Source organism: Eretmochelys imbricata, chromosome 1, assembly GCF_965152235.1.
Source record: "Eretmochelys imbricata isolate rEreImb1 chromosome 1, rEreImb1.hap1, whole genome shotgun sequence".
NCBI lineage: Eukaryota > Metazoa > Chordata > Testudines > Cheloniidae > Eretmochelys > Eretmochelys imbricata.
The window spans coordinates 338,444,369-338,505,316 of NC_135572.1; the positions used below are offsets into that span (position 1 = coordinate 338,444,369).

General features: G+C 41.6%; 1 protein-coding gene across 1 annotated transcript; it reads right to left on the bottom strand.

The window, feature by feature from the left end:
• Nucleotides 1-20,508: 20,508 nt before the first annotated feature.
• On the bottom strand, nucleotides 20,509-60,638 carry GNAT3 (G protein subunit alpha transducin 3). The gene is given in 8 exon segments (XM_077807870.1): nucleotides 20,509-20,699; nucleotides 22,255-22,408; nucleotides 22,807-22,936; nucleotides 24,999-25,127; nucleotides 29,392-29,549; nucleotides 36,968-37,109; nucleotides 45,439-45,481; nucleotides 60,521-60,638. Coding segments are annotated over 8 exon segments (1,065 nt in total).
• Nucleotides 60,639-60,948: the final 310 nt, after the last annotated feature.

The following is a 60,948-nucleotide window of genomic DNA, read 5'->3' on the forward strand; positions in this document are numbered from 1 at the left end:
AGTGGGACTACCTGTGAAGCAATGGCCTGCTCGATAGCCCATTGAAGTCAACAGGACCCTTTCCAATTATTTCAATGGGCTTCTGATAAAAAAATAGAAATTGCCATACTGGTTCATACTCAATGTCTGTCTAATGCCTAGCCTATCACCGGCAGTGGCCAATTCCACGTGCTTTAATAGAAGGTGAAAATAAATTCTGCCATAGGCAGTTATTGGAATATCTTTCCCCAAGGGAAGTTCCCTCCTAACTACAATGGTTAGAGGGCGGCCCATTTCCTCCTCTGGAAATGAGTTCCACGGGCTAATTGTGTATTGTCTGAAAGGGTATTTCCTTTTATCTATTCTGAATCTTCCATCTTTCCAGTTAATTGAATCTATCCATGTTTTTTTTTTATTATGAGACATACTGAACAGAAGTTCCCAATCTACCATCTCTAAACCAGTCATTATCTTGTATACTTTTATCATGCTTCCTCTTAGTCATCTCCTTGACAACCCCAATCTTTTCAGTCTTTTCATGTGAGTTACTAAGAGAGGATCTGAAGCAAAGTTCCTACTCAGTAGAAGGCTCACAGGTGGGCTGAGGTAACATAGGGGAAACAGCTCTTCCTTTCACAATTTTTAGAATCAAATTTATTTAAAAACGCTTCAGTTTGTTTGTCGGTTATGTTGACACTGCAGCTGGGAGTGAGCTTCCCAAGCCCGGGTAAACAGGCAGGTGCTAGTGGGGCTTGAGCTAGTGTACTAAAACCAGCAATATGGATATTGCAGCTTAAGCAGCAGCTCAGGATCTCAAGTCCACCCGCCCCCCTGGGTCTAAGCTTGGACGAGTGGCCTGAGTCTCCCCTGGAGCTGCAACGTCCATGTAGCTATTTTTGGTGTGCTAGCTCGCTCCCAGCTGCAGCATAAGACATTCACCTAAATGCCAGGCTTTAAGATTTCTTGAGGAAAAATGAAAATAGGTCATCGAGATTTCTTGATGCCAGAAAAAAAAATACAGAGCTTCTGGACAATTGAAATGCTAGTAAGTCAAATGGAGAGACAGAGGTCTGACTTTGAGAGCTACAAGAGCTTTGAGGGAATTCAATTGTTTGTATCTTTTTCACTATAATTCTATATTATTTATTTTACTGTTTAAAATATTTTTTTTAAATTTCAAATAAAATATTTCCTTACTTTCTAAAGGTCATTTTTGTATATGCCCTGCCTTCCTCTATTCCAAAAGAGATTATTTTTGGTTGTAAGCTGGTTTCTATCTGGAAAATGCAAAAGATACCTAGCCAGGAATTTACCATTTCTGAGTTAGAGAACAAAATTTGCATGTGTGCAGATTTGCTTGCGCAAATAGTTCCATCAAAACCAATGTTAGACTTCCTGAGCATGTAAAGATACTCATATGCCTGATTGTTCTTCAGAGATTTATTTGTTCTGCAACCTTTTGTAAAGAGATGGGGTTTAATTGTTCTTTCTGTTTTTCAGTGTAAATCTGCAGTGACTCCTTTAAAGGCAGTGGAGTCACTCTGGATTTACACTGGAGAAACAGAAAAAGATAGGCCCCGTGTTCCTACCGCAGACTGTGCCAGCCCTAGATGTTTCTGCATTTTGCCACCCAGGTTGGAAAATGTTTTCAGCACTCCCTACCATCTCCCCAGTGCAGAGCAGCCAAGCAAAAAAAGGCAGGTTGACAGAGTGATGTGGCACCCTGAGGGGTTGGTGCCGAGGCCGACCACCCTGCACACCCAACCCAAGGTTGGCTCTGAATCACAGGGACACACTCTGCTGACTTTATTGAGGTTTCTCACTCAATGAGTAGTAGTTTACTCTGTGAGTGTTTTTAATTGGATTATCCCCAAGGTACTACTCAGTATGGGTATGGGCAGCAGAATGTGGCCCATAATATCTTTCCTTGTTGAGGAAAAAAATCTCGTAAAGCATATGAAAATAAAAGAGAACGGATTATACTTGAAATATTTTAATGTAAGTGCAGTATCACATGATTGTTTCTATATTACTGCTATAAAACAATATCAATGATTGTCTGATTTTATATTGGCATATTTTCCATCATGCCTAGAGTATTCCCTCAGGGCAATGTAATTTATATGGAATGAACAAGAACCTCAGGTTCTGTTCAACGGATGGTTGCACAGAACAGCTTCCTAGTGATTCAAATGCTGTGGGTCCAATCTCATGACTGAGCAGAAAAATAACGTTCCGAGCCTGTACACTTCTACTGGAGGAGTGTATCCAGTAATCCAGTGCTCACTGTTGCCTGATCTATTGATTTGATAGATTATTTAATAGTTTCCAATTCTGCAAATTAACACTCTGAAGTCCAACAGGTTCCAGTTCCAAGACCAGGCCCAGAATGATTAGAATTACAATTAAATTTGAAATCTCAGTGTGCACAGTTGCAAAAATCATACATAAAAATGTTCTGAGATTTCAACAGCTTTATTAACAAGGTTAGTGAACAAACGAATATTCCGATCCAAACATGAATATAACAGTAATGCAATATTAACTTTGTCCTGTCATATGCATACTCACAAAATCCTTGTGGAGACCTGGGAGTAGGGAGACTTGTCAATGAGGATCCTATCCTATCTCTGGCATGCCAAACTATTCCAATGGTCAAGGTCTCGATGGCCTAGGTCCTTGTGCCCTATTATAGGGTCTGACGGCTGCCATGGATATTCACAACAGTGTTTGGCCTCCTTTGCCCATAACTAACGTCCTCGTCCTAATAATGTTGGGGTGTCCTTATTCTAAAGGTTAGTATATTAAGTATCTCAGACTATTTATATACATATCAATTAGGTACTGTAGCAATCCTGTGGTTAAACATCTGCTGATGTTCCTGTCCTAACATACACAAACTGGCATCAATTGACTTCTTGTGGTTACCAGTCAGCTCTGTATGCAGAATTTTAGCAGAATTATTTATTGCAAAATTATATCTTATGCCATGTTGTGACTTAGGGTCACTGTTGGTCAATTTACTTATGCTAAGATTTAATAGGCTTCACTTGTGCTAAAATGCTAAGCTAATGTCTTACAGGTTTGGGCCTGTAGGCTTCTTGCATTGCCGCCTTATACCTATATTTTATTCTTATACTTAAAAGCTAACTTTAAACCTGTAGTTTAACCCATAGGCTACAACTCCCTGTAATGATCTTCCACAAACTCCAGTTCTGCTGCGTAATCAGAAGCAGAACATTATCTGTCTAGGCCTTTACATTATGCTTGTTACTGTGGCATCGGAATGCCTTCTGAGCATGAAACTACTCTCTTTTCCCCATCAGTGAAAATTTGGCTTTCAGAACCTTCTAAGTTAACCTGGCAATAATAAATCCCCTTCCTGAGGGAGTTTTTCAGGTACAATTAAAATTTGTGATCTGCTTCTTGTTAGCTCATCATCAGCACTAAGTCACAAGTATAAGAAACTAAAGGGAAAAGGGCTCCTGCGATCTCTTCCAGGCAGTTCTATATAGAGAGAACAGTCAGGTGTTGTCAGGTACCAGTGGGACTGACACCCACATCCCCTCCTCTCTGGCCTTCAATAGAGGAGCCTCAAATTACAGCCAGATTTCTTTAGTCAGTAACAGGCCTGTCCCATGAAAGGGGAAGCCCTGCCCTAAGACAATCTGGCAGAAACTGTGAGTCACAGTGTTTGCAGTCCCCTAGACAGTAATAACCCACCCAGAGAAGGATTTATCACTCATTCATTCATAGTCTTCTGGGTCACATCATTTGCTGCCAAATGTTGTATGGTTGTCCGGACATTGACACTGACTAATTGACGTCCCCGGTCCAAAATGCTGAGTAGAGCTGCTTGGAAAAAACGTTGTCAGAAACATTTTCAGAACATGAGTGGCATCGAAATTGAAGGTCTTCATGACATTGGGTCGATTTGCCAGAATCTTGTTTTGGAAGAAAGTCCTGGGGGGTCGAGGGAGGATGTTTGACAATGTCAAAATGGAATGTTTTGACATTTCCAGAACATAATGTTTCAATTTTTCATTTTGAAATTTTTAAAATTTTGTATTTGAAAATGAGACAACATTTAGAAAACTTAAATTGAAATGTTTTGATTTTTGTCAAAATGAAACATAAATCAACCCACAATGATATTTTTTAAAGATTTTCCTTTGTGGGGGGAATTATGAAATTTTCAGTTTTTGTTGTGGTTCAGAACAAAGCCAAATTTTTAGAATTGCAAAATCCTTCATGAAACGGAACTTCTGCCTCTACCCAGCTCTGCTGCTGAGAGACATGCAAAATGTGAGGGCTAGACCATGCCTCCGTCTGCACTTGTACATGTATAACCAAATCCCTTCCAAAGCAACTAATGAGGAAGTCACCAGGTGTGGGACTTCACATAAAACTGCTTAGAAGCTGATGCTGTTAACTCCAGCTGGATTTAAGAATATGCTGAGCCACATTGCCTGTTGGTGCTGATTTCACAAACAGGGTTGTTCATTAGTGATGAGGAATGCAGTACAAAGACAGATACTGATCACTGCACTGTGATAAGGCTTGAAGAGTGCAGAAGGTCACCGAAGAAATATTCTTTCATACAGTTCCTGAAACCTGTAATAAAAGCCTGCATCTATAAGAGCAATCAACTCTGGTATTCTGTCTTAAAACGGAAACCACTAAAGGAAGGAGAGCCCTATGGGGACATGGACATTAACACATCCTTTACAATGTCCATGGTTGCTATATGTTTGTAAAACAGCAAGAGCAACAACAAATACAACAAACAATAATAATAATAAACCAGGCTAATAAGACACAGTTCTTGCCCAGCTTTTCTTAAGAGGGTTATCTACACTAGTGATAGTGTCTAAAAATCTCTGTTTATCCCTAGTAGGCACCTTAGTGAAGATATCCCGCTACTGCCGTTGTTTTTTGTAATCTTGCTCAGAACAAAAATACCTGACATGGTGCTTAAAATTAGTGGTGACTGGCTAAAAGTGGCCGGATTATATGAAGATTGACACTGGGGTTATCCAAGGTGAGGAAGAGAGCTGTCTGGAAAATTTCTAATGAAACTGATGATTCACTGGCCCGAAGTATTTTGTGTGAAACATTTTGGGTTCAATGAACTTTCAGGGAATCCCTGATTCCTTGCAGACTGCTGGGGACCCTGCAGACCAGGGCAGACCCACAGGTCTGCTTCCAGCATGGCTCTCTGAAGCTGCACTACCAGAGTCTCCTCGTGATCACTGCTGTCATGGGACCCCATGACCCAGCTTTGCAGGGCAGATAATACAGCCCTCGCTTGTAGGACCTTTGCTGGGAAATCTCAGCAGGGCTGGGGGAGAATGATGTGGATCTTGATGGTCTTGTTCCAAAGGGCCACTAACTCTCAGCCCTCCTCCAAAATCCCAGCTCACTTAATGCTCCCGTGAGGCTCTGGGATTGGGATCGTGCCATGGAGGAGGCTGATCCCGTCCATGGGGGAGAAGGGAGAATCTCCTCTATATGAAGATTGGAGGGGGGCTTTATAGGGCCCCTTATGTTAATAGCAGTAATCAGAATTAGTGAGAAATAGTCACATAAATAAAAAGTACTGCAGTAGGCAAGTTCTTGTCTAATCCTAGCTTCGACAGACCATCTCCAATGTTGTGTTTCCTAAATTTTAAAGAGCAGAGCCCTAAATAGAAATGAATAAAGTAAATGAAAGGCCCTGTCTCTTGAAAAGCCTGCCCCACCATTTGTGAACACAAAGTTTGGCTCTTTATTATAGGTTACTGGAAGCATGAGAAACACTTCGCTGTATTTAAGAAAAGGCTTAAAAACATTTTGAGTCAAAAGCTTTGTGTTGTGCATGTTACTGGGTTGGCAGTTTCTTAACAGTACTGTAATTTTCATGGCTACAGAAAATGATATGTTAGAGTTCAGAATGGTTTGGGAGAAAATATCTATTACAGCTGATGGTTCCCCCCTCCCGCTCAGGGGCTCGGCATGGAATATTTCAAGTGCAACCAGTAAAAAGATGGCGCTTTTGTATCTTAAAAATGTGCCTACATTTTGACAAACCACTGGCTCTGACCCACCCCAGATGGCTGCTTGCTGGCTGTGACACTATGCCCCATATTCTTCGCAGAGATTTGCTTATGATATGAATATGGCATAACTAAGATGTATTTTATGCAGGATGGGTCATGTGAGATATCGTTGGAAAGGTTATGATTTACTGAATACAATTATCCTGTTTGTATGCCTGTAGCATTTTTGTATCTAAAGTGAGGAATATTAACTATACATGGGGGAGGGATAGCTCAGTGGTTTGAGCATTGGCCTGCTAAACCCAGGGTTGTAAGTTCAATCTTTGAGGGAGCCATTTAGGGATTGGGGCAAAAATTGGGGATTGGTCCTGCTTTGAGCAGGGGGTTGGACTAGATGACCTCCTGAGGTCCCTTCCAATCCTGATATTCTATGATTCTATGATCTGTACTGCAAAAGTGTTTGCACTTGGGGAATGCCCACCGGACAAAATGTAATCAGTCTGGCTGACTAAATCTGGAAACAAGTCAATAGACCATTACGGAGAACAATAGGTCTTTGAAGATGCTAATCTCCCACCTTCCTGCATTGCAACAAACAGCCTTTGACTCAAGGCTGCTTTGATACTGCAGGGTCATGTGATCATGTCACCTGGTATTGGACTCCATGATGGAATACCAGTATTTTTCCACCGGGAGGGGGGAACCAGACTAGAAAACAAAGGTTTCCCGCCATATGTAAAACCCATTTAAGCCATGAAGTGAGATAATCATGGTTTGTCCTTCACTGAATCCCTGCACAGGAAGGCTGCTGTGAACATCTAAGAAACAAAGACGGGGGGGGAGGGGGGAGGAGGAGCAGGGAGAACCCAGGCTGAACCCAGGCTGGAAAAGGTATCTGGCCTTTGAAAGGAATACCTGGAGTTTTAAGCTGCAAGCAAGAGCAGTTTGTCTTCAAGAAACTCTGTAAGCTGCTTAAAACAACAATTAGGGTGAGAAATTACTGCTTGTAACCAGTTCCTTTAGTATCTAAGCTTATATCACGTTTTTGTTTTATTTGTTGGGTAATCTGCTTTGATCTGTTTGCTATCCCTTATAATCACTTAAAATCTACCTTTTGTAGTTAATAAACTTGTTTTTGTTTTCCCTAAAACCAGTTTGTGGAATTCAGAAGGGGGGGGGGGCTAAAAGCTGTGCATATCTTCCTCCATATTGAGGGAGAGGGGTGAATTTCATAAGCTTACAAGATAGTACAATTTGGGGTTTGCACCCCAGAAGGGGTATGCACTTGAGTGCCAGGCAATTCCCTAGCTGAGTCTTCCCATGCAGAGCTGATTTCAGTGTCTGTGTCTTTTTGCAGGTGGGTGTATCCCTACCTGTGTGTGTGCTGGAGGAGTCTTGAGGGCCTGGCTCAGCAGGACTGGGTAAGGGAGGCCAGGATGGTTGAACCCCGGTACATCAGGAGGCACCTCGGAGTGGGGGTGGGGGTAATCTGTCACACTGGCTTCATTGTGATTCACCTTCCAGGACAAGATCTCCCCCAGACCAGCTCCGTGTGGAAGAGAGCAGGGCTAACGTGATACTGTATTGGATTTTTCACCTTGAAGAAGAGCAACTAGTTCTTTTATACCCATTTTCTATATTCCCTAATGCAGCATTCAGATACTGCAGAGCATAGGGCATAGAAGGACATTAACAGACAAAGGTACCTGTTAATAATTTGTATACACAACAAGCAACCATATACTTGCCGTTTGAATGAACTTTATTTTAGAGTAAGGGAAACGATTAACTTAGGCTTGAATAAAGACTGGGAGTGGATGAGTTATTACACAAAGTAAAACTATTTCCCTATTTTTATTCCCCCCCTCCCCTATTCCCCACTGTTCCTCAGATGTTCTTGTCAACTGCTGGAAATGGCCCACCTTGATTATCACCACAAAATGTTTTTCCTCCCCGCTCTCCTGCTGGTAATAGCTCACCTTAAGTGATCACTCTCATTACAGTGTGTATGGTAACATCCATTGTTTCATGTTCTCTATGTATATAAATCTCCCCACTGTATTTTCCACAGAATGCATCCGATGAAGTGAGCTGTAGCTCACGAAAGCTTATGCTCAAATAAATTTGTTAGTCTCTAAGGTGCCACAAGTCCTCCTTTTCTTTTAACAACAAAAGTAACAGTCTCCTTGGGAGAGCACAGCGTGTGCCTCCTCTGTAACAGGCCTCATCCATTCTGCACGGCAAGATGGCAAGAAGGCTATTGCTGCAGAGCAGACTCCTGGGAACTGTAAATGTTCAGTACAGATAAAGTAGTATAGGAAAGTTAGAACAGTTGCTCACATGAATTATATAGTCAGAGTCTAATCCAAGCAGTGGCTAATTACTTGCCTAGGATCTTTGAATTGATTTGGGCCAAATAGTGCCTTGATCCTAGGAGAGGGCACAGCAGTGGTAAAGAGTGCATAAAGACGCATGTGATGGTGGCCTGTGCAAGGGCTTGGTGGGATTACAGTCCTTATGCCTAGGGGCTACTTTGTGCCTATTACCTGGGGACACATGGCACCTCCAAAGGGGTTTGCCTAGCCAGGCACACTGGCCTATGAAGCTACATGCTTCTGCTGTGGGTAACAGTCTGCATTCCATAAAGAGATACGGCATTAGATGCACTGCACTATGGCCCCATGTGCTCTGGAAGGAATCCTGCCTCCTGCGGAAAAAATACCTTTGGATGTTCCTCTTGGAAAGCACTGTGGAGTTTTACCCTCTCTGTGTCCTTCAGTTACTTACTTGTGTGGAAAATGGGGCTGGGATTACTGACCTCCCTCCCTCACTAGACCTGTGTGAGAGTCAATGGGTTAATACTTGTACAGCACTTTGAAAACATAAAGTGCTAAGTATGCTGCAACTCCACTGAAGATGATGGGTTTGCTGGGATGTGACTCAGGAGAAAGACTTGGCTCAATAGCATGACGTCTTTTCCCCTCCAGAGGCACCACCACCAAAGGGCAGAATCCAGCCTCCAAAACTGAAGAGTGGGCGTGCACAGTAAACTCCCCTAATCTCAAGGATCGGGGGTTGCCGTGTTAGTCTGTATCCACAAAAACAACGAGGAGTCCGGTGGCACCTTAAAGACTAACAGATTTATTTGGGGCATAAGCTTTCGTGGGTAAAAAACCCATTTCTTCAGATGCATGGAGTGAAAATTACAGCTACAGGCTTAAATATGTATTGGCACATGAAGAGAAGGGAGTTACCTTACAAGTGGAGAACCAATGTTGAAGGCCAATTTAGTCATGGTGGATGTGGTCCACTCCCAATAATTGATGAGGAGGTGTCCACAGAGGTGAAATTGCTTTTGTAGTGAGCCAGCCACTCCCAGTCCCTATTCAAGCCCAAATTAATGGTGTTAAATTTGCAAATGAATTGTAGCTCTGCAGTTTCTCTTTGAAGTCTGTTTTTGAAGGATTTTTTTTTTTTTGTGGAAGGATGGCTACTTTTAAATTTGTTACTGAATGTCCAGGGAGATTGAAGTGTTCTCCTACTGGCTTTTGTATGTTACCATTCTTGATGTCTGGTTTGTGTCCATTTATTCTTTTACATAGAGACTGTCCGGTTTAGCCAATGTACAAGGCAGAGGGGCATTGCTGGCACATGATGACATATATCACATTAGTAGATGTGCAGGTGAATGAGCCCCTGATGGTGTGGCTGATGTGGTTGGGTCCTCTGATGGTGTCGCTAGAGTAGATATGGGGACAGAGAAGGCAACGGGGTTTGTAACAGGGATTGGTTCCTTGGGTTAGTGTTTCTGTGGTGTGGTGTGTAGTTGCCGGTGAGTATTTGCTTCAGGTTGGGGGGCTGTCTGTAAGCGAGGACTGGCCTGTCTCCCAAGGTCTGTGAGAGTGAGGAATCATTTTTCAGGATAGGTTGTAGATTGTTGATGATGTGCTGGAAAGGTTTTAGCTGGGGGCTGTATGTGATGGCCACTGCTGTTCTGTTATTTTCCTTGTTGGGCCTGTCCTGTAGTAAGTGACTTCTGGGTACCCACCTCGCTCTCTCAGTCTGTTTCCTCACTTCCCCAGGTGGGTATTGTAGTTTTAAGAATGCTTGATAAAGACCTTGTAGGTGTTTGTCTCTGTCTGAGGGATTGGAGCAAATTTGGTTGTATCTTAGGGCTTGGCTGTAGACAATGGATAGTGTGATGTGTCCTGGATGGAAGCTGGAGGCATGTAGGTAATACAAGAGCTGGGAGGAAAAGCCCAAGCTGAACCTCTGAAATTGGAACTGCTGCTTGGTTTCACTGTAGCAGCACAGAAATGTTCATGAGGATACGTGTGTTTTAAAGGGGCACCTAGCTGGCAGGCTTTACTCATCTGAGGAAATCGAGGAACTAACAAGAGGAATCCATTACTGTGGAGGCTGGAAAATCTCATCTGGGATTTGTCTGTGACATTCACAGGTAGACCAGGCGAGAGAGAGATTTCCTAATAAACTCCTCCTCCAAGAGCGAGAGCTGATGTTTTTACTTAGCTCACATTTTTCAGACATGACAGTTCTTGGCTAATTCCAGTTGGGAGCTTTTAGTTGCTTCCCTAGAATGGACTCTGGAGTTGCAAGTTTCTCTGCCGTCGGCACATGTTTCAGAATTTCATATGAGATCTTTAAGTGAAAAAATGTGTAAAACTTGTTTGGTCCTAAAAAATATTCTCCAGAGTTACCAGATGTTCCAGTTCTTCAGAGACTCTTAATTTGGATAGGACACCAGCAAAAATTCATGCTCAAATCAACAAGATGGTGATGTGGCAAGGAGACATAGTGCAGCCACCTTACAGGCACCCTGGTGACACGGACAGCCCCAACTGACTGCCAGCCATTGAGGTCCCTAATACCAACACCACCCCCTGTCATTGTCATATTTCAGCCAGTTATGGACCAAATACCTGCTCTGGTTTGGCTTTGATGCTTTACAGCCATTGTTTTTTTACTCCATTTACTGGGCAGTCTAATACAGTGCTGGTGTGCTCAATTTACAAGGTGAGTTGTATTAGAAGGAGTATGTGATGCCCATAATTGTAGTGCCCCAAACCATATTTCTAACAATCCGTGAGGAACTAGTAAAAATTTCTTGAGACCTGCTTGTTTAACATTTTTCTCCTCCACTCCCGGTGTCCATTTTCAATCCCATGTAGTGTCAGATGGGAGGTGGGGTGCTAGATAAATGGTCTGAGTTCTGTCCTGAATGGAAGCATGCTATCAACCCAGCTAGTATTAGTATCTGAATAGGGTCATAAGCCAAAAATCCTTCCTGTCCAGATATTAATAACAATAAACATGATGGCAGAAACTTACCCGGCTCCGGCTCCAACAGTGCTTCCTGTTCTGCTGGTTCCAGTGTGGGCTGCTACCTTGGGTCATCCCAGACAGCTTCTCCAGATATGGACCTAGCATGTGCTGCAGCTGCTCTGAAGGCACAGCCTCCCTGGTGACTGGCCTCAGCACCAAGGTCACTTCTTGCCCTTCATCCATCAAATGACTCTCCTCTGGCACTGGGGAGTTATAAAGGTCCTGACCCTGCTCAGCTGATTGTCATTCACCTGTGTGGGCTCAGAGTTTGCTACAGTTGCCAGCATCCAGTCGAATTTCTCATCAAAGAGACAGGAAGACAGTGAAATCCCAGAGGTGCCATTAGCATTCTTCACTTTGCAGCCCTGAGCCGCTTAATTCACTCTCGGCATTGATCCCCCAAGCCACCAGCTGCTCTGATATAATCTGGACATTGTGGTCAATTTTTTCAAAAGTAACCTCTGAGTGTCTCAAGTTGGGCACCTAAACACTGAGGCACATCGAATCGGAGGCCGCTTCTCAAAATGTTATCCTTTCAAAGCAGTAAACCTGTTTCTTTTTTCTTTGTTTTCCTTTTCCTTTCCATTCAGTGTCACTTTGTTGGGTTTATACAAGCCGCCATAATCCCATGACTTCCAGCACAGGATAAAATGACTTTACATGGCAACATGCCTCTAGCGCAGCATTAACATCTCAGCAGTAGGCAGAGTGAGATTAATGTCACAATTAGACAGTGGATGGTTTGATATCTTAACCTCCAGGATTCAGTACACTTTGTAGGGGCCCAGCTGGGTGTTTTGTTGCCCTAGACCAGCACTAGCTCCAAACTGCAAACCTCCTAGTTCAGGCATTAGCTGGGACCTTTTTGAAATAGGACCTTTGCAGCTCCGGGAGCTAGTGCAGTGAGATTTTCTGTTTGTATAAACAGAGCCTTTCTGAGTAGAAGTAATAATGCTGGCAGCAGGTAAATATCAAACTGTATCAGGCAAGAATATTTTACGGGGTCACTGGAAAAAAATCTAATAAACTTAAATTCAGTGGGCACTCACATGGTCAACTAGATAAAATACAATAAATAGAAACCCAGGGTGGAAAGTACTGGAGGCTGATCCTGTGAGGACAGTGCACCTCCAGCATGGTGTTGAGTGCCCCCAAATCCTATTGAGTATCTAAGTGGAATTAAAGCTGTTTAGATCATGCAGCATCAGGGTCTTTGATGAAGTGTGGTGTGAGAACCCCTGCTCTCTGCTGGATGTGTTGTCAAAGCTATTCACACATTTAAGACTGTTGCCTCCAGAGTATGTTGTGTCTGCTACATGCAGGCTGACACAGGGTTCGTCTACACAGCAAGCAGAAACCTGCGGCATCAAGTCTCAGAGCCTGGGTCTGCAGATTTGGGCTTGCAGGTCTTGTGCTATGGCACAAAAATGAGCAGAATAGACATTCAGGCTTGGACTGGCCTCAGGCTCTGAAGCCTAGGGAAGGGGGAGGGCTTCACAGCCTGAGCTTGAATGTCTACAGGGCTGTTTTTTAGTGCCACACCACAAGCCCAGTCTGGATCTGTAGATCCAGGCTCTGAGACTTGCTGCCGCTTGCTTGCTTCCACATAGACATAAGCAAAGAGAAAATGCATACAACTAACTAGAACTGTTAATCCTGTTCTACTGATCTCCCCTATGCAAACAGCAGAGTGTTGACCAGTGGATAATGTGTTGTCACTGGCTGTACACTCTACTGATGCAGAGAGAGCCACTGGGTAGCACTGCTTAGTGGCATGCCAGGGCTTTGGAGGTTCCCTTGCATGGCTGCCTCCCATGCAGTGAGTCCTCAGCTATTCACTGCATTTAGGGCTTTGTGTGTCTATGTGGACAGCATCTGGCCCCCCATCCAAACACAGTCAGAAGCTTAGTGCTTAACCAGCTAAGCATGCTTAAATGCTTTCTAATATTTAAGTTTTCTTTCTAATGGACTCTGGACTATGTCAAGGATAAGAGGCTTTTGTGATATTCATTATCTCAACCTCAAAATCCATTTGATTCATGTGCAGGCCCTTCCTGCAGCATCTGCATCTCCCTTCTTCTCAGACATTATGGCTGGGCTTGTCAGCAATGGTATCCTACAAATGGCTTTAGGATGTAGCTGATTTGAATGTCAAGGGGTTTATTTTCCTCTCCCTGGGCATGTGCAATCTTTATTGACACTAATAAGAGTTATATGTCCCTTTCGACAGGAGAATAGACTGCAGAGTCTTTAATTCAATTTAGTAGATAAAGAATTTATTTTTACAGAAGAGTGGCTGATTCAGAGGTCTAGAGGGAATGTGACCTTTTGAGACTCCATATTTGAGATTTGACATCAATTATTTGCTCCTAGGCCAATGTAAAAAAACTGTGTAATCTCAGAGGATGAAAATGTTCTTTGTGTCTTTCTCTAGTGACCTCTTTGGCTCTCATCCAGCAATGCACTTAAGCACATGTAGTTCCACTGACTACAGTGGGGTGTCTCACATGCTTAAACACATGCGTAAGTGTTTCCCTGAAGTGGGGCCTTTGTGTACAGTGGTGGCAGGTTATTTAGCAGGAAATATTCCATCCTGTGAGATACAGTACTGCATAATTATGTGCATCACAGGGTAAATTACTTCTTTCTCAGAAGCATCTTTCAACTGGCAAGTGTCAGAGACAAGATGGATTGCTAGCCTATTTTGCTATTGTAATTGCTTGGTAGGACCAGAAGGGGGCTGATCTTGGCCTTCTGATGTGGGAGGACAGTTGATGTGATGCAAAGTGAATGGGAATGGAGGAAGATGAGGGAAGTAAAAGCAAAACAAAAGATTGGTGAGATGAAAGGATAAAGGGCTAGGAGAAACCTAGTAAAATAAAAATCAGTGAATAAATACGTCTTTTGTGTCATTAAACTGTCCCTTACCACTGTTCGGTGGTCACAAATTCATGTGCATAGAAATTTCACATGTACCTTTATGTTTCATAAAAGACAAAAGTGGTCAAGTTTATATATCATTATTTTTAATCATATGGTTAAAGATACTTTTAATCAGTGTCAGACATAAAAAGTAGAATCTTATCCACTCTTTCTTTAGACTTAGTTTTATAAGACGATAAAACCCCCGCCTATCTAGCTTGAAGGTTAATGTACAGTACTGTATCTTCATATCCATAATTTAGCAAAGGGATGAAGCATACGGTACATCAACTTTACTTACTTCATACGCTGATATGAAAACAGCACAAAATGCAAACTGTATAATGTGGGGGAGGGATAGCTCAGTGGTTTGAGCATTGGCCTGCTAAACCCAGGGTTGTGAGTTCAATCTTTGAGGGGGCCATTTAGGGATCTGGGGCCAAAATTGGCAATTGGTCCTGCTTTGAGCAGGGGGTTAGACTAGATGATCTCCTGAGGTCACTTCCAACCCTGATATTCTATGGTCTCAGTAATCCGTTACAAAGACTTTATCCTGGATTTCCAGTTTCATTCAGCAAGTAAAAGTGATGTAAATGTGCATTTCTAACTCAAAAGATTTCAAACCCTTGGATGCTGACTTACAAATAAGGCGGGGTGACTCACAGGGGTGCCGGTTCAACATCACAGCAGCTTTAAAAAGATCACAAGGGTGGCGCCCACTTCAAGCTCTGCTTCAGCAGAGGTTCACTGCGGATTGTGCGTCTCCTACACCTGCTGAAACTCTACTAGAGGAGACCACGGGTGCTTAGTCTTGACCTAACTCTGCTTCCATTGAATGCTCCCAATGGGAAAATTGCCACATTCCTGGGTGCGTTTGAAAATCCTAACCTATGGTTTGTAAATATGTGAACATAATCAAGAAATCACTGTGTATTGTATTTCACCTGAAAGGTACAATGAAAGGCTATTTCTATCCTGGCAGAGTGAAATTGCACTTTCTTTTTTATTCCTTTTGTTTTGCACAGTTCTATTATTTCACTGTACTTGTGACACCAACATGATTGAAAAGCAAACGCATATGACATTTGGGTGTAAAAAAAGAGTCTCCATTTAATAACGTTTGCAGTGCTGTTGTAGCGGTCTGGGTCCTAGGATATGAGAGAAACAAGGTGAGTGAGGTAATCTCTCTCATTCGATCAACTTCTGTGGGTGACAGTGACAAGCTTTCGACTACACAGAGCTGTTCTTTAAAGCTGTGTAGCTCGAAAGCTCATCCCTTTAACCAATAGAAGTTGGTCCAATAAAATATATTACCTCACCCACCTTGTGTCTGTCCAATAATAACAGTAATAATAAACTAAACTCTCCTATTTAGTCGTGAGGAGGGCAAAGAGAGAGGGCGATGTGAAAGAATATATATGTTAGAGCTAGTGGCTTTCACCACTTCTTTTCTTTAGATTCTTTCAGCTTGTTGATTTTCACATAAAAATGAAAATACAAATGAATAGTCTGTAAGGAGAAAAATAATCTGCAAAATAATCTTTTTTTGGTCTGAATTTCAATGGTAAACAGGTCTTGCTACTACTGGGTAACAGCAGTAGCATGATTTAGTGACTAGGACACTAGCCTGCCAATCAGGAGACCTGGTGTCATCCTCAATTCTGCCACAGGCCTGCTCTTTGACCTTGACCTAGTCACTTCATCTGTCTGTGCATCAGTTTTGAAAAATAGTATGTAATGAAAAGAAATGATTGTATATCTATATAAAGGAAGTTTTTCTTATGTATGTGTCTCTGCTGATACAGCATTCCAGAACTTAGCTGAAACATGGTTGTGTAAACCATGAAACCTGGTCTGTGTGTCTGGTCTATGTACATAGCAGGATGAAGCAGAGTGTCATGAGGGAATTCTTAACTTCAGGTGCTCCCCAAGACAAACTGACCAGTAAAAACCCAAGGCCACAAAAACAGACCATTTCTAACAACTTGAGGGAGCCAGTAGGATTAACAGTGGAGAATAAATGACAAAAGTAAATAGATAAAAGTAAGTTTTAGCAGGTTAAACAAAATGCATTACTTAGGTTAGTTATGATTTATGCATAAAATGTTTATCCACGGGCCTAGAATGGATAGGTACACAGATGAGGTAACGGAGTCTGCGTAGAACAGAAGAAAAAAGATAGGTCATTGACAATAGGAAAGTGGAGAAAACATAGGGGAAGAACATAGCAAAGACCAGAGATTTGGAAAAAGTTGCCCAGTTCCCAAGAGAGGTAGCTTGATCAATTACTTTTATTTGTCTTATCTGTTTTTCCATGCATATGTAACTGAAAGGTGGTATAGCATTGTCTTAAAACATACAAAATAAAGGCTGTAAGTCTAAATTGGAGTGAATCTCATTTGTCACCCAACAAACCATAATATTTTTATTTGTAAAGTGCTTTGAGATCTATGGATGAAAAGTTCTATGTAAGATGTGGCATTAAAGTATAAAGGTTTGCTTTTTTGCCCTTGAAGTCCGTGTGAGCAAGATCAGTCCCTTGTATAATAACTTACTGAAGTCAGACAATGGATGGCAATTCAGATTGCAACGATTTCTTGTAAATAACAGTACCTTGATGGAGGATTTAATGGTAAATATAATCTCTATTACAATTCAATTGTATCCATTCTCATGCACAGTAATTTGGGAGAGTATCTACTCAGCAACATTTAGCCACTGTGTGCATGTATGGGCATACAAAATATATAAATTATATTATTGTATTGCTTGAATGGCATTGTATATTATTGGACTGGAAGCATGAACTGTGTGTCTAGGAGGAATTATGTCTAATCCATTTTTATTTATTGTTCCATTACAGACACTGGTAGCAGCACAGAAATGATACTGAAGTTTACCCATGAAGTTATGCCATATATTCTAAAAGGAGAAAAATGGTATCAGCATGCCCCCATGTGGTTGTAGACTCCTGTACACAGTACCAGAGATAGACTACTGTTTGCTCACTATTCGGGAGAGATTTAGAGGCAAATCAATCAATTCGGCATCAAATCCAAATAAAGTACATGGAGATTTAGTGGTTTTTCTTTAAATAATTCTGCTGCCCTGTTTCACTGAAAAATGAAATGAATGTATGGAAGTGCTTTTCCCCAAAATCCCCCACTATCTCAAGTGTATTGTGAAAATGTTTAATGGTTATTTATTTTCATGAGGCTTGAGACAAACTGAAAGGGATCCCTGGGGCCTTTCCTTGCTTTGCTGATATAATTGTTGCTGTTCTCACTTAGAATTTTAGGTGCACTTTGTTTTAATCGGGATTTCTGGAAAAAAAAAAAACCCAACAGTTCTACAGGCAGATGTCAGAACCATGATGTGATGTTCTATAAATTTTGGTAGGTACCATTTGATATGGCTAGTACTCGTGTTTGCTGCCTCTGTGTGCTGGTTCAAGAAGTGTTATGTATTACAAAGTAATCAATTATATTAATTATGTTTTTTTTTAAAAAAAGAAAAGAAAGCAATTGATAAATCAGTAATTAGAAGGGAGTGGACAGCTCTCAGCACCTCATAGGACTGGGCCCATAATGAATTTCTTCTTGTGGTGACTACTTTAAGCAAGTTGATGAGTTGCTTAGTTGGCAGAATTTGTGAAAATATCAGGTTTTGCACGCAAATATTCCTGAGGGAAAAACTGGTCATTTTACAGGCATAGTCTTGGTTCTGGGTACAACAGACACTGCCTTTCTGACAGCTGAGATCAGAAGAAGTGCTTCTCTTAAAAGTAGTTAGATTTGCACTTTTGGGAGCATTAGAATATTTTTGGTATTGGGCCTTCAATGCTGAAGCTCATTCCTGTTGCTGGCTTGCAAGATCTCAAGTTTAAGAACAAATAAATTGGCATTCTGGATCAGAGCAATGGGTCTTGAAGCCTAGAATCCTGTCTCTGAGAGTGGCCAACACCAGATACTTCAGAGGATGCAGCATAAAATCCCAGAGTGTGCAATTTACATTTGTTGACCTTCAGGGCACGGTATAAGGTCCATTCATTTGCTCATGCTCTTGCTTGAAGTGGTGTGAACAATATCATAAATAATGCATGGATTTCCCAATTAATAGGGATGGTTTAAAAAAGGTTTTGCCTTGCATTATACCATCATGGCATCCAGAAATTAATTTTGATGCTGCCACTCTTGACAGGGTTCATTTTAAAAGTGATTTGTTGATTTAAAGTCAACCCAAGGCCTTGGCATTGAATACACATTACTAAAAATACAAATAATGAATAAATCAAGTAAAGGGCTGCAATTCAGAAGTTAATAGAAACACAGATATTAGGGATGGCAGACCCTACTATATTTGGTCATCTTGTGTAATGCAGGACTGTCCACTACACTCAATTTTCTAGTGTTTTGTTCAGTTTAATTTTAAAAGTCCCAAGTGAAAGACTATATGCAGTGTAATCGTGTTACTGTCAAGAGAATTTTCCTGAAAGTAGGACTAAAATTTTCCTTTCTTAATTTTATTCCATTAATCCTACATTTAAATCCTCTCCCTCTTTGATGTTTGCCCTCTTCATATATTTATAGACTGTTCTCTATACCTCTTAACTTTCTGCACATATATAGAACTTTCAGTCGTCCAAGATGGCAGCTATCATACTATGAAAAATGGTTTAACATAAACTCATATTTTAGCAGCTACAAAGAAAGATTTGCAGTTTATCCTTAAGGGATGTACTGTAAGGTATATCTCTAATTCTGCTCTACCACATATCAGTGATATTTCCAAAAATTGGATGCCCCATGCTTCCAATATTACATTTTTTCAAATTCTGTATATAGCTCTTGCATAAATTGTTTATATATTGTGACGGGGCAAGGCCAGATGGCTATAGAAAAGTAGTGGGAGATAGATACATTAGCTCCAAGCTAAACAAATCCCTGGTACCAGGTTAAGTTAAATGGAAGCTGCTCCAGGTCAATTAAGACACCTGGGGCCAATTAAGAACTTTCCAGAAGGCAGGGAGAAGGCTAGGTTGATTGGGACACCTGAAGCCAATCAAGGGCTGGCTGAAACTAGTTAAAAGCCTCCCAGTCAGTCAGGTGGTGTGCATGTCAGGAGCTGTGGGAGGAAGTTGCACTGTTGGAGAGGCTGAGTAGTACACACCATATCAGGCACAAGGAAGGAGGCCCTTAGGTAAGGGTGAAGTGGAGCTTGAGGAAGTGAGGGCTGCTGTGGGGGAAGTAGCCCAGGGAATTGTACATGTCATGTTTCTAAAAGGTCAGCTACCATAGCTGATACTATTAGGGTCCCTGGACTGGAGCCCGGAGTAGAGGGTGGGCCCGGGCTCCCCCCCTAACCTTTGCCCCCTGATTAATCACTGAGACTGGGAGACAACAGAGACTGTGCAAGGAAGGATAACTTCTCCTCACCTCCCTTGCTGGCTTATGATGAAAACGGCTCAGTAGACTGTGACCCTTGTCTCTAGAGAAAGAAGGGTTACATGGAGGGTCACAGTGAGCCTCTGAGGCTAGCGAAATCTGCCAGGAAACGTGGGACTCACGGAGGCAAGGACAGAGCTTTGTCACAGTATGTACGTATTTATACATATATATTCCATAAACTTTTGTGTCATAAGCCAACTAAATACAACAATCTAAAATTCCATTGGGGCATGTTATTCTATATTTGCATAAAAATGTTGAATTAATGCAACATAATTTTGAACCATCAATGTAACATGAAAACAAAAGAAAACTGAACTGAAATGATTGGGTAATATTTAGAGGTATTTTTTTTTAATATTAAGGTTTTCTTAAATCTAAAAAACCCTCAGCACAATCCTTCCTGCATATTGTCTTTCACTCACCCCCACTTTCCCCCCCTCACTGAAGAATAAATGACCTTATCTTGAGAAGTGCTGATCACCTTGGTAACTCATATTGATTTTAGTGGGAAACTCCTACTGACTCCAATAGGAGGTATGGGAGCACAGAATCTCTCAACATTGGGATCATATAATCTCATGACTCTCCTTACACAGGGGTCTTTGTTCTACAATGCAAACTACATCCAAGGTATAAAGTTACATCTAACCAAAGCCCAGCTGACAGCACCTTCTCTTTCCTCTCATTTTTCCACCACAACCCACACACAGGATAAAGAGAGGTGAGAAGAGAGAGGTAGAGGAAAAAAGAGAGGATGGGGCTGAGGGAGCGAATGGTTAGAAGAGCCCACAGTCTTTCAGGTTTTCTTTGATTATGATGTCTGTTACTGCATTGAAAACAAACTTGATGTTCCGGGTGTCTGTGGCGCAGGTCATATGAGAATATATCTCCTTGTCTTCTTTCTTTAAATTCAAATCTAGGAACTGCTTCTTGATGTAATTTCCCGCATCTTCAAATGTGTTTTGTCCTAATTGGAGACAACAGTGGGTGACATAAACATTTTTCCTCAAAGGCTTCATAGCAGCTGATAACAAACAATTTTGTCAGGAAGATAACTTGAGGCACCCACGCTTGAAATTTCTGAAACTAAGCTGAGCAGCAAAATTCATATTTCATCATATAAATTATTGGTCTGGTTTTGGGACTTGGCAAAAGGAGGAAAGCAGTAAGTGTGAGAAATAGAGGAAGACATGAGAAAATAGTAGGACAAAAATGGAAAGGAAGAAAAGAGTTGAAAATAGAAAAGAAAGGACTGGGAGAAAGGAAGGTGAGAAGAGGAAGGAGTAAAAAATGGGAAGAAAAAGCAAGAAAATCACATAAACCTCAAATTTCAAAATTGACTAGCAATTTTGGATGGCCAACTTGAGATATCTTAAAGGGGCCTGATTTTCAGAAAGTGCTGAGAATCCATCTTCTGAAAATTAGGCCCCTTTAAAAGGTGTCTCTAGTTGGGCACTCAAAATTGCTAGACCCTTCTGAAACAATCTGGAAAATTGAGCTGGGGGACTTGGCAAAGGGAGGAGAGCAGTAAGTGGGAGAAACAGGAAGAGATGAGAAAATAGCAGGACAAAGATGGAAAGGAAGAAAAGAGTTGAAAATAGAAACGAAAAGGCCTGCAGGAAGGCAGGCGAGAAGAAGAAAGAGGAAAAAGATCAAGAAAAAGCAAGAAAGCCAAATGGGTCTAAGGATGCAATATTTGTTTCTTTATGTAATTTTCCTATTTGTCCTTCCCTAACAGAAAGAAGGATCCTGGAAGGAGGTTCAGGGGATCAATTTTAAGCCAAGGGCAGAATGTGGAGGAGAAAACTTTTGGCTGATTGCTGCCTGAAGACAATGGTGGGCCTCAGTCATGTTTATGCAAGGCCACGTCCTAAGCCGGTATCAGCATAGCTCCTTTGAATCTGGCCCATATTGTTTCACTGTTTGGCCTAAGTTTTCAAAATTGAGTAGCAATTTTGGGTAGCCAATTTGAGACACCTTTAAGGGGCCTGAATTTCAGAAAGTGCTGGAGAACCCATATTTTGAAAATCAGGGCCCCTGTGAAAGGTATTCCAAATTGGAATTACTCAAAATTACTAGTCACTTTTGAAAATTTGGGCCTTAATGTACATATTAGGATAACAGTCTGGAGCATGGCACTGTTTTTCTACTAGTGCAGTATAACGTGACTTTATATGTTCTGCTGTACCAGCCTGTAACAATGACTTTTTTCTATATCCATAGAAATTATAACCTCCAAAAAGGACCGGCATTCACACATTTTACAGTATATCTTTATGGAATGCAGGAAAAAATGGGCGAGATTCAGGCCTGGTATAAGTAGGTGAAACTCCATTGATTTCAATGGCATTGCACCTGCTTATATTGGTTCTGAATTTGGTCTGATGTGTATCAGTATAGCATCCACACAGAATGATGCTAACATAGTGCGGGTTTGTCCTAATAACCTTCTGACAGCTCTCAGCAGCTTTGCCTATGCTGACTATTTTAATGTCTTTTTCATCTTGAAACCTACAACTTACCATCATATTCTGGAAAGCAGACACTGAGATTAACTTTTGTTATTTTTTCTTGGAAGAGGTCCTTTTTATTTAGAAACAGCACAATAGAGGTGGTAGCAAAGTACTTTTGATTACAGATATGGTTGAACAGGTGAAGGCTTTCATGCATTCTGTTCTGTTAAAATGCAAAAGGTGCCGATTAGAAGCTGACAGCGTCCATCACCTTGTGTTACTTGTACTCTGATGTGCTCTTCTATCAATATACCAGTATAGTGTGTTAACCATTAAAAGAAGCCTATTAGGAAAAGGAAAGGGAACATAAGAACATAAGAATGGCTATACTAGCTCAGACCAAAGGTCCATCTAGCTCAGTATCCTGTCTTCCGACAGTGGCCAATGCCAGGTGCTTCAGAGGGAATGAACAGAACAGGTAGTCATCAAGTGACCCATCCCCTGTCGCCCATTCCCAGCTTCTGGCAAACAGGGGAAGGGAAGGTTTCTAATGTGCCATCAGAAACACATTGAATCTTCACAACTCACAAGAGGTTGTTTTTTTTTTCCCTTCTGACTTACCACATTTTCATCTTCCGCCAGGATCGTGTCATAGGCACTAAGTGCAACACAAAATATGATGCAAGTAACTCCTTCAAAGCAGTGCATCCACTTTTTTCTCTCTGATCGCTGTCCACCCACATCAAACATTCTGGGCAGAAAAATATAACATGCATACTATGTGTAACAATAGATAATTGAAGACACACTCACACCTCCAAAGTACACAAAGTAACTTGAGATGTATGGATATTTTAATATGTAGCTGGCTCAAGCCTTGGGTGGGCACTATTCTCCTTCCCCCTCAGGGAAGCCAAGCAGACCTGCATTTTTTCTTCCAAATGTATATTGGGGATCCAGTACAAACCAAAGCCCTACTTCTCCAAGGGAGCTCTGGGTGGCTGGCCCCATACATTCATGCAGAGCTCCAGTTAAGTCACTAGGGCTCCGCACAGGTGAAGGAACCCATCCACCCAGAGCTTGGTGCAGGAGTGGACATTAAATTTTCCATTGAAATGAATGGGAGAGGGGGCCTTTTGTAATAGGCACAGGCAGGGAGCCTCCCTAACCTTTTTAAAAAAAAGGCAACGCAAATCCATTATCATTTTCTTTGGTTAATTCTTGTGCATGTGGAGAACTGGCAGATTGATCAATAGAAAACATAGGAGTAAGGGGAAGCCAGCCACTGGTTGACCTAGCAGTAGCAATTAAGGCTCAGATTTTTAAAGGTATTTACGTATTGCTGCGCTCAGCATCACAATGCCTAACTGATTTAGGATTCAAAAAGCTAACTTTTAAAAGGGATTTAGTCACTTAGGAGCCTTTGATCATCGAGCTGAGCTATGAGGTACTAGTATATTTTTAATACGAACCCTTTCAAAAATTGTTTAATTGGAAGTATGGGTGTGTTGGCAGGGGGATGTTTTACTCTGTGTCTGGAAAAGACCTTAGTTGGAAGCAGACATGGCCAATTTTCAAGCATAAGGCAGAATTATGACAGCTGGTCATGAATTTTTCATCAATGTTTTTTCAATGAAAAATGCAGTTTCTTGAAAATCAAAATTTTCTATGGAAAATTTTTGACTTTGCTGTTTTTTTAAAATTTTTCTCAATGGAGAAAATCCAAGTGGAGTCAACTCAAATTGAAACATATTAATTTGTCAAATTGAAACATTTTGTTTTGGGACCATTTGACATTAATCTGGATTTGCCTAAATTATTCACAAGAGTTGTAGTTGAGGTGACTCATGCCCCTATTCTTCCTTATGAGCTGGGCTCCCTGGCTGGACTACATCTCTAATGGTGCCCTGCAGTATCCCCATCCCCCACCCAGTTGGACTGTCAGGGTGCATCATGAGAATCCCATGACAGTGGTGGGAGATGGAGTCCAGCCCATAGAGGAGAATGGGGGGAATGAAGCACCCAAACTATGAGGTAGCGGGGGAGTTGTGGCAGTTAGATATTGAACAAAGCTGAAACTAAATATTGTGATTTGGTTCAACAAACTGAAATGAAACATTGAAGATTTCAAAATGTTGGACCATTTAGTTTTGATCAATATTTTTCAGAACTTTTGTTCCAAGAAAACAAATGTTGAAGTATTGGAATTTCACATGGGACAGAAATTCCAATTTTGACCCACACTAATAATTTTCAACGCTAATGCAAATCATAGTTCTTCTTGCTGTAAAAAAAAAAAGAAGAAGAAAGAAAGCAAGTAGATGCAAATCCATAATAGTAAAATATTTGCATGCTGTTAAAATCATTTAAGTAACCAGATTGCACAGGAGTCACAAGCCACCATGGAGGTGGCACAGCATTAAACCTGATTCTTAGACGTTTGCAAATGTAAAGATGCCCTTTTAGGTCTCTGATGCTGCAATCCGTACACAGACAGGAAGACAGTGGGAGTTGTGCCTGAGTATGGGCTGCAAGATTAAACCCTAATTCAAATTCCTCAGGGATCTCTTAAAAACCATTTCATTATGAACTTAAACTTGGTAAGTTCACGACATAGTATTTTGCTTGTTTCAGTTATGAACTATCAAATAAGTAATAGAGGATTCAAAGATGCCACAACTGAGTTATTAATAAACCAGCCTTTTTGGATAAGTAGCATCCGGAGGAATCAGCCTTTTGTAATTATTTTTTCAACCTTTACAAAGACCTTGAAATGTGACAGACCCAGCAAGAAGCATCAGAGGGTTTTATACCTGAAGTTCATATCTTTGAAGGAAAACTGAGTCTCAATAATTCCAGTTGTTTTCACTCTTGAACGCAGAACATCTTGGTCGTTGGGAACATATCCAGGAGCTGTCAGCCTGTCCAGATCATTGAGATAGCTAAAGAAATTGAGCAGAGTTTAATAATCCGTGAATCAAGGGAGATTTCTGATACCAATAAAACTGAGTGGTTTTTTCCCAATATAAATGGGCCTGTGTTTACTTCTCTTTCTCTCTTCCACTCCTGTAAACTGGGAGAAACTCCACTGAAGTCAATGGAGTTACACTTGTGTCAAAGTGTTTATTTGGACTCATTCTACTCTCACATACAGAGTGGTGTCCCATAGGTTTCAATGGGGATCTGCCCTCAGAAGCAAGAAAAGAATTTAGCATCTGCTGGAAAACTTCAACTCCAGCACATCTTTAATCTTCCTCAAGAATGCTAAGAAAGCACAGATCAGAAAGGTAGTTTGTCTAGTTAACTTAGTTCAATCAAGTAGAAGTTTCCATCGTGACAAAATCCCTCTGATAGAAGGAGATCTTCCAGGAAACTGAGCATCAGACAATGTTCCCAGGTTGTTGCTATAATATCTTTCCTCTTCTAAATGGAATAATGTCATAATGACTGAACATAATGGTTCAGAAGAATTCACAACTAAGGTTCATTTCCCTGCACATGCATGGATTTACAAGTTGAAGGTCCAGGAGTGTGTGTGTCTTCTTTATTATTAATTACTACTGTTGATTCACATTTATATTATAGTAGCACAGGGAGGCCTTAACCCAAGTTGGGGGCCCATTTTGTTAATATCCTCACAACACCCCTGTGAAATGGGGAGTACTATCCCCATTCTACCAAGGGGTAAACTAGGCACAGAAGTTTATATGCCTTGCCTGGAATCACACAGGAAGTCTGTGGCAGAGCCAGGGATTGAACCAGATCTCATGAGTCTTGAGTGCATTGACCATCCTGAAGCTCACCCTTCTCCTATCTCTTTTAACTTCAAGTAAAGGTTTAGAAATGGCTCATCAGTAACCCAACTCCCTAACATGTAAAGATTCCCTCCATTAAGAGGTTAAACGCTAACATAAAGAGAGTTATGAACTAGCAACAAAAAGGAAGGCAAGAACTTTTTTGGCTTATAAGTATATTGACTCTTACAATTGATATCCAAATAGCGAACAAAATGTAAAGGCAAAATACATCAGTTTTGATATGTGGTTTAACAATGGTGTCATCATCTTCAGACCTCTGGGATGTCTCTGAGCCGGCACTTTTACAGTGATTTGTGTATCAAAGACAAACAATGAATGTAGCCCAAATGGAAGTCTCTCTGATGTTTGTTAGGCTTTGTGCTTTTTTCATCTCTCACACAAGGTTTAGCCTGTGTGCGATGTGCCTATGTACAGTTCAGCTAATTGGAGAATTGCAAAAGCAAACACCGCAACTCACCATCGTAATCCGGCAATGTTTAACATACCTGCAAATTTAAAAAGTGCTGGGATTTTTCCAGTCCTTGCAGATTAGTAAACAAATGGGATTTTCATATTGCAAACTGAATAGACTTCACAGAAGGAAGGAGTACTTCAGCTCAGCTGAGCATTTCAATGTCAGCCTGTTATATATGTCCAGCAGAAATGGCTGACCTATTGTTTTAAAATTGCCATTTTCCTCCCCCCCCCCCAGATGTTCTGGTTTAACTTGGATTTAAACTTGGAGAGTGGTCAGTTTGGACGAGCTATTACCAGCAGGAGAGTGAGTCTGTGTGTGTATGGGGGTGGGTTTCTGGAGGGGGGTGAGGGAGTGAGAGAACCTGGATTTGTGCAGGAAATGGCCTAACTTCATTATCATGCACATTGTGTAAAGAGTTGTCACCTTGGATGGGCTATCACCAGCAGGAGAGTGAATTTGTGTGGGGGGGTGGAGGGTGAGAAAACCTGGATTTGTGCTGGAAATGGCCTAACCTGACGATTACTTTAGATAAGCTATTACCAGCAGGACAGTGGGGTGGGAGGAGGTATTGTTTCATATTCTCTGTGTATATATAAAGTCTGCTGCAGTTTCCACGGTATGTATCTGATGAAGTGAGCTGTAGCTCACGAAAGCTCATGCTCAAATAAATTGGTTAGTCTCTAAGGTGCCACAAGTACTCCTTTTCTTTTCATCAAATTCTTGTTCATTGGATCTAAATTTCTGTTCTCTGAGCACGGGTCCTAGCAGTTACTCTAGCCAGAGGTCAGTTTGTGGGAGTCAGGAGCCACGGCAGTCTTCACTATGTGTAAAAGTAGTAAAGCACACGTGTATATGCTAGTCAGTATACACACACCTTGGGTCTTCTTAAACACAAAGACAGTTAAGTGCCTAAACAAGCCAGAGGCATTAAGTGCTTGTTCTGTCATTCCATAGTTCAGGCTGCAACTGAATTTCTATTATAACCCTAATTTTTCCCCTGTTACATTGACCTTAAATTTGGATAAATTGTGTCTGATTCCAAGATAAAAAATTTCAGCCAAATTTGAACTGATTTGAACAAGGAATTTCTAAATTATGATACCCTAAACATAGAGATGGTCTCCAGAGTTCAAGAAGTTTAAGAAAAAACAAAAAAACAATAAAAAACACCGGAAAGAAGGAGAGTGTCCAAACTTACTGGACTCACCTAACAAAAAAGTTCAAAGATCAGTCAATGAAACTCTTGGGGCCAGATCCTCAGCAGGTATAAATTGGAGTATCTCCATAGAAATAAGTGGAGCTATACTGAATTACATCATCTGAGGAAGTGTCTTTTATTCTGCATTATTTGAATTACAATAGCATTTAGGGGCCACATTCATGGATCAGGACCCCATCGTGCTAGGCCCTGAAAAAAACACAGAACAAAAAGATAGTCTCTACTCCAAAGCGCTTACAATCTAAGTAGTTTTAAAAGCAATTTAAGTGCAATGTTAGAATGGCTAGTTGGCTCCAGTAGGCTTTAAACTGACCATGAGAGCTTTGAATGCAATGACAAAACTCACTTGCACTTTAACAGTACAGGATCAGGGTCTAAAGCAGGGATTGTCAACCTTTGGCACGCGGCACGCCAAGGAAATCCGCTGGCAGGCTGGGATGGTTTGTTTACCTGCAGCGTCCACAGGTTTGGCCAATTGCATCTCCCACTGGCCGCAGTTTGCCGTTCCAGGCCAATGGGGGCTGCGGGAAGCGACGTGGGCCGAGGTATGTGCTGGCCGCCACTTCTCGCAGCCCCCATTGGCCTGGAACAGCAAACCACGGCCAGTGGGAGCTGCAGTCGGCCAAACCTGCAGACGCTGCAGGTAAACACACCATCCCAGCCCGCCAGCAGATTTTCCTGATGGGCCACATGCCAAAGGTTGCCGATCCCTGCTCTAAAGGTCTGATTTTCAAAGGTATTTAGGTGCCTAAAGATGCACATTGGTATCTAGTGGTATTTTAAAAGTATCCATTATCTCTTCATCATTTACCACTCTACCAATCTTGTGTCTTCCACACATTTTTATCAACAATGATTTTCTGTTTACTTCCTGATCATTGATGAAAATCTTGGCTAGCATCTGGCCTATGTGGTGTATTGAAAATGGTGTTAAAATTACAAGCTATCACTTTAAGTTTGCAAGGGGTTTGAAGGGAAGTGGGTCTTTCAGAGTCAGTCTCCAAGAGCCAGCCTAGAGTAAGGTAGGATAAGTTATGCCTCTCTACTTTCTCACTGTTTTTGGTTCTTTGTGTTATGGTTCTGGATTTTAAGAAATAAATTAGTGTTACATTCCAATTGCAACCTTCCAGAAAGAGTATTTTTTATACAATTTCTCTGATTGAATGCTATGAACATAATAGTCTAGTACCAACCCCAGGGAAACCACACTAGAAAACACTTCCTTTCAGTGATGATTTCCCATTGATAGCTACTTTGAAATCTGGCCGCTAGCCATTCTTAATCCATGTAATTGATATTGTATAGTACTAATTCTTTAGTCTGAATGTTGTGTTGTACTAAATCAAATTCCCTACAAAAGTCTAAGAATATTTCAACTATTTTATCAACCAAATTTCAAAGAATGAAATATCTTCTTATCATTACTTGTTTTCTTTGTTTAAATGTGACTAATGCATCATAGGCAAATCAAAAATTGTCTTGGTTTTTTTCAAGTTACCATGCATTTATTTTCACCCACCACATTTGCTGCATCCCTGCCTTTCTCACGATATTCAGGCTATACTTGCTATATTTCCTTGATAGCAATAATAAATGAATGGCTAGTAGAAACTACCTTTTAAAAGCTCTGGTAAAGACCATCTAATTTTAGGTCTTTCTTGCACATCATTGCAATATCTAAACGCTCTTAAGGGAAAATTCTTGTCACTTACTAAACTGCTGAGTCGTTGAGCTGATATTCTGCTGCCCTTTCAAAGCAGGCTTGGATTCGTGGGTCATTCCATAGTCACTTTATGATTTCAGACAATTCAGGAGTCATGGATCCATCCTCTAGAGAATTTGCCATAGTGTACAGTTGTCTTTCATCTTCCTAAAGGGAAATTTCAGTAAATATAGTTCAAACATATTGTGGTCCTTGATCTCTTTCTGAAACATACTTATTCTATAATGAATCACAGTGGTTTAGAAATTTCTCATTCTTGCAGGTTTTTTTGTCTTTGTTATGTTAATCTGTGCAACTTTTCTGGGGGTGGGGGGGTGGGGGGGCACATACACACATCTTCATGGCCTCGCAGCTTATCACACCACCTTCTGGTGCAGGTCCAAAGCAGGACTTAAGTGGTTAAGAGAGCATCCTCTGGCTTTCTGTACCACAGGTCAGTTTCATCCTAATAGAGCTATTCACAGCAGATCGATATGGCAAGAAAGATTTTTTTATGTAGTGTCAGAGACATGTTGTCTGAGCTAAAGTGTTAGTGAGATTTAAGACTTAAATATTTCCTAAGGATATTTTTAATGTAATTTGAAAAAAAATATTACACAGGTTTTGCTAGCTTTAGGGCACTAACCCCCCCCCCCCCCAAAAAAAAAAAAAAAAGCTGATAAGTGAATCCAGCTAATGAATGCATTTCCCTTCTGATGTGGACTTTAGGGACAGAACCTGTAATTGAAAAAGAAAAGAGTGGCAGTTTTAAATATATTATTCATAGTTGTGTGCATCCTGTTGTAATTAATCAACAAAAGACTGCAGGCAATGTACTGTGTGGAAAATATATATATTTTTCAATACCCAGTGGCTTAGAAGCAGAGTTTAAATAAAGAGCTTGATTATATAAGGATCACTTGATACACTGTCATATCAGTGGATAATTATAGAAAATAATCCCTTACCATCATTTCTCACCAAGCTAAGTAATATAATAAGACAACTGAAATGACTGCAACCAGATATTAATTTGAATGTGTATTATGGCTTTTCAACACCAGGCTACTGAGTTAGGTGCCTAAGTAAGGATTTAAAAACCTACTTTTGAGCACACAGTTTTGATAATGTTGGCATTTGCCCAGAGTAAGATGCAGCAAGCCTTTCACAGAATGAGCTCAAGGTGTCCTAATTCCAAGTCTTGTGTTCTAACCATTGGAACAAATTGTCTGTTCTCTTTTTAATTTTTGAAAGTTTGTTTTGTTTTGTTACTTTTCCTGGGTCCCTTTCACGACTCCCAGATAGATACTGTAGAGTGAATGAAGCTGATTGCAGAAAGTTAAGTTGGTTACTGTAACATGTGAAGCAAATGAATCACAATGAAGAAATAACTAGAACTGATTGAAAATATGATATTTTGAAAGTTTTGAAGAATAAAAATGGATGCGTTTGAAAAAATTAATGAAATATTCTCCCTTTTTTTTGCTCTAAAACAAAACAAACTCTTCCCTTTATTTTAAATTATAGCAATAGTGATCAATACTGGCTAAAAGGCAGGAGCACTGTCTAGTAGATCCTCTCTGTTCCTAAATGTGATCACTGAAGGCAGGGACTGTGTCTTAATGAATCCTATTCATGTTGACTTGAGTCAATACTGCTCAGTGAAAGTAAAGGTGACAGAATTAAGCCTTATCCTATATCTACACAATATTGAGCACAATAGCTACATCACTAATAACAAAACTACTTCCTCCAAGTTTTCTGGTGGAAAGTGTCATTTAGAGAAAACAAGAGAAAAATACAACAGATGTTGAGCATGAATCATGAGAGCCGATTGGGTCCTGTGGACCATATGTTATATGTCTATTTCTCTTTCTAGTATATCCAGCATCAGTAAAATACAAACACTGGAGTCAAATATATTTCACAAAATTTGACAGACTTGGGTGTCATATACCTCAGAATATCCAATTACATTGGATAGAATGAAAGAGGATGCTGCTCTAGATGTAGAGTCTTGGTCTGATCTGAAATGTAAGTTTCTTTATTCCTATCTCAAATGAATAAGTAAAGTATTTTAATTGAAGGTTGTTTAAAAAAAATGGATTAGCCATAAGGATCTGTGAAACTCAGTAGTTTCACCCAAAGAACTTTGTGCAAACATTTTCTTTTGCTTCAGTCTTCATAGGTTTGGGTTTGAACAAAACTTGCATCTAAAAGCAAAGCCCTGTTGAAATCAATGAGTATCAGTCCAGTCTCAGGTCAAAACTGTGAGAAACGATCAGAATATAAGAATGCCATACTGGGTCTGACCAATGGTCCATCCAGCCTAGTATCCTGTCGTCTGATAGTGGCCAATATCAGGTGCTTCACAGGGAATGAACATAATAGATAATCAAGTGATCCATCCCACGTTGCCCATTCCCAGCTTCTGGCAAAGAGAGGCCAGGGACACTTCAGAGCATTGTTTTGCATCCCTGCCCATCCTGGCTAGCAGCCATTGATGGACCTATCCTCCATGAACTAACCTAGTTCTCTTTTGAACCCTTTTATAGTCCTGGCCTTCACAACATCCTCTGGCAAAGAGTTTCACAGATTAACTGTGTGTTGTGTGAAGAAATACTTCCTTTTGTTTATTTTAAACTTGCTGCCTATTAATTTCTTAATTAATAGTTCTTGTTTTAGGAGAAGGGGTAAATAACCCTTCCTTATTTACTTTCTCCACACCAGTCATGATTTTATAGACCTCTATCATATCCCTCCTTAGTCATCTCTTTTCCAAGCTGAAAAGACCCAGTCTTATTAATCTCTCCTATATGGAAGCTGTTCCCCATACCCATGAACTCTGGATGATGTAATGGAAAGCATAATTTAGTCCAGGTTCACCAAGAAGGAGCATCAAGTGGTGGATCCTTGGAATAAATGTGACATGCATTTCTAGTTCATAATGAAACTCAAATGGTTTTGCGTTTTATCACAAATTTTTCACGCATCTCTAGTTATGAATAAAACATTATATGGGCAGACTCATTGTATTATTAGTTATAAACTAGCAGTATTTATATTTTTCTACATTTCATCATTCTTCATTTTCTTCAAACTGTAAAGTGTTTGTTTACCATTTTTAGGCCAAAATACCATATGCCATTATCATAAAATGCTGCCTTTTGGAATAAGAAGTTAATTTCACATAAGTGGCTTCAATTCAATATAAAATAAATCTTTGGGGAATATCTATATTGAACATAAGGGTAACATTCAATAAGCAGTTCATGCCATAACTAGAAAAGTCAATTGAAATTTTGGTTATGCTTAAGCCTTTGAGAAATTTGCAACAGGATATGAATTCTACAACAACAACAATATGCTTAGATGGCAACGATCCATGGCACCAAATGTCCATGGCCACATTGTACAGCTTTACTCCTGGTATCTAAAAGCACCCCAGAGTTATTACTGATCTGGTGCAGCCAGATTAATTGTGGATGACCATGTGGCTGGTGCCAGTCTTTGGCTGAGCAGTGCCCCCTCCTGACCTCAAATCCGACCTTTAGGGCTCGATGTGCGGGAGCTTTATCTCTGAGTTGGGCTATATGACCAAAAAGTGTCAGCCAGCAGTGACCATTAAGGTCTTCAGTCCTCTCAAGGCCAGTTCTTAAGAATACATCCCTATTATTGATAAAATCAAACCATCTTATGCCCAATAGTCACCACTGGCAATGCATATGGAATGCGACCAACCTTCTGATGTCTTGTGTAAGCAATGTCCATGTTTCAGTTCCATATAAGGGGATCGGAAGTACACAGATTTGATAAATCTGAACTTTTTCATATAATTTCACTTTCTTTTGGCTCCAGAGCCTATGCAGGTCCTTCAGGGCAGAGGCTGCTGAACTGATTCTGCTCAGGGTGTCTGGCTGTACCCATTTGATGACAATTTACAGCTAGATACATGAAATCATCCACTACTTCCATGGTTTGTCAGGAAGCACAGATGTCCTGTATCAGAAATTTTGCGCCATCACTCTGGATTTTTGGTTTTGCCAGAGAAACTTTTAGTCAGCTGCCATGTGTCGAAAGCTCTCTAGTGCCTCTTTAAAGTAATTTGCACCCTGTCCAAAAAGGACAACATCATCTACTTAATCCAGGTCTGTATTAGAAGTTAAATTGACAGTTATACACATATTTGCAGAGATATGTTCAAGGAACCAATCCACTGCACGACTGAACAGGATTGGGGCCAGGACAACATCCCTGATTCACCTCTGATCTAGTGTAAAACCTCTCAGATGTATGGGTCCCCCATCACATCCATGTCCCCGGTCATTATGCAGATCATTAATTAACCTCAAGAGGATGTCAGGAATGCAAGTGCCTCATATAGCCTTCCATAGGGCAGCTCTGGTGACAGAATCAAAGACGGTCTTTAGGTCTACGTATATTGCTGTCAAAGACATAAGAACAAAAGAATGGCCATACTGGGTCAGACCAAAGGTCCATCTAGCCCAGTGTCCTGTCTTCCAACAGTGGCCAATGCTAGGTGCCCCAGAGGGAATGAACAGAACAGGTAATCATCAAGTGATCCATTCCTTGTCACCCATTCCCGGCTTCTGGCAAACAGACAGTAGGGACACCATTCCTGCCCATCCTGGCTAATAGCCATTGAAGGACCTATGCTCCATGAATTTATTTAGTTCTTTTTTGATCCCTGTTATAGCCTTGGCCTTCACAACATCCTCTGGCAAGGAGTTCCACAGGTTGACTGTGTGTTGTGTGAAGAAATACTTCCTTGTGTTTGTTTTAAACCTGCTGCCTATTAATTTCATTTGGTGACCCCTAGTTCTTGTGTTATGAGAAGGAGTAAATAACACTTCCTTATTCACTTCCTCCACACCAGTCATGATTTTATAGAACTCTATCATATCCCCCCTATTTGTCTTTTTTCCAAGCTGAAAAGTCCCAGTTTTATTAATCTCTCCTCATATACCTTTTTTGAGATGGAGTGTCCACATCTGCATGCAGTATTCAAGATATGGGAGTATCATGGATTTATATAGAGGCAATATGATATTTTCTGTCTTATTATCTATCCCTTTCTTAATGATTCCCAACATTCTGTTTGTTTTTTTGACTGTTGCTGCACATTAAGTGGATGTTTTCAGAAAACTATCCACAATGACTCCAAGATCTTTTTCTTGAGTGGTATCAGCTAATTTAGATCCCATCACTTTATATGTATAGTTGGGATTATGTTTTACAATGTCCATTACTTTGCATTTCTCAACATTTAATCTCATCTGCCATTTTGTTTCCCAGTCACCCAGTTTTGAGAGATCCATTTGTAGCTCTTCACAGTCTGCTGGGACTTAACTGTTTTGAGAAGTTTTGTATCGTCTGCAAATTTTCCCACCTTTTGCCACCACTGAATTTGTGATAGATCTCAAATAAAAGACAAAAAGCAAGTGTAGTGTCCATTGTAGATTGCCTAGCAGTGAATCCCGATTGCTCTGGACAATGGCATTTCACAATGAAAGGCTGGAGGTAGATGAGTAGGACACATATAAAAACTTTTCTGGGAAAAGCAGGGTTATTGGCCTGTAGCTACTGCACTCAGTGCATGGACCTTTGCACTTATAAAGTGGGATGGTGATCCCTTTCTTCCACTCCACTGAAACCTTCCCAGTAGTACAAGCCTAGACAAAAATGCTGCTCTTCTGGGTTCTCTGGTGTTGCTGAGAAATTCAGGTGTTATGCTATTGGGTCTGGCAGCTTTGCAGTTTCTTCATGGCAGTGATACTCTTCCAATGTAGGAACATCTATACAGGTTTCAGGGTCAGGAAATGCAACTACTAGCAATGCATCCATATATGGGCATGGAGTTAAGAGCAGTCTCATAATATTCTTTCCATCTTTGCAGGACTTCTTGGGTCAAACATGTTTTACTCATCAGCTGTATTTATCCACATAAACCCCATGCAAAGTCCAGTTTTGATCGAAGTGAGTAAGTAGCTTTGAATGCAGAGAATAATTTATTAGATCTTATTCCATCTTCTGTCTCTTTTGCCAAATTGTCAAAATAAGCTTCATGCCCCATTTTTACTCTCAACCAAAAAGTGCCTTGTCAATGGCATCATGGCAAACACCTTGTTCAGCAGCATCATGGCTCTGTTTAGCCTTAGATTTCTTTTGCAAAATTTGAAATATCTCATCAGATAGCCAAGGGAATCACTTGTAGCATTCCAGTTTGGGAACAGCATCTCTGGCTTCTTGGATGATTGTACTTATGGCTGTCCAAGCTGATTCTACGTCATCTGGGAGAGCACCATGTGTGTCAAATTTGTTCTCTGTTGTGACGGAGTTAGCAAGTGCTGAATTTTCACAGATGCATTTTGCCTTATGTGTCATAAGAGGCACAGCCTTGCAGTGAAATCAGGAGGTAACTGCCATTTTAGCAACAAGGAGACGGTCAGTACCTGCTGGGGCTTCTCCACTCTGAAAGCCCAATATGACCTTACTATACTTGATTCCAGATCAATAGATGTGAATTGTAGGGAATATATGTGTTAATTACCGGGAATTGATTAATCATAGCATTAAATGGGAAGATGTAGGCCCTTATTTGAGTTCTGTCCCTGCGGCTCCTGGTGATAGCGATGGGAGCTTTGCATGAAAAGTCTGGGATAATAGACTTTCTTGTGTGGAGGAAGTGGAAATTACTTGTATGTCTGTATCTCTAAAGAGTAGACCTAACGCTTTCATTTTGCATATGGAACATTAATACATAATAGGACTTCAAAGTAGCTGGTCCGTGTGCAAGGGCACAAAGTGTGTGTGAGGGAGCAAGGGGCTTCCCTCCTCCTTTACTCCCTGTGCACTCCACCGTGTGCAAGCCACAGTGGCAATATTTGATGGGTACTCAGGGATTGGAAAATACCAGCACCACTAGTGCCACCAGCCACCCTCATGAGGCTGGAGAGAGAAGTGGGGGGTGGAGGTCACGTCTTCCTCTGTGCACCATCAGCAGAACTAAGCAACCACACGGGAGGAGACGCTGCACCCCTTACAGATGCAGTGGTAGGTGTGCTGCTTCTGCACAATGTGGGAGCTCTGGGGAGCACAAGCAGGCCATGTAACTCTGCACTACTCTCACCATGGCTCAGTGACCTTTCAGCCCCCAAACTGAGCCCCCAAATTTGTCCATAAAAGGGAAAAATTCATTGCACTTCCCAACAGCAGTGGAAAAGTAGCTATTAATCACAAAGGGATTCTCTCTCTTATTTGTGGCGAGGAGGTGAGTTACTGGTTTGGGTTCTGGGCAATATTTGTACAAATTGAATAACATTTTGCTCAAAAGTTTAGATCTCAAATCTCATGTGTCAGCCTTCAAAAAAATGTTCAATTCAGTGTTAAATGTTACAATTCAGATGCCGAAGGACACAGTGACACAAACAAAATTCAAGAAGAATAAATGTGTCCACTACAGTAAAACAAAGGCTGAGCTCTCTTGCTATCCCATAGGCATCCATTATCTTGATACAAACGTTTGTATTTGTATGCCTTTTCAAAGGCACAGATGTCATACTCACTTTACTGGCTGGGTTTTTATAATCAATCCCTAAAGTGGGCATTGCCTTCACGATAGCCAGGATGGATTGCAATATGTTACTGAAAATGACAGATCTGAACTCCATGCATTCCTGATCTGTGAAGCCATCTTTATGGATGATCCTGTGATGCAAATAGAAAAACAGATCTCAGATAACTTTCAAGTAAAGGTTCAAGAAGAACTGGATAACAAGTGCTTTTGAATTCTGTTTCAATACTAAGAAGAACTTAATGTAGCCTCCTCTAGAAGAACCATTTGTAAATCAGGAAATGTGAAGCCAATTGTGAGTCTCTGAAGTCAGTCAGCTCTTCTGGCTGGTGAAGAGGTGGGTAGGTTCGAGACCACTATCTCTACACATCTCTGCCCACATTGGAGTGGCTAATATAGTAGGGAACTAGCAGGGAACAGTCCTTGGGCTAAAGGGAACAAAAGGACTGGGATGGTAGCTCTCCTGTTTCACAGCCAGATGGACAGTGAGGATGAATGGAAGATCTAACACTGAGGGATAGATTGGAACTTCATGATCTGTCTGAGTTAGGGGTGGCACCTAATTGCACTGCTCCAGGAGCAGCCCAGAGAACAAATTGTTACTCAGGTCGGGTCTACACTACAGACCTATATCGGTATAACTACATTGCTCAGAGGTGTGAAAAATCCACGACCCTGAGCGACATAGTTATACCGATCTAACCCTGCCATGTAGATGGTGCTATCTTGACTGGAGAGCTTCTCCTGTTGCCATAGCTACTGTCTGTCAGGGACATGGATTAACTACACCAACAAGAGAAGCTCTCCCTTTGGCATAGTCACGTCTTCACTTAAGTGCTACCATGGTGCCCCGGTGCATGAAAACAAGCCCTCTGACACAATTCCTCACTGACTCTGGAGGGGAATAAGTTACTTCCCCTCATTTTGGGGTGCAGCTTACTCCTTGCTGTGCATCCAGCTAGGTGTTTGACTGGAAATACAGGGCAGAGAGCCAAGGCTACTCCCACTCCTCCCACTCTTCCTGCCCACTTACTCAAAGGTGAAGAAAGGGTACCAAGTGAGCTACTCCTGCTGTTTCCCTGTAGCCAGAATTACAATCCAAACAGGGCTAAGTAGTACTCCCTGCCCAGTAGAATAAGGGCTGTGACAATGTAGTTCTGAATGAACAGAAGTGTACAGCGAGACTTTTCTTGCAAGGCACAAGCCTACACTAAGGCCTTGTTTACACTACACAGTTTTGTTGACAAAACAGTGGAGGTGTACCCACTGCAATGCTCCTTCTGCCGACAAAACTCTCCTGCGTTGCCGACAAAATATAACCACCTCGACAAGAGGCGAAGAGCTTTTTGCGGCAACGTTATATCGATAAAGTGTCAGTGTAGACACTGCACTTGGTTATGTTGCTGTAAGTGGCCTCCAGGAGGTGTCCCACAGTGCCGTTTGTGACTGCTCTGGTCAGCAGTTAGCATTCAGGTACACAGGCATCCACCCCTCCTCCTTTAAAGACCTGGGAATTTTTGAAATTCCACTTCCTGTTTTCTCGGCATGGACAGCTCTCACAGCATCTTCGCAGATGACAATGGTGGCTCCACACAGCAAATGCCGTCCTGCTTGGAGCACACCTGAGTTGTTGGATCTGCTGGCACTGTGGGGAGAGGAGGCAGTGCAGTCCCAGCTGCGCTCCAGCCATAGGAACTTTTATACCTATGGCCAGATTTCTCATGGCATTCTGGAGAAGGGCTACAAATCGTACACATAGCAGGGCCATGCAAAGATAAAAGAGCTGAGGTAAGCATATCAGAATGCAAGGGAGTGAAACCTTTGCTCTGATGCTGCACTGAAAACTTTACGCTTCTATAAGGAGCTGGTCACCATCCTCTGCAGTGACCCCACCTTCACCACCAAGAGCTCCATGGATACTTCGGCAGGGTTGGAGACTGAGGACAGTGGACTCAACCCCAAGGATAAAGTCGTGAATGAGGAGGTCAAGTTGGAGGATGATGTGCAGCATATGGCAGGGTTGTCTGGTGGTGTGGCGAGTCCAGATCTCTTTTCCACTCCAGAGGGATCTAGCCAGTCCCAGGAGTCTGTCTCATGATACAGGAGAGAAGAGCTCTGTTCCTTCCCCCATTGTAGGAAACTTTCCCGCACCAATCAGCAATTGCTTGTGCAGGGACCAAAGCGGCACACAGGTGAGCAGTATAGCAACCTGGTCTGAAACCGTTCACATGCAGGAAGTGCACCTCTTCCCCCTGAGCTGATACAGAACTGTTTTCCATGCCCTCCCCAAACTCCTCCCACACATTCCTTCTAAGTTCCCAGCCCATCTCGGTAACTCGTTCACTCCACGCTTTTGGACAGCTTCCAAAATGATAGCTGGACTTATAAACAGCTATGAGAGCCTACACTGCCCTTTACTATTATATCCCTTCCCACCAAGCCTTTTGTGTATGTTGTTAATTGGTATTTAATAAAAATAAACTCTCTGAAAGATAACCAATCTTTATTTGTCTCCAAAACATGGTGATTGCTGCTGGAATTAATACACGATGGCAATTTCATCATTGACTGATTACAAATCCTGATCAGGAATCATCAAAATTTTCATGAAAGTTAACAAAGCATGGTAGAGTGCTGTATAGAAAGACACATTACTGCTGCTCATTGTCAAGATGTTGCCTCAAAGCTTCCCTGATTTAAATAGCCCTCCTCCCCCGCATTGTGTTCCTCTATTAGTCCTGGTATCTGGCTGCTCAAAATCAGATGCCAGGCGATCCACCTTCATACTCCACCCTGGGGGAAATGTTTCACCCTTAGTATCACAAACATTATGGAGTGCACATCAGGCTTCTATGACCATGGCAATATTTTCCTCGTTTAGGTCTAACCTGACATAAAGGCAGCGCCAGTGTGCTTTTAATATTCCAAAGGCACATTCTATGACCATTCTGCACCTGTTCACCTTATTGTTGAAGTGTTCCTTGCTGCTGTCCAGGATTCCCGTGTAAGGCTTTGTGAGCCATGGGACTAAGGGGTAGGCTGGGTCTCCCAGGATCAATATGGGCATTTCAACATCTCCCACTGGAATCCTCTGTTCTAGAAAAAAAGTCCCTGCTTGTAGCTTTCTGTACAGACCAATGTTCCTAAAGATGCATGCGTCATGTACCTTCCTAGATCACCCCACATTGATGTCAGTAAAACACCCACAGTGATCCACAAGTAGTTGAAATACCATAGAAAAATACCCCTTTCTATTGATGTACTCCATTGCAAGATGGTCTGGGGCAAAATTGCAATAGGCATACCATCTATTGCCCTACTGCAGTTAGGGAATCCCATTGCTGGAAAGCTGTCCACTATTTCATGCACATTGCCAAGAGTCACAGTCCTTCATAGCAGGATGTGATTAATGGCCCTGCACACTGGCGTTAACACAGCTCCAGCGGTGGACTTCCCGACTCCAAATTGATTTGTAACTGTCACCACACAGCAATTGCCACATGCTTCTCCACTGAGAGGGCAGCTCTCATTTTGGTGACCTTGCGCCTCAGTGCAAGCTCCAAACACAGGAAGGTGGCTTTCCACATCGGAAAGTTCTGCAGCAACTGCTCATCATGCCAGACCTGCATAACAATGTGATTCCACCACTCAGTGCTCCACCAAAGCCCAAAAGCGGTGCACCATTGTGTGCAGCTGCCCCATGAATGCCTAAAGTAATCTGGTGTAGTTTCTTTCCATGACAAACAGCAGGTCAGGCAACTCTGATTCCTGCTCAGATGGGGAGTTCATGATATACTGCATAACCATCTGCAATATGTTTATAACAGTGACCACAACAGTAGAGAGCAGTGCAGGATCAATCCTTTCAGACCGAGATGGTGGGCGCACAGTAAACAGGGGCTGTTGAAAAATGCTGTGAAACTCAATCAAAAGCCCATGGAATGATGGGATGGAAAACACTGCTTCATGGGACGTGGAGCCACACCCATGATGCACTGCGATCCACTCTGCCGTCGCACACCTCCTAGCTGCAGAAGGTGGGAAGTAGCACAGTGGGATAGCGTTTCACTGTCAATACTAGAGCACCAACTGTGGACGTGCTCTGCTGACAGAAGGAGCATTGTGTGAACATGCACAAGCGATGTAATTATACTGGTTTTTGATCATTGGCATAACCTGCATCGACAAAACTGCGTAGTGTAGACAAGGCCTAGGAGAGAATGGGAGTGGACTAGAATGGAATGTCTATGAATCCTATCATATCTCTGACCCAAATCACAAAAGAAAAGGCAAAGCTACAACTTTGCATACAGTGAGGTACCAAACCCCCTCTCTAAAACAGTTCCAAAATAGCTTAAAGCTTACCTTCCTTTTTGGAAGTGCCTAGTGGTTTGAGTGACATTCTCAAAATGAATATATATTGGATCTAATTCAAAGCCCATCAAAGACAGTGGAAGGCTTCAGAGACTCCCATTGATTTCAGTGGGCTTGGCCCCAGAATGAGAAACACCTCTAGAACCTCTAGAAACGTTCAAAATGAAAGAAAAAAATGAATGCCAATTGTATGTAACATATGAGGCACGTAGAGGATATATGGTAGCATGGAGTACTTATTGGGGTGAGAGTGGAATGTCTATGTTCGTCATGAGTGGAAAACTAGGTCATGAGAAAGTCATCCAAATGAGTATTAAAAAACCTCCACATTGTACTATCCCATCTCACTTTCTGTATATGCTATTTGTTACAGAAAAAAACTATTTCTGATATGTTTTCAAGATATTTTGGAACTTGTTGAGTGACCTTTATAGCCCTCCAGCTATAAAAATCAGATGCTTTAGTACATACAATGGCATGAAATGTAAGGAAACTCCAAACTACAGAGCATTCAAAGCCTAAGGCTGGCTGTTTTAGTCTGCATGCCCCATAGCAATGCATGCATTAGAGGTTGTGTGGAAGTTGTGGGATTAAAAGAACACGTTTTTACCGTCTGTTTTAAAGGGTGGGGGGTTGTGAACATCTGAAGGGAAGACAGGCAAATGCACTTATAATTTTCAGTCATTTTAAATGTTGCTATTATCCTTAAAAGCATTTGAACAACAAAGAAAGGAAGAAAATAGAGGGCCTCAAAATAGCACTAGCTACTGTAATTACAAAAAGAAAAATACTTGTTTTCTCTTGAGGCTTTTATATTTATATTCATGTCCTCTGGCAGCATCCATGCTACCCAGCCAGAAGAATAGTTAGTCAGTAGCAGCCCCCTATTCTCTTTATGTATGACTTTAACAAGCAAGGAAACATTTTCAAATGCACTCTCAAAGCATAGCCTTCTTTAGAGAAAATTTAAAACCAGTGATATCACCTTGTAAATACTCAGAAGGATAAGAACAGCTTTTAATAGCTGAAGAATTGTCTTCCTCAATTCTAACTGAAAATAAGCTGTAATTCTCCTTTATGTTTCAGAGGATGTTATCCAAAGAATACAGAAGCCAATGGAATAATTCAGACTTCAGTGGGGTTTGGATCAGGTCTACAGATATCTCCATTATGATGAATAATAGAAAGTATAGTATTGTAATGTATTCATTAAAAAAATCATATTAGTAGTATTAGGATGGCCTCATTAACGCTAGTCAAAAATTTTCTGTCAAAACTGTTTTTGACAGGAAAGTTTTCAACAAAACAATTTTTTTTTTTTGGAAACAGTGTCTGCTTCCATGGAAAATTTTGACATTTTTTTGAAAAACGGAACACCTGACAATCAAACCTTTGAATATTGAAATATTTCAGGTTTTGGCCAACATATTTTGGCTTTGATATTTCACCAAAAAGTCAAACTTTTCCATGGAAATTGATAACAAAAATGAAAACAATTTTTTTAATAATTTTCCATGGAAACCCCCCTATTTTCCCACCAGCTCTAAATCTTATAGACATGGGGCTTTAAAAGTTACATAGAGCTTTTCAGGTTTACCTCTAATGCTATCAGGTAAATTAGCTCTCAGATTTCTCGCAGAACAAGCTTAAATTTAGCCCTATTCAGCAAAGCATTTCAGCACAACTTCAGTGGGGGTTAAGTACATTTTAAAGCACTTTGCAGAGTGTGCAGAGGATGTGCGGCTCAATCAGACTTACAATGAAGGAAATAAAAAATACATTATCTTACTTGAAACAGAAAAGTTGGCAAAAACATTTGGTGAAAGTTATGGTGATGTTATTAAAATTGTCCTGCTGCAAACCCAAAAGGAAAAGAAGGAAACATTTTCCATTATGGCATTTATCCCTGTGCCAACATTGTCCAAATTACTCTTTAAATGGGTTGATAAGGATGTCAAATAACCAGAAAATTTTAAATAAGAGATAAAGTGTCCCCTCTATTAAAAACACTCTCCTTAAAAATGTTTACATTGGAACAGATTGATACCAATACAGGGGCGGCATGCTCAAATAATTACAATGGTTCTGGCTCTGGAATTTTGTAATCGCCCTCTGTATTTGTCAGATGACTACAAAAAGCAATTTCAGGCAATAATTCACAAATTCACCTGGAAAAATAAGCCCTGATTAAACAATACAATTTTACGAGCTTGTAAATGTAAAGGAGGACATGGGCTGCACATTTAAGTCGGAGTTATGTTGCCACTGGTTTGGCACAGTTGAGTTACTTCTTTAAACTACTACTTTAGCTACCTTTAGAAAAATTGGCCTGCTTAGTTACATGTAAAGAAATGTGAACAGCCTAGCTATAAATATAATAAAATAGTCCATGATGAAGCTCATTCAGTGCCTAATCCACTCCCTTTGAAATCAATGGAAATACAGTCATTGACTTCAATGGTAGCGGGACCAGGCCCTTGTTGAGTGAACAGTTACTGCACTAGGTTTATCTGAGGTAATGGCACAATCAAATCCCCAATGAGAGTGTGTAAAGGGATATTGCCCTTTGGATGATCCTACCTGTGCTTCCCAGCGTGGCCAGCTGGGACCATTGATGCCTGCAAGTGGGGTAGGGCCATCATCCCAGCTTCTTCCCTTGCCCCTTGGAGAGGTTTACATCCTTGGGTACACAAAGACATCATTCCCTGCACTTGTCCCTAGCCTTGGTGCAAAGTGTGCAATCAGGTATGCTTGTACCTCCCACTCAGCACAAGGCACAAGGGCCAGACACAATCTTTGCGTTCACTAGGGAGTTGGCTATAGGCAGGAATTAGAGTAATTCTGTGAAGATCAAGGAGTACTTGTGTCACCATAGAGACTAACCAATTTATTTGAGCATAAGCTTTCGGGAGCTACAGCTCACTTCATCGGATGCATTTCTTTTTGCAAATACAGACTAACATGGCTGTTACTCTGAAATCTGTGAAGATCAATAGCGATTGACACTCTGAGAAGCAAAGCATAGATTTATGAGTTCAGTTATACTCCTTGATCTAATACTCATAGCTAAGGCTACATTTTAGTCACGGGTATTTTTAGTAAAAGTCAAGGATAGGTCACAGGCAGTAAACAAAAATTGAAGGCCTGTGATCTGTCCATGACTTGTACTATATACTTCTAACTAAAACTTGCCCTGGGGGGGCACTGTGGGTGCTGGGGGGTGGCCTGTTGGGGGCTCCACAGGTGCTGCGGGGGTGGGGGGACACTGTGGTTGCTGGGCGGGGTGGTCCAGGACCCCCACTGGTGCTGGGGGAGGCAGGCGGTGGCGTGTGGCGTGGGACCACCTCTGGTGCAAGTGGGGTGGTGGGCAGTGACACATGGCTCAGGACCCCCACTGATGCTGGGGGGGATTGGCAGGGCTGACAGGCTCCCTACCTGGCTCCTCACAGCTCCCTGGAAATGGCCGGCATGTCTCTGCAGGTCCTAGGGGGAGGGAAGGCCAGAGGGGCTTCACACGCTGCCCCTGCCACTAGTTCTGGCTCTGCAGCACCCATTGGGTGCAGGCAGGGACAGCGTGCAGAGCCCCCTGGCCTTCCGGGGAGCCCCCTCCAGAGATAAGCTCTGCCCGCACACCCAACCCCCAGCCCTGAGCCCCCTCCCACACCCAAACTACTGCTGCTGCTGGGGTGGGGGTAGGGGGGACGTGGTGGCCCAAGACTGCCCCAGCAGTGGCCACTGCAAAAATCACAGAGGTCATGGAAAGTCACAGAATCTGTGACTTCAGTGACCTCCATGACAGACATGCAGCCTTACTCATGGCTTGGTGCAATTCCTGTGGAAGCTAATGGAAAGGCTGCTTGACTTCAGTAGTAGTTGGATCAGTGCAAGATTTGCCAAATATATTTGATTAGAAAATCAGCTATATATCTCCGATCATTTTGTATTTCACTTTGTATGTTGGAAATGGAAGTTGATTTTAATTTTTTGTTGCATTTTATTTGAAAATAAAATTACTGATAGCTGAGACATTTGCTGCACATATTGCAAGTATACAAACTTTATAATGGAAATTAATATTCATATACCTACTTCATTTGCTTCACAATAGTGCTCTTTCCTGACTCTCCAGCAACTGCAGAAAAGGAATATTCAAAAATATTTCTGATACACAAATAAGACTAATAGACATTAAAATAATCTTGCAAATTCCATAATTTTCATGGACAAAAACTGGGGAAGGGGAGAGGCGCATACTCTCTTCAGAGGCATCATTTTATCTCATAGAATCCTCTTTCTTTTTAAATCAAGGCGTATTTTGCACTGAAATCCTAATAGAAATGTCATTTGTAAAAGCTAAAAGAACACTGATGTAATTAAAATAATATAGATTTTGGAAACAAAGAGAAAAGAAAATGGGCCAGACTTATGTTCTGTCAGCATCCACTGGGCACTTGAAGCATATGAGAGCTCAGCTTCATGAACAAAAGTCCCCTGATCCTGCATCATGTTGCATGGTGGGGGAGTGTGGAAAGTTAGAAGCATCATGGGTGCAAACCCGTTGTTGCAGATATAACTCCACTTTCTATGCACCATAACCTTGGACTCTCATGCAGAAGGGAGAGCGAGGGTGTGTGTGGAAAGTAGGACCCTAACCAGGCTCGCTCAGTTTAGGAAGAACTCTGTATCTGCACAGGGCCCCATTGACTTCACCGAGGTTCTGCCTGGGTCCCTGAGTCTGCCTGCATAAAGTCAGTTGAAGAACTGAGATCAGGGTTTGGGAGTGGGTAGCCTTATTTATTTGAACCTGGCCCTGCTATTCAGGTGCAAAATGGCTAACAGTCACAAAACGATATCCCCCTGCTGCAAAGCAAGCGGAGCTGCACTTACTCACATGAAAAGCGGTCAGAGCACAGACTGGGGAGTAGCAATGTCTGCAGCTCAGGTGGGTAACTTACTTCCCACATCTAGGTCTTAGGCCCTAATGTTTCAATTGTATGAATTGGGGCATAATTTGAGGGCTAAACGCCAGGAATTCAAGGAACATGATTTTCCATTGCCCTGCTCTTTGTCGGTTACAGCATGAGTGCACAAATACTTTGATTTACCCTCCTTTGGCACAGGTGTAAATGGCTACTTGCAGTGGAGAATCAGGCCATCGCTATTCCAACTAGATGTTCATTGGCTAAAGGGAATGAGTTGATGAGAAGTATTTTCTAAACAGATTTTTTTAAAGTTCACAACATTTAAATGTCAGCAAATGAGTCACAACAACCAGCAAAACAGATGCAAAACATTCTTCTGAAACCCATCAGATGAGTGGCAGAAAGCACTGGTGAAAAATACCATGATTATGCTAAGTTGGCCAATGCAGCCACCTGCCACGCTCTGTGATTAATTACGACCATGTCAACAATTGGTTTTGCATTTGAAACTTGCAAATTTTGTAATAGGTCATCAGTCAGTTTCTTCTCAATACCCATTTAAGGAACTGAGCAAACCACAGCCCATCCCGGCCAATTATGCAATGTTTACCACAGTTTCACTACGTGACAGAGAGGTCTTATGCAGTGTTGTTGTAGCTGTGTTGGCAGGATATTAGAGAGATGAGGGGGGTGAGGTAATATCTTTTACTGGACCAACTTTTGTTGGTGAGGGAGACAAGCTTTCAAGCTGTACTGAGCTCTTCTTCAGGTCTGGTCTTATGACATTTGTGCAAAATACCAATGCTAGCCCAGGGCATTGAACAATGTTAGTGAAAATAATACATAAATGAGTCCCTGTTCAGTGACTGAAAGACAATGTTAAATTATAGAAGGAGCTGGGATTTAAATCCAATGGGTGCATCTCTTCTCCTTTGCTTATACTCTTAATTAATCTTTCAGGCATACTTTAATCATAGGCTACATAGAACTTTTCGGTTCAGTCTTGAGTATAGGATCACTCTTAGCTGCCTCAGAAGGAGCTCTTGCTCCCAAGGGAGTGTAATAGTAAGAATTTATTGGACCCTGAATCTTTCCTTTCTTCTTTCCTCATGTTGAGCCCGCTCCTCTGGCCAGAGCATTCAAGGGGCAGAGAGTCATGACTGTACCTGCATTCCATCCCTCCTTCACAGGGAACAGTGGCAAGTGAGCTGAGGACCCAGAGTCACAATAGCTCTTCAGTGGGTTGCATAGGGTCTTGGGGGCCTTGGCTCCCTCCTGTTCCGCTTTGAGGATTAGGGCTAGTGATAATCCTACCTTATATGTATCACTTATGTCTGGGATAGAGTCAGAAGAGGAAGGAAGGAGTTCCCAGACCTCTGCTCGTAAAACTGAACGACCAGAATTATGTACACTCCTGGAGTTATGTACAGGGGGAGCTATTACAAAGTGAATCTAATAATGCTTATTTATTAAGTATTATCTAGTGCTTTTCATCTATAGATCTCAAAGTGCTTTACAAAGGAGATCAGTATCTTAACCCCCATTTTACAGATGGGGAAACTGAGGCACTGAGAGGTGACTAAACGTACCCCGCAAGCCAGCTGAAGAGCTGGGAATGGACCCCAGGTCTCCTCAGTGCCTGTCCAGCGCTCTAGCCAGAAGGCAACACTGCATCCTTCCAACTATTTAGGTTATCTCCTACTTGGAGTAACTGATGAAGACTGAGATAAGTTCTGTTAAATCAGTGGTCCCCAAACTGTGGGGCATGCCCCCTAGATGGGTGTGGGGGAACTATTTTTTGCGGGGGGAGTGGGGCCCATGCCTGCCCTTACTGGGGGCAGGGAGGGTGCACAACCCAGCCCCACTCTGCCCCTGGCCTTCTGGCCCCCTAGCTCCCGACCGCAGCTCTGGCCCTGCTCCTGACAGCAGTTCTGGGGGGGGGGCGGTGTGTGCACAGACCAGGTGGGGGGCATGAATGAAGAAGTTTGGGGACCACTGTGTTAAATTTTTCCATGCAGGAAGGTCAGTCACATTCAGTTTCAATCACTGTTAGTTTAGATTAAAGAGAAAAAACTATAAAAGGAGAATGCAAAAACGAAGTCCCCGTGTGTGGGTGTGTCTGTGTGTGTACGTGTGTGAGTGAGAGCAGCGTGCATCTCCTTTGCAACATGTTGCTTCACTTATGCTCATAAAACACCAGCTACCTCTGCAGAGTCCAGGCCCCAGGAAAGGTAAAGATACAATACACAATGATAAGAGCTGCATAACTACCTAGGTTGGAGTCTCTCTATAGGTAAATGATGTTTTCATGGTATAACTATTCAGGAACAACATAAAGAACTCTTCCCCAGACTATTTGTTAGTTTGTCCAGGAATGAGCACACTACTTTGAATAAAAAATGATTGACCCTAATTAGTGTCTACAGCTAAAGAAAAACCCAACCCTTTTTTGAAGCCTGGAAAAGTTCAGTAAACTTTCGAAAATATCAAAGTTTGCTGCTGAGCTTGGCAGGAAAGACCCTTGGCATGTATTTTGAACTTCATATCATCAAAGACCTGCAAAGCATCGGAACTCACATTTTCCAAAGTGGCGTCTGACATCGAGTGCCTCCATTTTAACTTCTCAAGTTGTGCACCCCAAAAATGAAGCCCCCCCCCAATCAGTGGCCACTTTTGAAAATTGGGGTCCGTTCTGAAGAGAAGCAGAACACCTGCAACTTCCAGTGATGTCAGTGGGGTGGAAGGTACTTGGAAAATCTCAGGTCGGGGCCTCTACAACATTACTGTGAGCTAGAGAAGTATTTTATTATTTTACAGATTGGGGAACTGAGGCACAGAGTGTTTAAGTGCTTTGTCTAAGATTACACAGTGAGTCAATGGCAAAACCAGGATAAAAATTTAAGGATTCCTGATCCCCAGATCCACACTCAGTCCATCAGGGCTTGTTGTTGAATGTATAAGAAAAGACTTCCCTCTGCATTTTCTTCCTGAATGGAATGTGAAATGCAGTGATGGAAGTACTTGTGGCACCTTAGAGACTAACAAATTTATTTGAGCATAAGCTTTTGTGAGCTACAGTTCACTTCATTGGATGGAAGTGTCTCTAGAAAGCCTGTTCTTGTGATATTTAGAGTCTAAACGCAAGATGTTTGAGTTAAGGGGATAAAGTCTGCACATACGTCCTAATTCTTGGGTGCCTCTTTGAACTAAACCTTTGAAGCTTTTAAATCTATAACAAGCCATTTCTAACTTTCTGAAATACACTCTTCATTCATGCTCAGACTAGTATAAATGGCTAAACATAAAACTTGCTTCTTAAAGACTTGGGACAGAGAATTGCTATAAGTGTTAAGTCCACTAACCTTCACAGAGTTAGTTCCACCAGGGATGAATGTGGGCCAGTGGTCATTTTAACAAGTAATGTTAGAACATAAGAATGGCCCTACTGGGTCAGACCAAGGGTCCATCTAGCCCAGTATCCTGTCTTCCTACAGTGGTCAATGCCACGTGCCCCAGAGGGAATGAACAGAACAGGTAATCATCCAGTGATCCAACCCCTTTCGCTCATTCCCAGCTTTTGGCAAACAGAGGCTAGGGACACCATTCCTGCCCATCCTGGCTAATAGCCATTGATGGACCTGTCCTCCATGAATTTATCTAGTTCTTTTTTGATCCCTGTTATAGTCGTGGCCTTCACAACATCCTCTGGCAGGTTGACTGTGCGTTGTGTGAAGAAATACTTCCTTTTATTTGTTTTAAACCTGCTGCCTGTTAATTTCATTTGGTGACCCCTAGTTCTTGTGTTATGAGAAGGAGTAAATAACACTTCCTTATTCACTTTCTCCACACCAGTCATGATTTTAAAGACCTCAATCATATCTCCCCTTAACCATTTCTTTTCCAAGTTGAAAAGTCCCAGTCTTATTAATCTCTTCCCATACGGAAGCTGTTCCAGATCCCTAATAATTTTTGTTGCCCCTTTCTGAACCTTTTTCAGTTCCAATATATCTTTTTTGAGATGAGGCGACCACATCTGAACACAGTATTCAAGATGTAGGCGTACTATGGATTTACATAGAAACAGCATGATATTTTCTGTCCTATTATCCATCCCTTTCTTAATGATTCCCAGCATTCTCTTCGCTTTTTTGACTGCTGCTGCACATTGAGTGGATGTTAACAAAGCAGGTAGGGCCAGATAGCATCTGACATTGTGAACCAGCCCCAAACTCAGACAGAACCATGTGATAGGAAGAGAGGGTAGGGATTAGGAATGAATGATGACTGGAAAGAAGGTGGGAAGGAAATTTTTCAACAGATTATGAATGACTACGAGTTCAAAAATGTAACTGGACTGATACGGACCAGCAGTGAAATGAGGACAGGCCCATGCATGGAATTAAGCGGCAAGCTGCAACTTTTATTACATTTTAGCACAGGGGAGGGGCGCTACCTGCCCATCACCCACACTCTTCTATACCAGGCGTTTAATTGGTTCCACTGTGGCAGCTACAGGGCTCTTTACCATATAACCCATAACACGGGGTAGGCTTTCTTCAGCCAACCCCCCAGGACTCAGCTCTCTCTGAATCCTAGCACCTTCCCCCTGCAAGAGGGACAGAGGGTGCTGAAGGGTGGAGACCTCAGTCCACAAGAGCCATACGGCCACATGGTCTCACCCTATCCCAAAAGCCCAAGGCCAAACACCAGCTCCCAGATCTTTTACCTCTCCGAACCCTTCATTTTATTTTTTTAACTACACTGGAAACTGGCCACAAGTTGTGCCCAATAAACAACTCCACTCCAGTACCTCAATTAGATATTACACCTGTTCCTACTGAAGCCACTGTGGCTTAAAGGTGCTTCAGGGAAGGCAAAATGCTCCCTGATCCTCTACCAATTGGACCAGGGGAGAAAAATATCCTTTCTGACCCCCCAAATGATCAGCTAGGCCCACAGCATCTGTCAGAGTGGGTTCCCATTCCTAGCTTGAGGTGGATAAGAGGCTCCACATGGCTCCCACTTCAGGTTAAATCCAGGGAGCTGGGGAATACTGGCCATTCAGCACCTTTCCCCACAGCTGGTCAATGAGTGCCAGAGACTCCTGGTGGGGGTGTGGAAGAAGCTACTTGGTGTCCCTCAGTTAATGTCCCCTCCCTCACTGCTGAGACTGACTCCCTTCTGTTGAAGCAGGGGTGTGTGTGTGGGGGGGGGTATTTAGGCTAAGTGAATCTGGCTGAGCTATGCTATTTATAGACAAGTGAAATGTTCTTGGCGTATGGTGGGGGAAAGGATGGAGGGCAGCAAGAAAGAAGTCATGAAATCAGGTGTGAGAAACAGGAGGTGAAAGGAGCAGTAAGGATTGGTATGGGTATCTGGAGTAAGCTGGGTGTTGTCTACACTGGGATAAATGAGCTGTGTTAAATACATTTTAGTTAACACATTGTCTTACACCTCTTAGCACCTAGTATAGACAATGAGAATAGTTTTTAAAAGTGTGCTAGCTGGCTATGGTTAAACCCAGGGAAAGGCCGCAAACAGCTAATATGGTTATAAAGGTTTACACTATTTCTAACTGACTGATGCCACCATAGTCCGGACAACGAGGGGGGGGGGGGGAATTGTAGAGCACTCTATAGGATTGCCAACTGTCTAACTGCACAAACCCAAACACCCTTCCTCTGCCCCTATCCCGAGGCCATGCCCCTTCTCTGAGGCCCCACTCACTCCATTCCCCCCTTCCTCTGTTGCTCCCTCTCCCCCACCCTCGCTCACTCTCACTGGGCTGGAGCAGGGTGCAGAAGGGGTGTGGGCTCTGGGTGGGGCCGAGAGGATCTGAGACTAGGAGGTGGCTCCGACCTGAGCCTGGGGAATGGGGTTGGGATGGAGGAGTGGGTGTGGGTTGCAGGATATGGGAGGGAGTTTGGGTGGGCTCAGGGCTGGGGCAAGAGTTTGGGGTGTGGGAGGGATTGAGTGATGTGGGTTTCAGGTGGTGTTTACCTCAGGCAACTCCAGGAAGTGATTGACATATCTGGCTTCTAGGCTGCAGTTCTCAGCCAATGGGAGCTGCAGAGTTGGTGCTTGGGATGGGGGCAGTGCGCAGAGACCCCCGGCCACCCTTGTGCCTAGGAGCCAGAGGGATGTGCCAGTCACTTGCAGAAGCCACACAGAGCCAGGGCAGGTAGGGAGCTTGCCTTAGCCCCACTGTGCCACCAACCAGACTTTTAGCAGCCTATTAAAATCTGCTGGATTGGTTTCAATAGGCACCGTGAGATTGAGGCCGATTCTGGGAGACTCCCGGCCAATCCAGGAGGATTGGCAACCCTAGCGCTCTAATGTGTTCGCTGATGAGAACTAACAGGTACCTAGTTCACATTAACACAGTGCTGTTTCGGTCTACATCAGCACAAACTAGGTGCCTTTTAGTTAGTGCCTACAGGGTCTACAAGAGGCAGTTAGAGTGCAACACATTACAGCACTTTACAATTCACCCCCCTCACCCATGTAGCCCAGACTGTGGTCCTGTGTAGACAAGCCCCCAGTCTCATTTTGAAAGTGGCTTAAGGTCAGGTTCACAAAGGCACTTAGGTCAGGTCCACAGACCTATGTCAGTATAACTATGTTGCTCAAGGGTGTGAAAAATCCACACCCTTGAGCAATGTAGCTACACTGACCTTAACCACCATGTAGACAGCGCTATGTTGATGGGTGAGTTTCTCCCATTGACATGGCTACTGCCACTCACGGAGCTGGATTAACTATGCCAGTGGGAGAGCTCTCTGCAATCCGCGGAGGAGCATTTTCACGTAAGCATTACAGTGGTGTAGCTGCAGCATTTTAAGTGTAAACCTGCCCTTAGACACCTAACTGCTTCTCAAGACACCAAAATCTGACATTTAAAGACCACTGACATTCTAAAAACCATCATTCAACAGCTGCCAAACCCTGTAGATGCTAAGGGAGCTCAGACACTTAACTTGCCTCTGGTCAGCATGCACAAAGCTGCCTAAGTCCTGATGCTGCTTGGAGCCCTAGCAAAGGACAAAGTCTCAGCAGTCCCGAAGCAGGATTCTCGAACAATGTGTTTATCACTTAGATTACCAGTGGGGCCCAATCTTATAGGAGCACTGTGATTATTATTGATGCAGTGTCATGGGTCTCCATTGAGTTTGTCAGGACAATAAAGTAGCAGGTCTCCATTCTGTGAAATGTACAGTCTAAATGAAATGTACCAAATCAAAGGCTGCCACTTAACTAAGTTTTCAAATGTTCTCAAGGAGACCTTATTATTTCCTTGGGGTTTGTTCCTAGCTCATAAATCAAATGTGAATTATGTGCATGTCTGGATGGTCATGGTGGGGAGTGGGGCATTTTTCCAGGGGGAGGAGATAGAATCACAAAGGCTTTCATCTTTGCATCCACTGTGAGACTTATGTGAATCCGAAACCTATAGTTCTGTGCAACCCAATTCCTGTTCCAAGAGCAATAACCAGCATCTCCATGCTAAACTCCTTGAACAAATAATGGAAATTGAATTAAGTAATGATGTCTTCATTTTTGTAGGTGGGTTCCTATTTGAAAGCTGTGAACTCCAGAGAGATTAGCCTAAGTATTAAATCCTCCTCTTGGTAAAAATACTGCTGGAAACAGTACACTCTATTACATTCTTTTAACCATAAGGGCATTATGGTCACTCTCAGGACTCTTCTAATTTGCAATATGTCTATCTCTAAAGAAACAATGGTGACATCTGGTCTATAATACAGTGGCAATATATGGTCTGAATGGGTAAAAATCTGTCTACATGACAGTCCTTTTCTATGATGCTCAGTAGAATTACATTGAAATTATTTAATAATTGGGGTCTTGATGACGTTAAGGAGACAAACAACACTTTCTGCACAAAAAATAGCTGACCCATGCTCAAAGTACTGACATCATCTATACATTTCCCTGTCCCCGCATGAGGGGTCCTGAATCTGATCGCAAAATGGATTTTCGCTGATGTAACTCCATTGACTTCAGTGCAGTTACACTGCAGGCAGCTTTGATTTATCCTGGTGTGAAGTGAAAGGAGAATCAGGTCCATGCTCTTACTGAGAGATGGGTATGGCCCAAAAGCCCAGACCTTAAGCAACCTAAGCTTTGGGGAAATTTCATCTTTAGAGCTAGATCCAAAATCTGTGAACTGGGCCCAGATCTAGTCTGGCCAGTAGTGCTAGTTAATCATGGAAGGGGGTGTATGCTGCATCTGTACAAGGAGCTCAGGGAAGCACTGTGGTTCCCTCTGGGGCAGGCCAAGTACAGTCTTAGTAGCTCCATATTTTTTTTTTAAAGGACACTGTAAGTAGGATCTGCTAAACCCAGAAAATCTTTTCCTTTCACTTGCTCTTTAGTAGATAGCTGCCTCCTTATTGTCCACATGAAGGATTCCAGAAGGGAAAATGTATTTCCCATGGAAAAGACTGAAATCTTTCCCTTAGGGAGAAGGTGAATAAAAGGGGACATGACTGAAAGGTACAACATAATTAGGACCCTTCTTTTCCATTTTTATTTCATTTAATTTTTTCCGGGAATTTATCAGAGTTTATTACCCCAACAACAAAAGCAGATGAAAAATATCGGGGTTTATTTTGGTGGATGGAAAGACGGGGGTGGGGTGGGGGGAGAGGCTTTGAATTCCGTTCATCAACGAGGTTTGCTGCAGAATGAAAACAGAACACAAAACACAATGCCACCTCTGAGTTTAAGAATACAATATCTCTCATCCCCAAATAAAACTTTTCATTTCAATAAACAGTTTATTGTTGTAAACTTAGAACTATTAGACTATAAATATTTACATTTAAGAACTGGGCTACACCATTTGCAGCACATACACTCAACTTCATCCGTTTCTCCTGGTTTTGTTTTTTTTAAAACTTTGGAATACTTCCTTGTGTTCTGAAATGCATTCTGATACAGATTTTCATTTCCTTCCCATTGCAGTGTGTCAAATCTTTAAATTGTTATCTGCTAACAGCTTGAAATGTGTATGTGGTGGGTGTGAGATTCATCAGTATGTTCAGAAGCGCATGCATTTCAGAGCTTGCATGCGTACCTGTTTGTTTATTGTGTGTATCTTCTAGACTCATACATAGCCTTACTTCAATAGGCAGCTTTGCATATACACACAGACTAATATATTATCGTAATACAGATATCGCATGCAATGTATTGTATTTTCCTAATAAAACAAGTTATTTGTATATGTTTGAATGATACAAAAGTAGGGTGAAAATCAGAAAAAACCTGAATAATACTTTTTGTAAAACCCGGAAAATTTTCAGTAAAAATCAGTTTAAACTGAGAAGCAAAGGGCTTAAACATAATGAACGGTTTTGAGAAGGTAGACCAGGCTACTCACCCTGCATCTTGAGACAAGAACAAGAGGACAGTGAACGACATTGAAAGGTGGCAAATTTAAAATGATAAAAAGGCATACTTTTTCATATCACATCCCGTTAGGCCATGGAATTCATTGCCACAGGATAACATTTAGGCCAAGATCTTAATGGGGTTCAACACGGTAGTAAACACTTATCCAGCAAAGCATATCCAGAATTATAATAATGAATACTGAAAAAGAAGCATTTTGGAAGGGATAAAACTATTCATGCCTCATAGTATAATGCAACCCCTACATGACGGGGGTTTGGGAAAAAAATTTTCCTGGTGGCAGGTTATCCCATAATTGTATTCTTTGAGTTTCCCCACACCTTACTTTGCAGGAACTGGTGCTGGACAGAGTCAGAGTCAGGATAATGGACTAGAGTTACCATGGGTCTGATCCAGTGTGGTAATTCTAATATTTCCTACCAATATTTATCTATCTATCTATCTATCTATCCACTGTTTTTGGCTATAATAGGATTTTTTTTCTAGAGGTGGTCAATTTTTTAAAAATTTTGACTAAAATCTTTGTCAACATTTAGAATTTCAATTTTAATTTTTTTTTAAAGATTCCTTCTTCTCCAACTTTTGACCAACTTTAGTTTTCTCTGAGAGGACAGTAATTTGTCTTATTTAAGGAACACTGTTTCTCATGATTCGATATGGTCACATACAGCTCTGGCTTTCTAACAACAACAACAACAATAATAATAATAGTAATAATAATAATAATAATAAATGCCTATCTTTTATGTAGCACTTTTCATCAGTAGATTGCAAAGATATATCCCTTTAACATTACTGACTTGTCAATTTTGCAGGGAAAACTTTCATATATAGAGTATTTGCCAATGTGATATGCAACTAAACATCTCTGAATAGATTTACAACTTTTCCTGCTTACAAATTACATCATATCCCTAATATGATGTAACCAAGCAATATTTACCAAACTGGTACCTTCTTACTATTGCTTGAGATATCTATGGTGTTATGTTTATCCCATAATTTATTTAAATAATGAGGGTTAGATCTTCAGCTGGTGCAAATTGAAGTCTGGTTTAAAACTGAAGTCAATGGATCTGTGCTGATTTATATTAGCTGATGATCTGGTATAGATTCATAGATTCATAGATATTTAGGTCAGAAGGGACCATTATGATCATCTAGTCTGACCTCCTGCACAATGCAGGCCACAGAATTTCACCCACCACTCCTGCAGAAAACCTCACACCTATATCTGTGCTATATAATCGTAGTTTAAAGACTTCAAGGAGCAGAGAATCCTCCAGCAAGTGACCTGTGCCCCATGCCACAGAGGAAGGCGAAAAACCTCCAGGGCCTCTTCCAATCTGCCCTGGAGGAAAATTCCTTCCCGACCCCAAATATGGCAATCAGCTAAACCCTGAGCATATGGGCAAGATTCATCAGCCAGATACTACAGAAAATTCTTTCCTGGGTAACTCGGATCCCACCCCATCTAATATCCCATCACAGGCCATTGGGCCTATTTACCATGAATATTTAATTACCAAAACCATGTTATCCCATCATACAATCTCCTCCATAAACTTACCGAGTTTAATCTTAAAGCCAGATAGATCTTTTCCCCGCACTGCTTCCCTTGGAAGGCTATTCCAAAACCTCACTCCTCTGATGGTTAGAAACCTTTATCTAATTTCTAGTCTAAATTTCCTGTGGCCAGTTTATATCCATTTGTTCTTGTGTCCACATTGGTACTGAGCTTAAATAATTCCTCTCCCTCTCCGGTATTTATCCCTCTGATATATTTATAGAGAGCAATCATATCTCCCCTCAACCTTCTTTTAGTTAGGCTAAACAAGCCAAGCTCCTTGATTCTCCTTTCATAAGACACATTTTCCATTCCTCGGATCATCCTAGCAACCCTTCTCTGTAACTGTTCCAGTTTGAATTCATCCTTCTTAAACATGGGAGACCAGAACTGCACACAGTATTCCAGGTGAGGTCTCACCAGTGCCTTGTATAACGGTACTAAAACCTCCTTATCCCTACTGGAAATACCTCTCCTAATGCATCCCAAGACCGCATTAGCTTTTTTCACGGCCATATCACATTGGCAGCTAATAGTCATCCTATGATCAACCAATACTCCAAGGTCCTTTTCCTCCTCCGTTACTTCTAATTGATGCGTCCTTAGCTTATAACTAAAATTCTTGTTATTAATCCTTACATGCATGACCTTACACTTCTCACTATTAAATTTCATCCTATTACTATTACTCCAGTTTACAAGGTCATCCAGATCCTCCTGAAGGATATTCCTGTCCTTCTCTAAATTGGCAATACCTCCCAGCTTTGTATCATCCGCAAACTTTATTAGCACAATCCCACTTTTTGTGCCAAGGTCAGTAATAAAAAGATTAAATAAGATTGGTTCCAAAACCGATCCTTGAGGAACTCCACTGGTAACCTCTCTCCAGCCTGACAGTTCACCTTTCAGTAGGACTCGTTGTAGTCTCCCCTTTAACCAATTCCTTATCACCTTTCAATTTTCTATTGATCCCCATCTTATCCAATTTAACTAATAATTCCCCATGTGGGGACGGTATCAAATGCCTTACTGAAATCCAGGTAAATTAGATCCACTGCGTTTCTTTTGTCTAAAAAAAATCTGTTACTTTCTCAAAGGAGGAGATCAGGTTGGTTAGGCACAATCTACCTTTTGTAAAACCATGTTGTATTTTGTCCCATTTACCATTGATTTCAATGTCCTTAACTACCTTCTCCTTCAAAATTTTTTCCAAGACCTTGCATACTACAGATGTCAAACTAACAGACCTAGTTACCCGGATCACTTTTTTTCCCTTTCTTAAAAATAGGAACTATGTTAGCAATTCTCCAATCATACGATACAACCCCTGAGTTTACAGATTCATTAAAAATTCTTGCTAATGGGCTTGCAATTTCATGTGCCAATTCCTTTAATATTCTTGGATGAAGATTATCTGGGCCCCCCGATTTAGTCCCATTAAGCTGTTTGAGTTTCGCTTCTACCTCAAATATGGTAATGTCTACCTCCATATCCTCATTCCCATTTGTCATGCTACCATTATCCCTAAGATCCTCTTTAGTCTTATTAAAGACTGAGGCAAAGTATTTGTTTAGATATTGGGCCATGCCTAGATTATCCTTGACCTCCACTCCATCCTCAGTGTTTAGCGGTCCCACTTCTTCTTTCTTTGTTTTCTTCTTATTTATATGACTATAGAACCTTTTACTATTGGTTTTAATTCCCTTTGCAAGGTCCAACTCTACTTGACTTTTAGCCTGTCTCACTTTATCCCTACATGTTCTGACCTCAATAAGGTAGCTTTCCTTGCTGATCCCTCTCTTCTTCCACTCCCTGTATGCTTTCTGCTTTTTCTTAATCACCTCTCTGAGATGCTTGCTCATCCATCTTGGTCTACAACTCCTGCCTATGAATTTTTTCCCCTTTCTTGGGATGCAGGCTTCCGATAGCTTCTGCAGCTTTGATTTAAAATAATCCTAGGCCTCCTCCTCTACCTTTAGATCTATAAATTCTTCAGTCCAATCCACTTCCCTAACTAATTTCCTTAATTTTTGAAAGTCAGCCCTTTTGAAATCAAAAACCCTAGTTGCAGATTTATTTTTGTTAATCCTTCCGTTCAGTTTGAACTGAATTAGCTCATGATCACTTGAGCCAAGACTATCCCCTACAACCATTTCTTCTATGAGGTCCTCACTACTCACCAAAACCAAATCTAAAATGGCATCCTCTCTAGTCGGTTCAGCAACTACTTGCTGAAGGAATCCATCAGCTATCGCATCTAGGAAAATCTGAGCCCTATTATTATTACTAGCACTCGTCCTCCAGTCTAATCTGGGAAGTTAAATTCTCCCATGAGACTGGTATGAATAAACTACAATGTAAAAGCTTTTGTAAGCATTTCGTAAATACAGGTATAGTGAGTTCTAGTCATCTGATCAAATTCATTTATATTGTTATGCCAAATATCACACTACTCTCACACTAGAACACTATTCAGAAATCTATAGAAGTACATAGTGTACTGATGGAGGTCTGATAAAATTCCAAACTTTCTCATGTATAGAACTACTACTGCGGTATTGCTTATGCTGCCTGTTGGCAAGTACTCCCTAGTTCACAGGAGGAGAAATGGCATATAGCAAAATCCATCTGCCTTAATTTCACATAATCCGCTAAACAGTCTAAAACAGGTTGAACACAGAAGCATTTTTACATATAGACATTTTCACTAAACCATCTGTTTTTACTGTATACAGCAAGTTGCAACAGTTTTGCAAATTTAAAACAACACATTTTCATTAGGCAGTTGCATCTGTCGATTTTTTGTTTAATCAATTGCCTCTTTCAATCCATTTGCTAGGGCGTTTAGACTGCTTATTGTACCGTTGACTCTTACTTTCTGTATTATACATTACAAAAGACTACAGCAATTACTCTAACTAATTATTCTAAGAGTGATTTCTGTTCCTCAAATTCTTTCATTCCATGAATTTAAATGATCTAAAAATGATTAAATGTAAAAAGACCAAATTCATTTTCAACCTGCTTGTCTCCTCTTGCTTGTCCCGATCATTCATGTTCTGACATAAAGCAGGTGCGTGGCGTCACTGTAAAATCACAAAACTTTTTTGTATTTCTCACTTTATATAATTGTCTGCTTTAAAGTAAAATTATAAGAGCTGGATAATCACTGTATTGAAATTTAGTTTCAATGTGAAAATCATACTTTAATAGAAGGACTAATAGATTATTATTATTTATTTACCCAACAAGAGCAATTTGACTGTCCTGGCATCCCGCTCTGCATCTTTATGGAGTTTCTTCTCCAGTTCCTTTGATCTTCTGGCAGACTCCTTTCTCTCTGAACTGACTCCACTACCCATGGTGTGGTGTTACAGAATCAGTGTATTGTCCTAGCTAGTTTATTTCTAATTAGAAGAGCTGCTTTAGTTCGAACAGGCAATGCAACAGCAATATTATAAGGAAGTCTAAAATTCCCATTCAGCCTCTTATCTAGAGATTGCCTTCAGACTAAGCAGTTGCTTTTGATCCATCACACGATTCAGAGACGGCACAAACAGAGATTTACATAGGGACATGGAATTACTGAGTTATGATGTCAAAAAATTAAAATGTCCTACTCAGCTATTATAGCTATGGAGAATCATGATATAGGAACATAGGAATTTCCAT